This window comes from Equus caballus, chromosome 15 (genome assembly GCF_041296265.1).
Source record: "Equus caballus isolate H_3958 breed thoroughbred chromosome 15, TB-T2T, whole genome shotgun sequence".
Classification (NCBI taxonomy): domain Eukaryota; kingdom Metazoa; phylum Chordata; class Mammalia; order Perissodactyla; family Equidae; genus Equus; species Equus caballus.
This window is the reverse complement of record NC_091698.1, coordinates 18,769,554-18,841,337: the sequence shown is the minus strand read 5'-3', so window position 1 is coordinate 18,841,337 and position 71,784 is coordinate 18,769,554. Positions and strand designations below refer to the sequence as shown.

At 46.4% G+C, this 71,784-nt stretch overlaps 2 protein-coding genes across 2 annotated transcripts; both read right to left on the bottom strand.

Moving 5' to 3' along the window:
- Positions 1 to 22,901: 22,901 nt before the first annotated feature.
- LOC111772160 (ral guanine nucleotide dissociation stimulator-like) lies at positions 22,902 to 33,778 on the bottom strand. The gene is made up of 14 exons (XM_070235981.1): positions 33,736 to 33,778; positions 31,940 to 31,997; positions 31,349 to 31,459; positions 30,136 to 30,317; positions 28,586 to 28,779; positions 28,077 to 28,444; positions 27,103 to 27,318; positions 26,646 to 26,749; positions 26,074 to 26,143; positions 24,946 to 25,014; positions 24,438 to 24,512; positions 23,854 to 23,886; positions 23,364 to 23,485; positions 22,902 to 23,191 (listed from the first exon to the last, which is right to left on the bottom strand). Exons 4-14 carry the CDS (start codon positions 30,282 to 30,284, stop codon positions 23,155 to 23,157), a joined length of 1,437 nt encoding a protein of 478 aa, XP_070092082.1. The 5' UTR covers positions 30,285 to 30,317; positions 31,349 to 31,459; positions 31,940 to 31,997; positions 33,736 to 33,778; the 3' UTR covers positions 22,902 to 23,154.
- Positions 33,779 to 36,810: 3,032 nt separating this feature from the next.
- Positions 36,811 to 67,216, bottom strand: LOC138917786 (collagen, type I, alpha 1a-like). Its single transcript, XM_070235944.1, has 4 exons — positions 67,000 to 67,216; positions 61,912 to 63,800; positions 38,397 to 38,518; positions 36,811 to 37,989 (listed from the first exon to the last, which is right to left on the bottom strand). The coding sequence occupies exons 1-4, from the start codon at positions 67,214 to 67,216 to the stop codon at positions 37,890 to 37,892; spliced, it is 2,328 nt and encodes a 775-aa protein (XP_070092045.1). The 3' UTR covers positions 36,811 to 37,889.
- Between the last annotated feature and the right edge of the window lie 4,568 nt (positions 67,217 to 71,784).

The window sequence follows — 71,784 nt, the reverse complement described above, 5'->3', positions numbered from 1 at the left end:
ATACAATTTTGTATGTACTTTTTTTACTCAGCGTTTCCCATGAGCATTTTCGCAGGTCATTACGCAGCAGCGGAACTGCATCAATAAGAGCGAAGACTTGAGTTGTGGTTACGAACGTGGGATGTGAAGTCAAGTGTTCTGTGTCTGAGTCCCAGCTCACGACTCACCAGCTGTGTGACCTTGGGTAAGTGACCTGTCCTCTCTCTGCTCCCATTTTCTCATCAGTAAGTTAGTGTGAGTTGCTATTTACTAAGCTATCTGCCAGGCACTGTGCTAAAAACTTGAATAATCCCATTTGATTTTCACAAAACCCCTATGGATTACATGTGTTATTGGCCTTATTTTACAGACGAGAGACTGGGCCTTAGAAAGAATGTGAAGTGATTTGCCCCAAATCACACGGCCGCTGATGGTGCTTCGACTTGAATTCAGATGTGTCTGCAAAACCTGCGCCCTTGATGCCACACTCTTCTTCCATACGTTTGAACGGGCTCAGAGTCTGCACAGACCGTGAAGCTCATCACGAGAGGCCCCGAGTGCTGCCCATCTCCACTTATTTCCTATCACACACAGCCCAGGAAGAATGTCTTTGACCATCAAACTCCGTGTGTGCCTCAGGTCGTGCCTGCAGGGTGGTTACTCTGACGTGGACTCACTAAGTCAAAAAGTATGAACATTTTAAGGCTCTTAATCCATGTTGGCCAACTGCTTTCCAGAAGCGACGAAACCATTTACAAACCCAGTGGCAGTTTAGGAGAGTAAAACTGATTTATTCTGTTATTCACCTATTTAAATGCTTTGCCCAAGTTGCTTTAGATGTTCATTTGTCTAATTTGTATGTTATATAGTTATATATTATGTTATGTTATACATTATGGTATATGTATTATATGTTATGTGTGCGTGTATGCATATATGTTATGTATATTAAGTTACCTATTATGTTTTATATAGTTATATAGTATAGATATTAGCCAGTTTTATCAGGAATATGTTTAATAAACTTTGATTTTAGAACAGCTCTGGAGTTGCAGAAAAGTTGGGAGATAGTAGAGAGAGCTGTCACATGCCCCACACCCAGTTTCCCCGCTGTGATGGTCGGATGGTACGTTTGCCGATATTAATAACCCAGTACTGACGCCCTATTTCAAGCTAGAGTCCACATGTCACTCTATTTCCTTGTTCCCACCTATGGCCCTCACTGTCCCAGGGTCCCATCCCAGATGCCACCCCACGGTTAGCCGCCAGGACTCTCTGGGCTCCTCTAGCTAAGGTGGGTTTTGCCTAGCATTCATTTTTGCAAATCTCCCTTCCAATTTATAATTTCCCTTTCTCATTTATGTGTGCTGTTTCCTGATGTATATGAAAAATAAACTCTATATTCGAATGGATCAGTGTTTTGTTCTGTGGTATCTTCTGCTGTATTTATTCTTAGAACGTTCTTCCCTACATCAGAATGGCAGAAATGTTTACCTATAGAAATTCTCACTGTTTCACTTTTTATGTATATCTAATTCACCAAACCATATGGGATTTCCTGGAGGATGGGGTTGGATGGTATGAGGGGGTCTGATTTGCTCTTTTCCAAATAGTTACCATTCCTCTGAGCACCACCTCTTACAGAGTCCTTCCTTTGCCCCTGGATGTGCTATCCTCGGTTCCCTGTGAAGGTTGGCTTCTGGGCTGCCCGCTCTTTCCCACGGCTACGCCGACCAGGCACCCCAGTGTGCTCAGGACTGTGTCAGTTTTAGCGATGGCAGCCCCGGCGCTGGGCACCCTCAGTCCCGGGCAAACTGGGACAGTTGGTCACCCACCCACGACCCAGCCTTGCACCACTGCCATGCTGTCCTGCTTACTGTTGTGCGCCTGTTGTGCTGTGCTCCCCCAAAATGGGCTGTTTCCCTTCCATGAAATACAGAATATTTCACCAAATTGCAGCATAAGAATACTATGGGAGCTGCAATCCAGGGAAAAATAATTTGAGAGCAGACAGTGTTGCAGTATCGAGTCTCCTCCTGGGAACAAGTTACGCCTCTGTCCAGCCTTCTTTATGTTTCTCAGTAAGACGCAAAGTTCTCTACACACAGGCCTCTACATCCACCTCATTCCCGGGCAACCTAAAAGTTTACACTGCTATATTAAATGGCAACTTTTCCCCCATTATATTTGATAAATAATTTTTAAAATATTCCATGGATATTCACACAGTTTTTCCTAGATGCACCAGTGTGAATATGCGCGTGCTTTATTGATCAACCACAGCCTTTTTTTCTTTTTCTTTTTGCTGGGTTACCCTAAGGCTTCTCCACTTCTACCCCAGCCCCGCATCTCAACAAACTAGTACGTATCTTTTTATTTTCCCCATACGTAGATACGCCTAGATAGACAGATGGATAGATAGGTAGATACACAAAGTAGGTATGTTTTTTGGATCATTGGCTGTTTGGAAAAATGAGATGATATTATATGCATCGTTCAAATCATTAATACATCTCGCCAGATTGCTTACCATGGCTGTAATGCTAAAGATTTCTCCCATCAATGTGATAGTGCCTGTACGGGAAAAACACTCTTCCTCCCGGGTGCCTCCTGACTCTCACACCGCTGCCACACAGCACTCCTGATGCCAGATGTGAGGGTGCTCCACACACCAAGCCATCCTCCGACCCCAGCTGGGTGTCCCACAATTCAACTCTGTTGTAACGCTGACTACTCAGAGTGGGCACCACAGCTCACAAGTTAAGGGCTCAGTCCCGTGAGACCGTCCCCACTGCAGACGCTAGTTGAAAAGGCCCAGGTTGTCACCTGCACTTCTGACTGACCAGCTATCAACTGGGGTACCCATGACCCCCTCCCTGAGTGTGACAATTAGCTAGAATGGCTCACAGAACTCAGGGAACACTTACATTTATGGGTTTATTAAAGGACATTATAAAGGATGTGAATACAGAGCCAAATGAAGACATGTATAGGGCTAGGTCAGGAAGGGCCCTGAGCATAGGAGCTTCTGTCCCTCTGGGTTTGGGATGTGCCACCCTCCTGGAATGTGAATGTGTTCGCCAATTCAGAAGCTCTCCAAACCCTGTACTAGTGGGATTTTTATGGAGGGTTCATCACATAGGCCTGATGGACACCAATTCCATTTCCTGACCCTCTGCCCTTCCTGGAGGATGGGGTTGGAGTGAAAGTGGCTAACTTCTAATCACCCCTTGGTCTTTCTGGTGATGAGCTCAGATCCTGTAGTTATTCAGGAGCCCACGAAGAGTCACCTTGTTACAACAAGTGATACTGTTACCACTCAGGACATTACAAAGGATTCAGGATCTCCGTGTCGGGAACCAGCCTCAAAGAGCAAACACTAGAACAGACAATGCTACTGGTGCTTCTACCGCTTAGGAGAGCACAAGGGTTTGAGGAGCTCTGTGCCAGGAACTGGGAGCAGAGGCCAAAATAGATATTTCCTATTATTTCGGAGTACTTTTTCCCCACACACCCAGCAGCAATAAATTTCGCCAGCAAGAGTCCATCATAAAAGATTTCCTGGATAAAATATGGTGCATTGGAGCAATGGAACCCCATGCAGCTGTCAAAGGAAATGAGGAAGGTTTCCATGTATTGCTACAGACTGATCTCCAGGACATACCAGGACAGGAACGAGCAAGGTTCAGGACAGTGTTACAGGAGGTACTTTTCACGAAAGAAAAGGGGAAAATAAGACCAGATAGAACTGCTTGTTTATGTTTTCAAACTAAACAATGGCAGTAGGAACTAAGAGCTAATAAAAATGGTTACCTCTAAGAAGAAGGAACAGGACGTTGGGGGTCAGGAGGGGAAGCTAGACTTCTCCGAATGTGTTTCATCATTTTCACTTTGGAATTATGTCATTTTTTCACAATTATAAAAATTACACCAAAAAATTCCTAAGACATGAAAAAAAATAAATACAACAAATGACTCCTAAACATACATCAGCTGTTGACAGGAGCAACACAGAGAATTATTCCATGCTTCTTTAAGGCACAGTAATTGCACAAAACTGGTAGGAGACACCCCAAAGACAAAAGGAATCCAAAAGAAATTGTAAGTGACATTCAATAATCATATTTGTTAATAATAATAATGGAATTGTTATTTTTAAACTGTAAGATATATATTGTAGAATAAAGTAAAATAATGATTATATCGATCTTATTAGCAACTGAGATTTCAGCATAAAAGAAATACAAATATAAAATTAAGGAAGTTCAAGGGCCGGCTCCGTGGCCGAGTGGTTAAGTTCGCGCACTCTGCCGCAGCGGCCCAGGGTTCGGATCCTGGGCACGGACATGGCACTGCTTATCAGGCCACGTTGAGGTGGTGCCTCAAGTCCCACAACTAGAAGGACCTGCAACTAAGATATCCAGCTATGTACAGGGGGAGTTTGGGGAGATAAAGCAGAAAAAAGAAAAAAAAAAAGATTGGAAACAGTTGCTAGCCCAGGTGCCAATCCTTAAAAAAAAAAAAAAATTAAGGCAGTTGAGTACAAACCCTATAATCTTAATGTTGAACTGGAAATATCAGAATAAACTGATTTATGTTTCTCTTTCTAAAAATACAGTTCTAATGTTTATAGTTGAATAAGTCTCTCCTCTTTTCTGGAGCTTCTGGGTACTCGGTCTTCCCTAGAAAGACTTCCTCTAGCCCTGCGCTGTACCCACTCAACCAGACTTGCCATGTTGACCATTTCACTTTGATATTCAGGATTAAGCAGGCTGGACTGAATTTTCAAAATTGTGTGAGATAAGAATCCACTTTTTTTTTCTTCCAAATGGACAGTCCATTGTGCCAGTACCAACGATGACACATCTACGCTTTTCCCGCTGAACCGATCCATTGCCTTGCTCCCACGCGAACTTTCACACATCCTAGGAACTCACTCTGGATGCTGTTCTGTTACACTGATCGAGTTGTCTAACCTTATATTCATATTCTGCCACCTTGATCACACTGGCTTCAGAGCATCCCCTGACACCTAGCGAGGCAAGGTATTCCTCAGAGTTCTTATTTTTCAGACTTTTCCTGACTACTCATTTGACCCGCTTCCCACTCAAAAAATTTCACCAGGATTCTAACCAGAATTACATTACATTTATTTGTTAATTCTGGGAGAATTGGTATTTTTATGATTTTAAGACTGCTCATTAAAGAACACTGCATGATCTTTTTCATGAGTTCACGAGGTTGTCTTATATTTATAAAATTTTTATAATGATGGTTTATAGTTTTCTTCATATAGGTCCTGTGTCTTTCTGGTTAAATTGATTCAAAGTATTTTATGTTATTTTTAAATATTTTTCCAGCTTTCCTAGGGTACACTTGACTAAACAAATTGTATATATATCAATATGGCGTACGATGGAATGTTTGATATAGGTATACTTTGTGAAATTATTACCACAATCAAGGTAATTAACATATCCACACCTCCCACAGTTATGATTTTTTTGTGCTGAGAACACTGAAGATGAACTCTCAGCAAATTTCAAGAACACAATTCAGTATCGGGAGCTGTAGTCACCATGCTGGGCATTAGATCTCCAGCACGTGTTCATCCTACAGCCCTGGAGCTTTGTACCCTTTGACCCACGTCTCCCCATTTCCCGCCAACCCCCCAGACCCAGGGAACCACTACTCCACTCTGCTTCTATGAGTATGACTATTTTAGATTCCACACATAAGTGAAATCAGGCAGTATATCTATTTCTGTGTCTGGCTTATGAGTTGTTTTTTCAGCTATTGTAAATGTAATGTTTGTCTCATTTCCCTTTCTAGGTGTATACAGCTATAACACAGATAATTAGTCATTGTTGTGTGTTTATCTTGGATCCAAATTTTCTCATTCGTTAGAGATTTTTGTTACTAAAATCTCCTGGGTTGTTACGTATATAAACACATGTTAACTAAAAGAGATGGATCATTCAATCTAATCTTTCATACTATATATACAGATATTCTTCTCTGACTTCATTCTCTAGAACAGCATGGCCCATGGAGTTTTCTCTGATGATGGAAACGTTCTACAGCTGTGCTAACACAGTAGCCACTAGGCACACGTAGCTGTAGAGCACTTTCAATGTGCCTAGTGAGACTGAGAAACATTTTCAATTTTATTGAAGTTCAATTCCTTTACATGTAAACAGCCACATGTGACTACTAGCTCCCCTAATGCACAGCACAGATCTAGAATATCTGAAACAATGTCAAATAATAATGAAATCATAGGAATGTCTGTATAGTCCCGACTTTTAATCAAAATAGTTTGAGTCTTTTGCTACTTAGCGTACTCTTTGCTGTCAGTTTTTGGTAAACAGACTATCATATGTAGGTTTTTTTTTCTATTTCTGTGTTACTTAGACTTTCTATTAAAAATGCTGGCTGAAGTTTAGCAAATTACTTTTCACTATTTATTTATGCGATTGTCGGACTTTCTCCTTCATTTTGGTGATGTAATGGACTATGATGACAGATTTTCGAATATCTGACTAGCGTCAGTGCTGAAATAAGCCATATTTGGTCATAGTCTAACTTGTTTGTATGTGATTTTTAAAGTAAAAACTAAAAGGTGACTTTTCACTGGAAATTATGTTCCAGCTTCTTCAGCAGCACCTGGCTCTTTCCGTTTCTTCCCCATCGGTGACAAGGGAGGACTCTGCCCTCCCTGTTGGGCAGAGACCACCCTCACTGCAGAGTCAAGAACATCACGATGCGGCCGCCTTCCCGGCATAGCCAGTTCCTCATTCCGAAAGGAGGAAGGTATTTTCTCCCACTTAGCGGGATGTCTTTTCATTTTGTGCGTGGTTTCCTTTGCCTCCTGGAAGTTTTTTAGTCTAACGTAGTCCCATTTGTTTCTCCTTTCTTTTGTCTCCCTTCCCTGAGTAGACATGGTATTCAAAAAGATACTGTTAAGACCGATGTCGAAGAGTGTACTGCTTATGTTTTCTTCTAGCGTTTTTATGGTTTCATGCCTTACATTCAAGTCTTTAATCCATTTTGAGTTGAGTTTTGTGTTTGGTGTAAGATAATGGTCTACTTTCACTCTTTGGTACGTGGCTGTCCAGTTTTCCCAACACCATTTTCAGAAGAGACTTTCCTTTCTCCGTTGAATGTTCTCGGCTCCACTGTTGAACACTGTCTATCCAAAGATGTGTGGTTTTATTTCCGGGCTTTCAGTTCTGCTCCATTGACCTGTGTGTCTGACCCTGTACCACTGCCATGTTGTTTTGATTATGGTAGCTTTGTAGTATATTTCCAAGTCAGGGACTGTGATGCCTCCAGCTTTGCTCTTTTTCTTCAGGATTACTTTGACTATTTGGGGTCTTTTGTTGTTCCATATAAATTCTAGGATTCTTTGTTCTACATCTGGAAGAATGTCATTGGGATTCTGATTGGGATTGCACTCAATGTGAAGATTGCTTTTAGGTCATATGGACATTTTAACTGTCTTTAGTCTTCCAATTGAGGAGCATAGAATGTCTTTCTATTTCTTTAAGTCTTCTTTGATTTCTTTTAATAATTCCTTACTTTTTCAGTGTATAGGTCTTTCACCTCCTTGGTTAAATTAATTCCTAGGTATGTTATTCCTTTTGTTGAGACTGTAAATGGGATTCTATTCTTCATTTCTCTTTCTGCTAGTTCATTACTAATGCACAGAAATGCAACTGATTTCTGTATCTTGCTTTTGTATTTTGACTGTTCAACTTTGCTGTACTTTTCGATTATTTCTAATAGTTCTTCTTGGATTCTTTACGGTTTTCTATATACACAATCATGTGAACAGACATTTTTTTCAGAGAAGATATACAGGTGCCCGAGAGCCACATGAAAACAGTTCAACATCACTAATTATTAGGGAAGTGCAAATCAACACTGCAATGAGATATCAATTCACACACATCAGAATGGCTATAATTAACAAGACAAGAAATAACAAATCTTGTTATTTGTTGAGAGGATGTGGAGGAAAGGGAACCCTCATACACTGCTAGTGGGAATGCAAACTCATGAAGCTACTATGGAAAAAAGTATGAAGATTTCTCAAAAGATTAGAAGTAGAAATACCATATGATCCAGCTATCCTGCTACTGGGTAGCAAACCAAAGAACAAGAAACCAACAACCGAAAGAAATGTATGCACCCCTGTATTCATCGCAGCATTATTCCCAACAGCCAAGATATGGAAGTAACCCAAATACCCATCAGCGGATGAATGAATAAAGAAGATGTGGTACGTATATACAATAGAACACTACCGTCCCATAAAAACAGACAAGTTGTGCCGTTTATAACAGCATGGATGGACATTGAGGGTATTATGCTAAGCAAAATAAGCCAGACAGAGAAAGACAAACATTATGTGATTCACTCATATGTGGAAGATGAACAGAACACATGGAGAAGGAGAAGAGATTAGTGGTTACCAGAGGGGAAGGGGGTGTGGGAAGGGCCAAAGAGATAAAGTGACACAAATGTACAGTGATGGATATAAAGTAGACTATTGCTGGTGAAGAAGACTCAGTCTGTACAGAAACTAATTCCTGATGATAAACACCTGAAATTTACACAATGTTATAAGCCAATATGGCTCATTAAAATAATTAAACTTTTTTTAAAAAGTAAGAAGATTAATGGGTGGAACGAACAAAAGGTAAATAAACCTACAGCCCCTTCTCTAGACTTAGGCCAGGCAGTTCTTGTAAAAATGCTTAGGAGGATCAAGTTAACTACAATTTCCATGAGCCACAAACATTTTTTTCTAGTGTTCCAATACAAATAAAAATGGCTAATTAGTTCAATTCTACTGGGTAACTCCTAGGAATAAAGTAAGGAGCAGCAAAGCGCACGTAGAACATATACATTAAAGTAAAGAAAAATTGATTTTCTCTTTACTGCAGAGATGCCAATTTAAGCAATGTTAGATGGCAGGCATTATATATAGGCAAATATTCACTGAAATATATAGCATTTTCCAAACACTCTAAAAAGTAAAATATCTCCTAAATAAAGAAAGAGGTCAGGGATATAAAAGATCATCCTCAGCAGAAGTAAAACACTATCACCTAGAACTAGTTTGGGAGTATCCACATTTGAAACAGGAATGAGGAAGATAAAAGAAAACTTATGACGATACTAACAGGGGTCCCAGATAAAGCATCTTTAATCTGTGTACCTGACTCACACTCAGTCTACCCAGGGCTTGTGAGGACAAAGCCACAGGCTAAAAAATCGGCAGCATCTCCACTTCCTATGGCAAAGAAGACATGAAGTCCATGGATAAGTGAGGGAGGCGACTATAGACAAAACCTGGTGTGTCTGTAATATTCTTTACATAGACTTCACTTCTGAAAGTTCAGCCCAGCCCATGTAAAGAACCAGAGCTCTTAAATAGAAACACGTGCTGCATAAACCCTGAACTCTTACCAAACCCCAGTTTAGTGCTACCTGTTTTCCTGATGGAATAAATCCCACAGCAGCTATAAAACAAAGTTCATACTGATGCCCTGGTGGTTTTTATTGTCATCCAGTGAGCCCAGAGTGAGGTTTTTTACAGATTGATAGTTTCTAATATGTTATGACCCACTAATAAAAGCAGAAAAGCCACAAGGTACAGACCATACGAAAAAGTTCATAAGGAGGCTCAAAGGCAAGAGAGGAGACAAAAAATAAGGACATTAGAGGAATCTGATGTCCTGTCATGTACAGTGGCCACTACAGTAGAGATTAGACACAGCCAGAATGCTAGCCAGGTTAACATGATATCTCAAGCTAAAGACCTAGTTCCATCAGTTTCTATTATCTGATACAGCATGTCCACCTTTCAAACAAAAAATACGAGACATGCTAAAGGCGAGACAGAACATAGTCAGAAGAGACAGAGCAAGTATCAGAACTGTGCTCCGATATGGCAGAGATTTTGGAATTATCAGACTTTGACTGTAAAATTACTGTGATTAATATGCTAAGGACAATAATGGAAGCAATGGACAACATGCAACAACCGATGAGTAATGCAACAAGAGAGAGGAAGTGGTAAGAAAGAAGCAAAAGAAAATGCTGTACACCAGAAACACTGTGAGAGAATGAAGAATGCCTTTGATGGACAAGGCTGAGGAAAAAATCAGGGAATCTGAACATACGCCAATAGAAACTTCCCCAACTGAAATCCAAAAAGAAAAAGAACGGGGGAGGGAGGAAACAGGATATTGAAAATTTTTGAACAATTACAAAAGTGATACCTATCCACAATGGAAATAACAGGAGGAAAAGAAAGAGAGAGGACAAGATAAATAGGTGAAGTATTAATAGCTGAGAACTTTCCCAAATGGGTGACAGATGCCAAAACACAGATCCAGGAAGCTCAGAGATCACCACAAACAACCAATTCCAAAAAATCTACATGTAGACATATATTCAAACTGCACAAACCCAAAGACAAAGAGACTCTTGAAAGAACCCAGAGGAACTAAAGCCTTACTTTAGCTCAAAAAGGATAAGAATTACAGTGCCCTTCTCATTAGAAGACACGCAAGAGAAGAGGAGAATTCTACATCCAGTGAAACCATCCTTCAAAAGGAAAAGAGGAAATGAAGAGTTTCTCCAACTCAAACTGAGGGAATTGCTTGCCAGCAGACATGCCATACACAAAATATTAAAAGAAGTGCTTCAGGAAGAAGGAAAATGATATAGGTCAGAAACTTGAATCTATATAAAGTAAAGAAGAGCATTGGTGAAGGAATCAATGAAGGTAAATAAATCTTTCCTTTTTCTTAATTGACCTAAGAGATAAAAGTTTGTTCAAATTAATAGTAATGATGTGCTTACAGCATAGGCATGAGTGAAATGAATGACAATTCTATAAGGAATGTGGGAGAGGAACTGGGAATATCCTGTTACATGGGAATTGCATGACCCAAGAAGTAGTATTGTGTTATTTGAAAGTGGACCTAGATTACTTGTAAATGTATAGTGCAAACTCTAAGACAAACACTTAAAGGATTTTAGAAAGAACTATAATTGATATTCTAAGAGAGAAGACAAAATGAAATAAAATTAAGTGCTCAGTTTAAAGCAGAGAAGGAGAAAAGAAGAAAAGAAGGAAGTAGAAAGCCATTACAAACGTGACAGATATTAACTCAAATGCAGCAATAATTAGACTAAATGTGAATAGTCTGAGTACACTATTACAAGATGGAGACTGTCAGAGAACAGAAAAAAACACTATATGTTGCCTATGAGAAACCCACTTTAAATATAAACACAGATTAAAAGTAAAGGGATAGAGAAAGATATGTCCTGCTAACACAAATTACAATAAACCTGGAATAGCTATATTATTTCAGACAAAGCAGACATTAGGACAAAAAAAGTGATCAGGGATAAGGAACTACGTAATAACAAAGGTGTCAATACTTCAACATGTAATAATCCTTACTATCTATGTACCTAAGAACAGAGCATCCAAGTGTGTGAGACAAAAACTGATAGAACTGCAAGGGTAAACAGATAAATCCACCATCATATTTGGAGACTTCAGCATCAGCCTATTAGCAATGGACAGATCTGGCAGGCAGAAAATCAGCAACATAGTTGACCTCAATAGCACCATCAATCAACCAGATTTGAGTGATATCCATAGACGACTCTCATGGTGCGTATTCTGTGTCAACTTGACTGGGGTAAGAGGATGAGCAGACAGCTGGTAAAAGATTATTTGTGGGTGTGTCTGTGACGGGGTTTCCAGTAGAGACCAGCACGTGATTGCTGAACTGAGTAAAGCCGATGACCTCCCCTACATGGGTGGGTACTGAAGGACTGAATAGAACAGAGTGCTGAAGGAGGGCACATGTGCTCTCCCTGTTTCAGCTGGGACCTCTGTCTTCTGCCCTGGGAAATCAATGCTCCTCGTCCTTTGGCCTTCAGATACAGACTAAAGCTTACACGATCGCCCCCACTCCCTGACCCTCATACCCTCTGCCAATTGTCAGGCCTTTGGACAGGGACCGAAGTACTCGACCGGCTTTCCTGGTTTTCCAGCTTGCAATGCATAAATTTGGGGGCCAATACCTATAATAGTGTCCTTTACATATGTATATGTGTACATCTGATTGGTTCTGTTTCTCTGAAGAACCTTCACTAACAACCGCTTCATCCAAGAACAGCAGAACACACATTCTTCTCAAGCTCACGTGGAACATTCCCCAAGATAGACCACATTCAGAGCCATAAAACATATCTTTACAAATTTAACAAAATAGCGATTATTCAACACATGTTCACAATGCAATAGAATTATACTAGAAATCAGTAACAACAAGATAATTCAAAGTTCTCAAGTATTTGCAGACTAAACAAGACACATTCTAAATATCAAGTGAGAAAATGAGGAAGCCTCAAGAGGAATAAAAGTATATTTAAACTAAGAGGTAATGAAAAATGCAACTCATCAAAATTTATGGGATGCAGGAAAAGCAACATTCAGAGGGAAATTTATAGCATTGAATGCATATGTCAGGGAAGAAGAAATACCTAAAATTAAAAATCTAAGTTTTCATGTTAGGAAAGTAGAAAAAGAAGAGTGAGTATGTTGAAGGTAAGCAGAAGAAATTAAAAAGTAAAAATTAGGGCAGAAACCAATGAAATTGAAAACAGGAAATGAAAAAAATCAACAAAGTCAAAGGGTTCTTTGTTTTTAATTTGGGAAAGATCAATAACACTGACTATCCTAGCCCAATTAAGTGAGAAATAAAAAAAGAGAAGACACAAAATACCAATATCATCTATAAAAGAGAGATATAACTACTAATCCTATGAAGAGTAAAATGTTAATAAAGGGATAATATGAATGACTCTATTCCCACAAAGTGGATAATGGGGGTAAAATGGACAAATTCATTAAAAGTCAAGTGTACTATGAAAGTTCACACAAGGAGAAACAGATAATCTGAATAGGCTTACATCTATTAAACAAATTGCATCAATAATTAATAACCTTCCAAAACAGAAAGTACCAGGCCTAGGTGTGTTTATCAGTGAATTCTACCAAAAATTTAAGGAGGAAAGTATACCTATTCTCTACAATCTCTTCTACAAGGTCGATGCCGGGGAATATCTCCTAATTCATTCTATGAGGGCAGCCAGACATAATACCAAAGCCAGACAGGGTACAAGAAAGGAAAACTAAAAACAAATATCTCTCATGAAGATAGATGCAAAAATCCTTAAGAAGCATTAGCAAATTGAATCCAACAATGTAAAAAAGGAGTTATATACCATGACGTAGTGGGCTTATTCCAGGAACGCAGGGCTGGTTCAGTGGTCCAAAATCAATTCATGTAATCCATCAATCAACACACTAAAGAAGAAAAATCACATGATCATATCGATAGATACAGAAAACGTATTTGACAAAATTCAACACCCATTCATGATAAAAGCTTTCAAACACTAAGAAGAAAGGGTAACATTCTCAAAGTGATAAAGAGCCTCTGTTGCAAAAACCCTACAGCTCACATCATACTTAACGGGGAGAAACTCACAGCTTTCCCCCGAGATCAGGAAGCAGGCGAGGATGCCCCTCTCACCGCTCATACTCAACACAGTACTGGAAGTCCTTGTTGATGCAATAAGACAACAAAAGGAAAAAAAGATATAAGATGGGGACCGAAAAAACAAGACCGTCTTTATTTGCAGATGACATGACTTTCTATACAGAAAATCCCAGAGAATCCACAAAAAAAAAGGAATGAAATTAATTAGCATTTATAAGAAAATTGCAGGATACAAGGTTAACCTATAAAAATCTATTGTTTTCCAATAAACCGGCAATAAACAATTGGAATTTGACATTAAAAACACAGTAACATTCATACTTGCACCTAAAAAAGAGAAATATTTAAGTATAAGTCTAACAAAATACGTGTAAGATTTAGATGATGAAAACTATGAAACTCTGATAAAAGAAATAAAAGTTCTAAATAAATGGACAGACATGTCCCATGTTCATGGGTTGGAAGATTTCACATTGTTAAGACATCAATTCTTTCCAACTTGATCTATAGCTTCAACACAATCCCAACCAAAATCACAGTAAGCCATTTTGTGGATATCCACAAACTGATTCTAAAGTTTGTGTGGAGAGAAAAAGACCCAGAACAGCCAACACAATATTGATGGAACAGAATAAAGTTGGAGAACTCGCAGTACCCTAGTTCAAGACTTACTAGAAAGCTATAATAATCAATACAGCATGGTACTGACAGAAGAGTAAATACATAGAGGAATGGAAAACAACAGAGAGTCCAGAAATAGACTCACGCAAATACAGGCAACTGATTTTTGACAAAGGAGCAAAGGCAATACAGTAGGGAAAGAACAGCCTTTTCAACAAATGGTGCTGGAACAACTGGATGACCATACCAAAAAAAACAAAAGAAAGAAAAAGGAATCTTGACACAGACCTTACAGCTTTCACAAAAATTGACTCAAAATGGGTCATAGACCTAATGTGAAATGCGAAAGTACAAACACCTTGTAAAAACACAGGAAAAACATCTATATGACCTTGGCTTTGGCAGTGAGATTTTAGGTATAACACCAAAGGATAATCTATGTAAAAAAAAAATTGGTAAATTGGACTTCATTGAAATTTAAAATTTGTTCTGCTAAAGACACTCTTAGGAGAATAAAATAAAAAGAGAAGAAAAAGACAAGCCAGAGAGAAAGACTGGGAGAAAATATTTGCAAAAAAAAAAGAAAACATGCCATACCTGTCACCCTCCCCATCGCCTCCTTGGGCTTGCAGGCAAAACATCTTCCTTTGGCCCCTAGTTTTGGAAAAACTCATGTTCTTGACCCAGGTTTAGTTTTTCACTACCATTTCTATTCCATACATTATCATACATTTAACTTGTAAAATAGACTGTGATATTATGTAGTGAATTAAGGCAAAAAAGGACTTGTATCCAAAAAACGTAAAGAAATCATGACACTCAAGAAGAAAATCCACACCCAATTAAAAGATAGGCCAGGGGTCAGCCAGGTGCTGTAGTGGATAAGTTTGCATGCTCTGCTTTGGCAGCCCAGGGTTCCTGGGTTCAGATCCCAAGCAGGGACCTGGGAGCACTCAACAAGCCAGGCTGTGGCAGCATGCCACACAAAATAGAGAAAGATTGGCACCGCTGTTAGCTCAGGCCCAATCTTCCTCGCACAGAATAAATAAATAAGTGGGCCAAATATCTGGATACAGCCACACCCTACTCTCCACCTTCATCCCCTCTGATCCCACACACGCCAGCCCGGCCACACCGTCGGCTGGGATCATTATCAGTCCTGGTTAACTCCATTCTGTGTCGACTGGTGCTGCGGCAGGCAGAATGGTTCCCATGCCCTAATCCTCAGAACCTGTGAATATATTATGCCAGAAAAGTGATTTTGCAGGTGAAATTCTGGTTATATATGCTAAGCGAGATAGGTCAGATGCGGAAAGACAAATATTGTATGATTTCAGTCATATGCGGAAGATAAAAAAACCATTACAAAAACATGGATATGGAGAATACATCGGTGGTTACCAGAGGGCAGGGGGGGTGGGGAGGGCAAAAGAGGTGAAGGAGGACATTTGTACAGTGACATTTGTAAGGTGAAATTTTTGCGGAAACTAGACTTTTGGTGGTGAACATGATGTAGTCAATACAGAAGTTGAAATATGGTGATGTACACATGGAATTCATATAATGCTATAAACTAATGTTACCTCAATTAAAAAAAGGTGAAAACATTTTCAAAAAAGAAATGCAGGTTACAGCTTTTAAAGTGGGGAGATTATCCTCGATTGTCTCTGTGGCCCAATCTAATCACATAAACCCTTAAAAGTCGAGAACTTTCTCCAACTGGAGCGGAGAGATGCTGCCGAAGGGCAAGTCAGAGAGACACGAAGCGTGAGCAGCACTCCAGGCTTCTGCTGGTTAGAAGATGGGGGAGCCGGGCCACGAGGAAGCCAGGTGGCCTGGTGCTGAGAGCCTCACGGCCTGAGGCCAGCGAGGAAAGGGACCTCAGCTCCACAACTGCAAGGAACCGCACTCTGCCAAGCCTCAGAGTGAGCTTGGAAAAGGATTCTCCCCCGAACCTCTAAATAGGATCGCAGCCGGCTCACTCCTGACTCTGGCCCTCTGAGCCGTGCAGCAGAGGAGGCAGCCAAGCCCGCCTGGGCCCGTGATCCCCAGAACTGTGAGGCAGTGAATGTGTGTTGTTTGAAGCCTCCAGGTCCGTGATAATCTCTTACAGCAGCAACAGGAAGCTGTTACAAGCACCCACCATTTCTGACCCATCATGTACTTCCCAATACGGTGGGCACCTGAAATGAGTTGACAACCATGACTCCATTTTGTACCCTGGACTCCATCTTGCTAAAAACAGGAAACTGTGCTGACATTGCTGACTTACCAAAAGGGAGTTATTTGCTGAGAGACGACTGTCTGAAGAACTGTGCCAAAATATACTCTTTCTGGTCACAAGCAGATGCCCTTGAGCAAGCCCATGAGCTATGAGTGAATGGACCCTCCCTGACAAGCCGTGAGGTGGCTGCTCTGGGCTCTCCTTTGTGATGATAAAAACTCCTGACTTTTATGACTTGGGGGACCCTTTTCTGGCTGCTGCCAGAACCTGTGTTCCCCAAACTTCAATTCGAAGACCCCAAATAAAGCCTCTCCTTTTCTTTTAGGTGCCTCTTTTTCTAAGCACCGTCATCCCCGTCACTCAGGTGAGGAACCTGAGACTGTCGCACAGCAGGTGTCCAGGCCAAAGTTTCACAGGCGGAGCTCAAGACATCACAGGCTCTGTTCCCCAGCACCCCAATAAAGCCACTGTCGCAATAAAGCGAGTCACACGAATCTTTTGGTTTTCAGTGCATATAAAAGTTACGTTTACACTACGCTGTTGTCCATTAAGTTTACAGTAGCACTATATTTTTGAAACATGCACATACCTTGCTAAAAAAATAATTTATTGCTAAAAACACTAACCCTCGTCTGAGCCTTCAGTGAGTTGTAATCTTTTTGCTGGTGGAGGGCGTTGGCTCAGCATTGATGGCTGCTCACTGATCAGGGTGGTGGTTGCTGAAGGGTGGGGTGGCTGTGCCAATTTCTTAGAATAAGACAACAATGAAGCTTAGCACATTGATCGACTCTTCCTCTCATGAATGTTTTCTCCGTAGCATGTGACGCTGTTTGATAGTGTTCTACCCACAGTAGAATTTCTTTCAAAATTGGATCAATTCTCTCAAACCCTGCCTCTGCTTTATCAACCAAGTTTATGTAACATTCTAAATCCTTTGTGGTCATCTCAACAGTCCTCATGCATTTTCACCAGGAGTAGTTGCTCTCTCAAGAAACCACTTTCTGTGCTCGTCCATAAGAAGCAACTGCGCATCCGTGAACAGTTTATCAGGAGATTGCAGCACTTTAGTCGCATCTTCAGGGTCCACTTCTAGTTTAGTTCTCCTGTTTCCACCGCATCTGCACTTACTTCCTCCACTAGATTCTGGAACCCCTGGAAGTCATCCGTGAGGGTTGGAGTCAACTTCTTCCAAACTCCTGTTAATGTTGCTATTTTGACCTCTTCCCATGAATCACGAATGGTCTTAATGGCATGGAGAATGGTGAATCCTCTCCAGAAAGTGTTCCATGCCCTTTGCCCAGATCCATCAGAGGAGTCACTGTGTATGACAGCTATAGCCTTACAAAATGCAGTTCTTACACAATAAGACTTGGAAGCCAAAACTACTCCCTGATCCCTGGGCTGCAGAATGGATGTCATGTTAGTGGGCGTGAAGACAACATTAATCTCATTGCACCTTTCCATCCGAGCTCTTGATTGACCTGCTGCATCGTCAATGAGCAGTAATATTTTGAAAGGACTCTTTTTTCCTGAGAAGTTGATCTCAACAGCGGGCTTAAAATATTCATTAAACCATGTTGTAAACAGATGTGCTGCCATCCAGGCTTTGTTGCGCCATTTATAGAGCACAGGTAGAGCAAATACAGCATAATTTTTAAGGGCCCTGGATTTTCAGAATGGTCCATGAGCATTGGCTCCAACTTAAAGTCACCAGCTGCATTAGCCCTAACAAGAGAGTCGGTCTGTCCTTTGAAGCTTTGAAGCCAGGCATTGCCTTCTCTCTGGCTGTGAAAGTCCCAGATGGCGTCTTCTTCCAGTAGAAGGCTGTTTCATCTACGTTGAAAGTCCGTTGTTGAGTGTCGCCGCCTTCGCTGATGATCGAGCCACATCTTCTGGATGACGTGCTGCCCCTTCTACAGCAGCGCTTGCTGCTTCCCCCTGCGCTTCCACGTTATGGCGACGGCTTCTGTCCTTAAACCTCATGAGCCCACCTCTGCTGCCTTCACTCTTTCTTGGGCAGCTTCCTCCCCTCTCTCGGCCTTCACAGAACTGAAGAGAGTGAGGGCCTGGCTCTGGATCCGCTTCAGCCTGGTGGAGTGTTGTGGCTGGTTTGCTCTTCTGTCCAGGCCACTGAAACGTCCTCCATATCAGCAATGAGGCTGCTCTGCCTTCTTATCATTCGTGTGTTCACTGGAGCAGCACTTTTAATTTTCATTAAAGGAAAAGGAAAAGGAAAAGGAAAAGAAGTTTTCCTTTGCACTCACAACTTGGCTAATAGTTTGGTGCAAGAGGCCTGGTTTTTGCCTGTCTTGGCTTTTGAAACGCCTTCTGTATGAGCTTGAGCATTTCTAGCTTTTGATTTGAAGTGAGAGATGTACGACTCTTCCTTTCACTGGAACGCTTAGCGGACACTGTAGGGTTACTAATCGGCCTAATTTCAACATTGGTGTGTCTCCGGGAATAGGGAGGCCTGAGGGGAGGGAGAGACGGGGGAACAGCCGGTCGGTGGAGCAGTGGGGACACACACAACATTTATTGATTGTTTGCTGTCTTATATGGACGCATTTCGTGGAGCCCCAGAACAATTACAATAGTAACATCAGCGATCACTGAGCACAGATCACCAAGACAAACAGAATAGTAAGGAAAAAGTTTGAAATACTGTGAGAGTTACCAAGATGTGACCCAGAGACACAAACTGAACACACACTGTTGTAGAAACGGCACCAGTAGACTTGTCCAACACAAGGTTGCCACAAACCTTCAACTTGTAAAAGACGCAACATCTGGGAAGCACAATCAAATGAAATAGGCCTGTATCACCCTTTAAACCGTGGGGGCGTGTCAGTTACTCAGTTGAAACCCATAGAGGGAAAATTAGGTTTCCTGGTGAAGAAGAAATTAGGCCTCAGGTCGCAGCTTAAAATCTTGCTGAGTTTCTAGTCTGCTGACCTTCCCGTCGTTTCAAACTTGCCAGCTCCCACACCCACAAGAGTAACTCCGTGAGATAAACCTCTCGCTGTGTGTCCGTGTGTGCACGTATGCATACACATGCATGTACAGTCATGCGCTGCATGTGACCGTTTGGTCAGTGACGGGCTGCAAATACGATGGTGGTCCCATAAGACTAGTACCACACAGCCTTGGTGTGCGGTAGGTCACACCATCTAGGGTTGTCTAAGTGCACTCTGTGCTGTTTGCACAAGGACAAAATTGCCTAATGATGCATTTCTCAGATCCCGTCCCCGTCGTTAAGAGAGGCGTGGCTCTATGTATGTTCATACATGTGTATGTTCATGTTATACATATATGTTCCTGTTCTCTGGAGAGCTCTAATACAGATTTTGGTGCCAAGGATGGTTCTAGAGGAATAGAATATTAAAGATGTGTTTCTAAAATGGTTCTGGGTTTCTGTAATTGGCTCTCTGATTTGATGAAACTTTCTAGCAGCCCTATTTCCAGTGTTCAGAGGAAGCTAATGGTCCATGGCAATTTCTGGCAATAGAGATATACGAAGTATCACCATTGTGTAATCCTAATCAAATATTTATAAAAGGCAAGGTTCTGGGTGGCCGTGAATTTGATACTTTAGATCATTTCGGACTAACTAATGTAATGAAATTAACTAACTGCTCCTAACTGCCCTGATTATGTGAGGAAAGAAAGAGATGAGTCCAGGTGTCCAATTCGCAGCTCCAGCACCATGTAATGGACCTGAAGCATCTCCTTCTTCCCTGAAATAAACACTTATTTCCTGTAGCTTCAGAGCTGAGATTTCGGAAAACCTAACCCAGAGTCTGCCTGCAAGTGGCTGAATCACAGCCCAAATGGAATTCCCGTCCACACAGCAGTGAAAGTGATGGCGTAGATTTAGGAGTGGGGTCTTGAGGGTGGAACGGGGACAACAGGCCATTCCTGGGTGAGCTGGGCTTCAGGCTCCACAGATGTGCAGCGTCTCTTTGTCCATAGAAGCAGCGCCCTCCTCCTCCTGTCTGAGGAGATCACTCCGCTCCTCCTGAGGCTCCCTGAGGGCACTGCCTGGCAAGACACCGCTCCTCCTCAGGACTACGCCCAGCAGCCTCCTTGGCTTGCAGACCAAGACTCCATCCAGGTGAACCTGACTCCCAGCTGGTCGCAAAGGGTGAGGCGCAAACTGGGCTCCCCGAGGAACTGCGCTGCACTCCAGAAGAACTGGTCCAATTCCTGGGACACAGACGGGAACCTGGCAACACTGTGAAGAACCGGAATAGGCAGGGTTGGGAGAACGCTGGAAGGAACGTACAGTAGGTTTAAGTGGAACGCAGTGGTAGGGCCCCACTCGGCAGAGGTTCTCTGTTCAGTGTGTGTCTCACGGGGGGACAGAGAGCTTAACAGTCTGCTCAGTTGACCGGCTCCAACGTGGAGCCATGTGGAGGACACACAATGAAAAGCAGCGTCCTGGGAATACTGTAGAAGAAGGGATCAAAAGAATCATTCTGAAGCAGCACAGAGAGCTACATGAGAACACAGCCAACCGCTTAGTGAAATGAGGAAAGCAAGAGCAGGACAAAATGAAAAGTTCAGAAACAAGAAACACGAAAAAACACAAAAAAGAACCAAACAGATATTTTGAAGCTGAGAATGAAAAAGAAAACAATAGCATGTTAGGGGTCCCTCACTGCAAACATGGGTCTCTCCGGGGGACTGTCAGCACTTTTGGCCAATGGATGCCCAAGGATGCAATGCGCTGTCCCCCGCTGCCGCACGATGCGCATGGAACATGTTAAAGGTCGCTCCATGCAGGCTGGCCTCGCAGGAGCCCCACAGTCCTGCAGGAGAAACCCTTCGGACACCCGTGCCTTCATCCCGGCCCTGGACCAGCCCTGGCACCTGGCACTTCTGCTTCCCTTTGGAGCGGAAGGACAGCCATTCCTCCGTTGGCAACTCTCTTTCCTGGATGGCTGTGCCGTGTCAGGAAGGGCCTGGGCTGCTGGGAAGCAGCGTTTATCCTCAGCGGTTGGCTGTCCCGAGAAGGTGCCCTGGCAGAGTCCAGCCTGCAGGGAGCTGGGTGACACTTGCGGCCATCAGGCAGTGCCAAGCTCTTCCTCTGGCCCTTGTCTTACAAGATTTTTCAGGGCTAACGTTCAAAGCATCAGGTGGTAACCCTTTAGCTCCTGGTCAGTGGGTGGGTTCTTGGGCTGAACTCAGGGCGCTGTCTGTTTACGCCCACATGGGAAGCATTTCAGTATTTTAACTGGTAAGGCATTTTCACATGTCCACGCATGTCCAGAGGTCATCACGTTGGGGGCATCTCCGCTGCACCCCCACCCACGCTCCTCTCATGTCTCAGCTTTCAATGCTCCCAACAGGAAAGGCTCACAACCCCGGGACACAGTCACAGCTTAACTGTGGAAAAGAGCACAGGCGTCCAGGGGCTGCACGCCGTAGGGGCTGGGCCAGCTGCCCCTTAGGATGAGCTGGAAACAACACAGCTGAGTGTGTAAACAGGCACTTGTGTGAGACCATGGACCTCAGAACCATGTGGCCCAGAAGTCACTCTGGACAGCAAGGGAGAGTGTAAGTGCACTCACTAGCCAGGATTATGGCCTGTTAGCCTGCAAATCACAGCTCACCAGGATCCATCAGGCCCAGCAGGGAGGAGTGGCCTTGAGGCACCTGAGGGATGGGGGGCCTTGAGGGGACTTCTGACTTGACAAGAGTAAAGGAGGAAGCGGAGGGGCTGGGGGTCCTGGGTCCCAGGGAGCAGGAGAGTGTCGGCAACGGGCCCCAGCTGCAGCCTGGCGGGCTGCACCACAAATCTTCCCCTGGAGAGGAGACGAGCAGGGAGAGGACTCTGGAGCCAGGGACACGGTCCCAGCAGGAGTCCCGTCCAGGGAAAGGGTGAGCACGGACCCCAAGGGACACTGAGGAGGGCAAGTCCTGCCTGCCCGAAGTCCCTGCACAAATGACCTTCCCCTGGCCTTGTCCTCTCCAAACGCACAGTTTGATCTCTGCCTGTTTTCCCCACTTAGAGCTGATGCGTTTCCAGAGGCTGAACTAGGAAACTACAAGTTCCCAAACACGTTGTCCAGAGAGACCTCCACAAGAGATGCAGGAAATGTTTCCTCTCCCTCCAGAGTGTGGACGGGCAACCCGACTCCTGGGGCACAGAGTGGGCCTGGCAAGTGGTGGCTCTAGGGACCCCCTCATTTCCGTGGTGGATGCTCGGCCTGAGAAAACACCTCGACCTCCCATCTCAGGGATCTGAGGGGCTGTCTCTGCTCCTGGCCCAGCTTCACGATGCTGACACGGACCTGTCCTCTGAGAAGGGGCCCTTGGGGTCTCCTTCAGCAGCCAGGGAGGGGCTGTACCTTCCCCCCTCTCCCACACACAATAATGGGATGACTGAAATAGGTCTTAATCCAGTGAGGAATCTGAGAGTCTGGACAGCGTTTAAATTAGCACAGAATGTGAAAGAACCACCACTCCCAGGCTGTAAGAGAAACAGGACTTTAATACAACAGTGTGCAAATCTGGCATGAACTATTTACAAGAAGTGATTCTCACCCCTACAGAGATGGAAACTGTCCTCGGGGAAGGGGTGGCAGGCGGTGGGGCCCGTGCACCCCGAGTGCCGCAGCTGGGTCCCCGCTGCCAAGGAAGAGGTCATACGGCCATGGGACACTCACTCCCTCCTCAGCTTCATGATGGCCGTGCTCTCTGGGCCTGGAGAGATTTGCTGGCCAACTAGGATCGGGGCTCCAGCTGGCAGGACAGGCTGAAGCTACAGGACAGAGTGGCACCTGTGAGCCTCCCACACTCCACAGCTCAGGTGTCCCTCCCGGCATCTGCCCAGCACCCCAACAGGGCCGACAAGGGAGCCATGGACGCAGGCTCTCCGGACTGGCCAGCAGGGAGAGTCCACCTGGCCCTCCCCATCTCCTGGCCGGCCTCACCTCTCTTCCTCACTGAGCTGCTCCATGTCCCAGAACCAGGCCCTGAATCGCTCCTGGGGCTCTAGGTTGTAATTCTCTGCAGCCTCCTGGAGCTGCACAATCTCCATCATCACTTTGTGCTCCTGGGACCACAGGGAGGAGAGGATGCAGACACAGCCTGCTGGGGACGCTGCAGGGTCTTCAGGGGGTGAGGAGTGGGGCAGGGGCTGGTCCTGGGTCCTTGCTCACATGGGACCCTCCTTCCCTCCAATTCCATGCAGGTCCTACCTGTACTCAGAGATGGGTGTAAGTCCCTCCTGCAGGAAGTTTCGCTTGATGCCCACCACTGCCCCCACCCCGCCCCCACTGGATGGGTCTCCTAATTCTCTGTCATCCAACTCTCTCCATAAATGTAAGATGCAGGGGGTGGAGCCCAGGAGAGTTCTGCCTAGGGGTGTCTCTGGTTTCCACTCCCCTCTCCTCCCTGACATGGAAGGCCACAGCTGCTCACCTTTTTCTTTTTCTCGTGGTTGATCTCATTGCCCTGGAAGGTAGACAGCAAAAGTCCATCAGAACGAGCCCCCTACCTATGACCAGCCCCCGTGTGTACCTCTTCTCATGGTGCCCTGCTCCAGGTCCAGGAGGGGTCTGGGCATGACACAAAACAGGACTTGGACCCAGGCCAGACTCTGGGCTCCAGTGAAGGGAGGACATGGGGGCTGACACTCAGGGACCTTGTAGCCCAACCCTCTGATGACGGAAAGGGAAGCTGAGTCCTCAGGCAGGAAGGGACAGCTCCCTCAGTGTGCTGCCTGACTTGGAGGCCGAGTTCTCTCTCGCTTCCAACAAAACCCCTGCAGCTCTGCAGGCAGGCAGCTCTGCTGCTTCGCCAGCCTGGGGACCCGGGACGGGCTCCACGTGGAGCCTTCGTTCCCTCATTGCTAAGAGGGGCACACTATCTCAGAACACAGGGAGGCCAGGGAGGCTGTCAAGACAGGAAGTTACCACATTCTGACCACTCAGGTCTTGGTACTGGGACGGTGTCTTCCCAAGTCCCAACCTGGTCACCCCCTTCCGGCCCCCGGCCTCACTCACATTTCCGTAATCCTCCATGGCAGTGTCCAGCATGATCAGGGCAGTTAGCATGCTGCCCAGGAAGGGGACGATGCCCTGTGCCATTGGGATTAGATGGCATGAGCCCTGGTCTCAGGTGTCCCCATGACCCTCCCCTGAAAACTCCTCCTCCTCAGCCTCCTGGCCCAGCCCAGGGTCCCCACATGGAGTAGCCTCAAACCCTTCATAGCCGGCCCTCAATCCCCACCCCTCACCCTCCAAGCACACCAGACTCCTCCTGGTCACCTCCCAGGGCCTGCTTTTGGCTGGTCACAGGGCCTTTGATCCTGGGCCCCTCCACTCTCCCGACCCATCCTGCTGCAGCTCCCCAGGCCCTCCTCCTGGTCACTTCTAAGGGCGGGTGTCAGGCTCTGTGGCAACAGGAGGAGGGCTGCAGGAGGAACGACCCCTCTCTGAATTGGAGCCCCCAGCTGGGAGGGCAGAGACCCCTCCTCTGACCTTGGAGCCCCTCCCCTACAGGCGCACTCACCTTCTGCTGCTGCCTCTTCTGGCCTCTCTGCAGGGTCCTCAGCAGGGTGGCAAACTTGGACGGCTGCTTCTGCCAGGATCAGGGACAGGGTCAAGGAGGCCATCCTCCCCTCACCCCACTTCTCTTCAGCCCCTCTGACCTCAGCCCTGGACGTCTGAATCAAGTCAGCTGGTACCAATGCTACTCCATCCTCCAGCATGCTCTGATTCTAGAACAATCCCAGCTCCAACACTCTTGCTGTATGACCTTGGACCTAAGGCCTGTCCTCCTTGAGTCAGCCTCCTCATCTGGAATGTGTGACAACTCCACCTACCTTGCAGGGTCTCCTGAGGACTCAGCGTCAGTGACGGTCTGCATGGTTCTGGCTCTCACCCCACCCGGCGTGAAAGGGTGGGGTGGGGCTGACAGGACCCTTTGTTTTTCTTTCATGTGAAGACTACGAGGTCCACTCAGGAAAGATCCACTGAGCACCACCAGTTTCCTGGACACTTCTCAAAAGCCACCTGAGCACCAGTTACTGCTGACTAGGACCCAGGTGAGGTTCCTGACAGGGACAGACTAGCAGCGACTGCGGTAGGGCCAGTGGGGAGTCAAACATGCACACACATCTGTCATGCTCCAGTCATTCAGACTCAAGGCTGGGCAGCCAATTTGACCACCTGGCCTGGGGGAATGCCTGGCAGTGCCCATCCAGAGGGCAGGCAAGGTGCCCTCCTCATGGAGAAATGGTGAAGACAGAAGGAGCAGTGGGGGCCTGGCTTCCTAAAGACACAGTGAGCTGGTTCAGGGAAGAAACATACCCCCACCCACCCCATCCACGCAACAGCCTGGAAGAATCTAAGTGCTGAGAGCGTGGACCAAAATGGAAGCCAGCCCCTGCTCAACCAGCCAGCTCAGCATCCCCACCTGGATCAGCCCAGACACCCCCAATTCCTGCCATGACCAGGGCTTCCCAGCCCACAGACACCTCCCCCACCTGCCCATGGACCAAACAGACCCCATCTTCCTGTTCATCCAGGGAAGACTGGAATTGTATACAGAAACTTCAAGGGAGAAATTACCGTCCACATCCTGCCCATCCCCCTTCCCCCCCCCGCCTCTCCCTCCACACTCCAGCCTCCACTCTACCTTGATGAGCAGCTCCCAGCTCAGGGAGTTGTCCTCATCACAGAGCTTTTTAAATTTTCGGCAGCTCTTCCTGAGAGGGGAAAGGAGGAAGGAGGAGCTCAGGAATAATGGGGCAGGGGGCATAAGAGCAAGTCCCTTCTCCATGAGAATCTAGAAAATCCAAACTGCCTGAATGAGGATTTTTGCGGGGGTCCTTTGAGCACTGAGGTCACCATGGGACTGCAGAGGGGGCTCTCATGTTGGTCACCTGGGGCCACAACTCCCATTTCTATGGAGCAGCTGTATTTTGACCAGTTTGGGTGTCCACTGGGCACAGAGTTCTGTGGCTGTATGGCAAACACTTGAAAATCTCCACTTTGGTTCAACCCACTATGTGACATCTAAGCAACTTGAGTCCTGAAGCAGAACTGGTGGCCTAAGTTGCCAGTGAGGATCAGGGACACTGCACACCCACCCAGGCCCTGTGCCCAGGGCTTACTGCCACCCAGGAAGCCCCAGCCGACGAGAGGGCAATGGCAGACACGTGGGAGCTCCCTCCTCCCCCTGGTCCTCCTGTGGAGAGGCCTCCCCACCTGGACACTTTCCCCCAGGTCTTGTTCAGTCGGTATATGGGCATGCTCTGCAGAGCCGAGACGATGGCGTACAAGGAGGAAAAGTTCCTCAAGGCTCGGCACTCCTGAGGAGGGAGAGGAGGAGCTGGGAGGGGAGCAGGAGCCCTGTCTGCTCTGGCTTCAGTCCTCCTCCCTTCCACTCACCCCTCCTGAGTGGGACAGATGCCCAGGGTGCCAGGGAGGGTACAGGTGGACCAAAGAGTAACACTTCCAGGAGGAGGAATTTTGCTCCAAACAGGAAGGAGCCAGAGAGGAAGTGACCATCCCACCACTGGGACATGCCAGTCAAGGTCAGCGGGCCCTTGGCAGGAAGGACCTAGGGACTGTGCCGGGGCTTAGAGTGCAGCCTTCAGTCCTGAGAGCTGATCAAGGAGAAGGGGCAGTTCCATGGCTCTGGAGAGGGTCTCCCCCTGCATACCCTGGCCACCTCGATCCACCGCTCCAGGACCTTGGCCCTGCCCTGGGCCGTCATGTTTGGGTCCCCAAGGCAGGACGTCATGACACGATTTGCTACTCTGTTGAACTGCACCACTGTGGCCCGGACGGTGGGTGCCACGTTCTCATGTCCAGGCTGGGTTCTTTTGCCCCAGGTGGAGCTCAGATACTCAGAGGGCACGACGTTCTTGAACAATTCCTGGTGAAGAGGGGGAGAGTCACTCAGCCCTGTCACAGCCCAGCTCAGTGTCCAGGCAGGAGTCACTGGTCTAAGCTGGGGCTCAGGAGGCTAAGCATGTGTTCTCAGCCTGGTGGGAGCCCCTGGCTTTCATTGTTCTTCCACTGAGAGCACCCAGCACAGGACGACCAGGGACTCGAGACTGTTGGGGAAAAGGCAGGAGCATTTGCACCCAGCCCAGCCCCACGAACTGCAAGCTCCAGAGGGCTGCTCCACTTGGCACCTCCCAAGGGGGCATCTTCCTGCATCCTGAGCATCCGCTGGTCCAGTCCCCATTCCGCTGCACATTCCCCTGTGCCAGCTACACCCACCGGCTCTGTCAGGTTGTCTCCCTTTTAGTTAAGTACACGTCAGGTGCATCACAAGTGCTGAGGCTGCTGAGGCTCCAGGGCAGATGGCTGGACCACCCGAGTTCCTGGCTGCACACAGTGCGTTCCCCTCCCCCACCTCTCGGGCCAGGCCCCACCGGGCTTGCTCTGTGTTTTACTTCCCTAAATGTGCTCAGCCACTCTGTGCAGCGGGTCCTCTTGGTCCCCATCTCTACAGTGTGAGGGTGGAACATGAAGACTGGGGAGTTGCTCAGATCCCAAGGTTGGGAAGTGGTTGAGCTGGGATTTGGACCCAGGTCACAGGAGTCCCCAAAGGCAAAAGCAAGTCTCGGGCAGCTGATGGCAGAGGGATGGCCTGCCCTACCCCGACCTGAGAGCCAAGGTGCTCACCGCGTCAATGACCGTCAGTTGTTCTGCCACCTCCCTTGGGGAGAAGGCCATGAGGCTAGGCTTCCCATCGGGCTGCTCCTTCCTGGTCACTCGCCAGGGGTGGGAAGCCTCTGGAACTGGAGCTGATTCTGCTTCTGTTACTGGAGTCTGAGGTGGAAATCCCAGCAGACCCCTAGGTCCCGTTGAGTGCAGTTCAGCACCTGCCACTTGGGCTGGGGCTGCTGATGGCACTCGCTCCGGGTCTGGAGCAGCTGATGGCTCCAGCGCTAGGAGTGATGGCAGAAATAGAACTGGACTTCCGTCCAGCTCCAGAGGTGGCCCCTTTTCTGCCTCTGCCGCTGGCAGAAGTGCTGGAGCTGGGGCAGGAGCTGGAGAAAGACAAAGGGTCAGCTACATAAGTTGCTTTCCATGTGCCTTTCCCCAAACAGCAAGATCCCACTGTCTTTAAATGAATCCCCAGTCATGACCCACCCACTGGGGTAGTTTTCCAAGCCTACGGTCTCCCTTACCCTCTGTCTCCAACTCAGTGGCCTGGAAAAGATCCACCTGGATGAGAAAAGGGGTGGCCTGGTGCTTCAGGACTGAGCCAGGCAAGAGGTCCTGTAGATACGCCAACGTCAGCTTGATCCCGGAGTGGTGCAGCATCTGCCACATATCCTGGGAGTTCTCCTGATGCCAGGGGCCCCAGGTAGGAGAGAGAGCACTGGGGAGAGCCATGTGTGAAGAGAGTCACAGGCCTGGCCTGCTGTTCCACACTGTGTTCCCACAGCACCTTCTCTGTGCCTGAGCCCCAGAGGATGGACCAGGCACTCCAATCCCTGGGTGGCTGTCCTTGCACTGGAAGGCCTGATCATCAGCCAATCTAACAGAGAGCCTGTGTGAGTCTGGCCTTCCATCTGACACTCTTTTCCCAAAGGGCCTGGACACAGCCTACCCCATCCTCCACACTCGAGCATCAGGACTGAGGTTTGAGGCAGATTTGTGACCAGGCTGCTCACCACCTACTGTTCTGGGCCCCAGTGGTGGTGGTTGGGAGAGGTGCATGTGCAGAGGGCAGGGAGAGGGAGAGGGAACTGTGGAAGTGATGGGTCTGTCAGTGCCCGACTCAGCCCAGCCTCTCCTCTGCTTCCCATGGCGGGACTGGCACCCCATCAACAGGTCTCTTTGATTCATTTCCGCCTGTAGGGAAGACCGCAGACCTCAGGCCTCCCACAGAAACCCCAAGAGGTGTGAGATCCAGGGTCTGCCAGTCCATCCATAGCCACAGTCCCCATGGTCTCCTAGCCCCTTCTGTGGACACAGGAGGCCCTCCCTCTGGACTCAACACCACTCATGGTCTTAGTTGGCCCTTGAAGTCTGTCATCGTGGTCTGACTATGAGAGGATGCGTCCATATCTAGAGGAGGCCAAGAGGGTGTCACATCTAATATCCTGTGGGCATGAATACTCATGACGCCCAGAAGTGAGCATCTAGCTCTCAGGCTAGAATTGACCCCCCGGGATAGTGTCTGCTTCCTTCCTTGGACATCCTTAGTGTGTAGGAAAGGGTATGAATGTACTAGGAGCTTAACATATAGTATTCAATGAATGAACCCCATCCAGAGCCTTCCCAGAATTCTGAGTGGGCCTGCGTCTCCTCTGCTGCCCCCAGAGAGCACTACGCTGGCCGCACCAAAGACAAGGACCAGGATCAGCTAGATGGAATCGCTAAATTGTCTTGCCAATAGGAAAACAGTTTGCTTTCCATGGGCTTTTCCACACTCGGGACGGCCACAGGCCAGCGAGGGGAGAGGCAGAGAGTCTCCTCACTGGGGACGGAAGCAACAAGCCTGAGGATGCGCAGCATGAGCAGCAGCCCCTTCTGTGGAGTCCGGCACCAGGCAAGTGCCTGCCATGGTTTCGCCCGTGATTTCCTTCAGTGACCCTGTGAGGTTCATTCTTTTACCACCCCACTATTCAGATGAGCAAGGTGATGCTCACAGAGGTGTGGGGACATTCCCAAAGCACAAGTCTATTAGGTGGGAGACTGCCTGCTGTGCTGTGGAGGGGTGGGCACTCACCTCTGGAGCAGCTGGTCCAGGACCTGTGGGGTGGAGTAGAAGGCCTGGTACACACACGGGAAGGTGGTGACAGAGATGGATCTTCCGTGGAAGGATGCTTGCAGGGAGCCTACCACCTTCTGCACTGCACCTGCCTTGAGGGTCAGCATCGTGCGGGCCTCAGCCACGGACAGGGTGGGTTCCTTGGCATACCACGTGGACAAGGTGGGACACAGTGTTAGCGGCATCACCAGGAACCACCAGGAGCATCAGGGTCTGGAGCTCAGACCAGAACCTCCCAGCACCTCAGGAAGTTGTATAAGAGGGACGAGAGCCCACCTGGGAAATGGTTTTGGACTTCCAAGTACAATTTGATTTTTAGGGGAATGACAAACACTTAGTACCTTCAAGGCATTCTGTGACCTGAGGAACAATCGCACCTCTGTGCATTAAGAGCCTGTGTTAAGAGCATTATCCCAGGGAGTCATCAATAAACATCCCCACCACAGACATGAGCAAAGAGACGATTAGTGACCTTCCGCCAATCTGCGGTTCTATGTCATGGCAGACCTAGAAAACTCTGAGTCTATTGGGACACATTTAAGATGTGCCCTGCAGCGTGTTGCTCAAATGGCAACAGAATTGGGTCATGTCCAGGTCCAACAGCATTGAAAGACTGAATCACTGAGGAAAATGACCTCCTATGTGGAATTATGATGAAGTCAAAAAGGCCTCAGCTCCTGACCTGAGTGGCCTATGATGAGTTGATGTGTTTCGTGAGATGCGAAGTTGCAGAGGAATGTATAGGATCCTGTAATCCACCCCCATCCTCTTTGTGTGTAATCAGCCTAGCACGTGTGATGATTTGTGAGGCTTGGAAAATGTCTGCAAGGACAGTGGCCTGAGTGCTACACAGCTTCCCAGCCGGGCAGCTACATCAATCCGAACGGGAGCAAAATGCTAAGGTCCTCATGGCCTCGTGAAAAGTGATAACAACGTTAAACATTTCCTCTATGATTCCAAGAAACATGCGAAGAGTGTCTTTCCACCTTACCCCACAGCTGGCTGGGGAGGAGAGGAGGCCCAGACTCCTTCAGGAGCAAGGCCGTAGGACACTCCATTGGGAAAGCCCTGTGAGGGCCCCAGGGGTGTGCTCAGATTCAGACCTGCGTTCCAGGCCCACCCTGAACATCTTGGGGTGGTGGGCAGGGAGACCCTCTGCTCCTGCTCTCACCTCAGACCGGCACAGGATGCTGCTGGTGGACTGCTGCTCCTGCCTCTTGACTAGGGAGGGAGAGAAGTCGAACCCGTCACATAACTCTTCAAAGATCTCCTGCGTGGAGTTCTGGAAAGACAGTGCCCGGCAGACGGGCCAGGAGGCATCAGGGGCCTGCTGGACATCGCCACAGGGGGATACCCCCACGAGAAATTCTATTCCTTAGTTCAGGCACACAGGGACATCTGCACAGACATCTGACCAGGGAGGGAACTAGATGAAACTTCTAAGGCTCGGGATTAACGCAAGGGCAGAGGAGCTTGATCCCCAGCAGCCACCTGCTCAGGCTGCCAGCCAGGCCCTGGGGTATGAATATCACAGACTTACCAGGCTGACAGCACATAACACTCTCCTCCTGCCCAGGAGGGACCCACTCCTCACCTGCTGCCTTCCCTGACAGTGCCCATGCGCGCACACACACACACACACACATACACTGACACTCACACACAAACACTCACACAGGGGGCAAGGGCTATGGGGCTGCTCAGGTGGGATCAGAGTTGTGTCCTGCCCTACACTGGGCTGCTCTGGGCTGCCCCACATTACCTTTGGGTACCTCCTGCCAAATGGCCTGTGGCTCCGAGGATGAGGGTTAAGCCAACTCCTACAACAACACAACAGTCTCACACTCTGGGCTTTCCTGAGCCTAGAGCCTCTGAAAACTGGGCCACAACAAGCAAACATCGTGTTGTCTGAAGTGTGTCCAGTCAAATGATCTGGCTAGGGGCCTGTGTCTAGAATGTAACTGCCTGGTTACCAGAGTTCTAAGTCTGTTGGGGTCTATCGCCAAGGAAGTGAGGTCACGTTTTCAAGATTCCATTACCTGGGCTGCTTCCTGTAATCAGACCTACCCAAACCACCCTCATGTCATCTTCTTAACTATACATGAGGAGCTTCCACAGCCCCAGCCACAGCTCCCTGGCAATGTCATGAGGGTCCCAGCTTTGAGGAGGCAGAGCAGAATTCAGACCTCCTTTATCTTACCAGTTCTCTGTCCTGGAAACCTCATTGTGCCTCTCAGGGCCTCCCCAGTCTCCAAACCTGCACAAGGGGAATCCGCCTAGAATATACTTGCCAGGGACATCATCAGGTGTATATGAGATAATATCCATACCACCTGTGAGCTCGTGTCAAGTGCAAGTAATGCACAAACAAAGAGATGGAAGAATTACGAGAAGGGATGTAGCATGAACACCACCCAAAACAGGCCTGGGTTCAGCAATGCGATATTGCAACAGGCAACTCCTCTCTTGGCCTCATTTCAATGTCAGCACAAGGAGAGGGTTGATGAATGAAATCCAGACACTGTCATCCTCTGGATTCAAACCACTCCATTGTTTCCTCTTCTATTTAGAAAGAGACCCAAGTGCCACATGTTGAACTATGAGGTGGGCAGCCTTCACAATGGCTCCCAGAGATCCCCACCCGTGGTACACACATCCCTCACAGATTCCTGTGTGACCACTGAGTGCTTAGTGACTGGCCCTCACCAATAGAACACAGCCAGTCGGGACGGATGTCATGCCTAAATTTTAAACACAAAATGTCTCTCACTTCCTTCTTATTCCCTCTCTTAAGTTCCACCTCTCTCTCCTCTCTCTCTTTCCCTTCTCTCTCTCTCTTCCCTATCCCTGAGCTGGAGAATCAAGCAGAGATGTTTTGAGCTGCCATACACAGAGGCCCACGTGGGAGGGAACCGAGGCAGCACCCAGGCCAACAGACAGAAAGCAACGCATCCTCTGAGTCCAAACTGTACCCTGAATCCTTTGAGGAAACCTGGGAGGAAATCCTCTGCCAGTCGAGCATCAGCTGAGGTTGCGGCCCCGGCCTTGAGGCATCTTGAGCAGAGGAACCAAGCTAATGTATGTCTGATTCCTCAACCGCAAAAATTGTGAGATACTAGGCATTTGTCATTTTCAGATTCAAGGCACTGGAACTGTGATTTCAGGCCCCAGGATCTGGCCCTGCCCCCTCCTTGTCTGCCCCCCAGGCTCCCTCCAGCCACACTGGCCACCTTTCTCACATCCTCTGGCCAAACCCCCTTCTGCCCATGAGTGTCTGCAGCAGAGGTGCCTTCTCCCTGGCACGCTGCTCCCAGACTTGTGCAGGGCTGGCTCCCTCTTGTCATTCTGGTCCCAGCAATTGTCACCCCAGTGAGGCCTTTCAGACCCCTACACGGTGACCCCCAGCCCTCCCTCACAGGTGCCTGAATGTCCCCAAAACACTGGCTCTTTCCTCTCTCATGTCTTTCCTTTCATGCTTTTGTCCTTGTCCCCTCCAGAGTGTGAGCTCCTGACTGGCAGGGACCACTCAGTCATCGTCAGCCCTGCACTCAGACCCACCTGAGCACCTGGCACAGGGTGCGTGCTCGGTGCACAGTCGCTGAGTGAAGAATTGTGAAACTCGTGTCCCCTCCTCCTGCTCTTCACCAAGTCAGACTGTGGAGAGGAGCGCTAGTACCAGGAGGAGTGAGTTCTCTCTGAGGCGGGGGACAGCCGGAAAGGCCTCTGCACGGCTATTCGCTGCTCCAGCAGCTGAAGCAGAGCTGAGTGGGCGCCGTGTAAGTTTAAGAAGTCAGCACAGGGACTCGATGCACACAGACTGCACAATAACACGACCAGTTCACTTAACATCCATCACTGAAAACAGAAAAATCAGTGTTTCCTTGTGATGAGAAGTTTAGCTTCTTTGTTCTTAGCAACTTTGAAATGTACCACACAGCAGTGTTAACTTAGGCAGTGCTGTGTGTCAATTACATCCCAATAGAAGTGACAACAATGAAAACCCAACCCCAGCGGGCACCACTTACACTGGAGGCTGCCTGCCTCCTGGTGGCCAGCGCCAGCACTGCAGCCCTGGCAGAAGCCAACAAACAGGAAGGAAGTTTCTTTGGGTGTCCTCAAGGCAAAGGCTCCCCACTGTCCCAGGGGTAAAGGAGCAGGACCTGCAGGCTTCCAGGCCATGGGAGGAACCTCAGGAGCCTCTCTCTCCCCATCTTTCTGTCCCTCCACTTGGGTGTCCTCTTCTCTCAGGAGGCATCCTAACCTCAGCCAAGGCAATGATTCCCCTCTCCTGCCAAGTGAGGACCTCAGGACTCCAACAAGGACTGGTCTTGTCCCTGGACTCTGGACTCAGTGTACACTGCTCTGGCATGTTCTTCCTTATCCCAAGTTCTCATCCACCCAAGCCCCCAAGCCTGTCTCAGTTCTAAAGGATCTCCAGCAGGTGGGAAAGCATTTTCTCAGGTGCTTAGAGCACAGGGCGTCATCGATGGAGAACCAAGGGCCACAGACACTTCGTGAGCATCATACGGAACCCAGGGAGTCACCCACTGGATGCACTCCACTTTACACAGGAGGACACCAAGGTCTTCTCTCCTCTACCCAATGTCTACACAAGAGGAGAACGGCTCATCAGAGTAGCAGGTGCCCACAGGAGTGGACTCCAGCTCCCCAGTCCTGTGCCCTCCAGGCTGGGCCAGGGATGCCCTTGGAACAGGTACACACCTAGAAACCTGAGGGATTCTTCAGTCCATCTCGGGCCTGCTGGGCATGTAGCCAGGAGGATGGATGCTACTGTTCATGGCAGAGCTGCCTCCGACTGCCTTCTCCTCGGCCGCTTGTCACTTCCCTGGTGTCTGCTCTTTCCTGGGGTCCCTGCATGGTCCACACAGGAGAAATCGGTGTGAGTGTGCCTGTGCATGATTGGATGCGAACAGGAAGACGACCCCACATGGACAGGGGTGGGCAGGGCTCCCCTAGGACCATGAGGTCCCTGTTTCCAAAGAAAACCCGAAGGGAAGAGGTGGAGCCTTGGCCAAGGAAGCCAGAGCCCTGACTGATCCTCTGGATTCTGTACCCCTCCTGAGGTCTGGGTCAGTCCCTCCAACTTTCTGGGCCTCAGATTCCCAAATGGACAAAGAACACGTTTCGTTAAGAGCAAAGTCAAAATGGACCCTCTGCAAATGAAACAAGTACCATGCTTTGACCTCCCCCCACTGTTTATCCTCCCAGGAGACTTGGAATCTACACGGTGTCTTCTACTGGGTAAGATCACCCTCAGCACACAAAACTGATAATGGTTGAAATGGCACACGGTCAACTTTATCAGTGACTAAATATTGATGGAAGAAGAAATACATCTGAATATATTTTGATATGACTGATGACATTCAGGAAAGTTAACTTGCTGGAAATAATAACACCTAAACAAAATTAAAATGTTAGAACCTGTAGTCAGTACATTATGATGTAGATTAAAACAAATTCAGTCATTTGCATAACAATTAATGGATTCTGAGAAAAATTAGATTCAGTGAATTAATAATAAAATGGATGCACTGGAATTGTTTGATGGTGCTTATTTTATAGGAGTCAAGGAATTAATCATACTAGATTGCATTTTGAAAGTTGCTAATAGCGTAAATCTTAGAAGTTCTCATCACAAGAAACACATTTGTAACTCTTGATGATAGATGTCAACCAGACTTCTTATAGTGATCATTTCACAATATACACACATATCGAATCATTCTGATGTAGACCTGAAACTGATATAAAACAAACTTAAATTTAATATGAAAAATGTCTTACTATGTTTTCTCTGAAAAATACATTGTAACAAAAATTTTGAAGAGTTTTGTCTAATTCTGATTTCAAGGTTCTCTTAGGCCCAGAATGAAAACGTTTGTCTGATCAAAGTTGCCTCAGGTACAAGGGCTGAGAGAAACACCAGGGTCAGAATGGAAGAGCACGAATGGAAACACTAAATCATCCTCTGCTCATTTCATTGTATTTGCACTTTTAACAGAAAATACATTTTTATTGGCTTAAAACGCACATAATGTAAAACTTACCGTCTTGACCATTTTCTGTGTGCACGTCATCAAGCACATTAAGCTCCTTACGCGCATCTTCAGTGTGTTGGCCACCGTCGTACGGTGGTGCAGCCATCACCACAGTCCATCTTCAGAACTCTTGTCACCCCACAGAACTGAAGCTCTGTCCCCACTCATCGGTCACTCCCCTTCCCCTGCTCCCACCCCTGGCCAACAGCATCCGCTGTCCGTCTCTCTGAATCTGACCATTTCAGGAATGCCATATAAGTGGGGTCACACAAGGCCTGTGTTTTTGCGACTGGTTGATTTCATTTAGCATAATTTCCTAAAGGTTCATCCATGTTGTCTCATATCTCAGAATATCCTTAGTTTTTAAGGATGAATAACATGCAATTGTATATATATATGCCCATGTTGCTTCTCCATTCATCCCTGGATGGATCCTTGGGTTGCTCCACGTTTCAGCGATCATGAACAATGATGCCATGAACATGGGTGTTCAAATATGTCTTTGAGACCAAGTTTTCAGCTCTGCTGTGTATATATCCTGAAGTAGAATTGTTGGGTCATTTAGTGATTCTATTTTTAATTGTTTTAATGAAATGCCATGCTGATTTCCACAGCAACTATACCATTTTACATTCCAGCCACAGTGGACATGGGTCCAATATCTCCACATCTTTGCCAGCATGCCTTTCTTCACTGTCTATTCTTTTGGAGTGCCGTCACATGGATGTGAGGTGGTATCTCATTGACATTTTGACTTACATTTCCCCAGTGATTAGTCACATTAAGCATCTTTTTATATGCTTGTTGACCATTTGCGTATCTTCTTGGAGGAAAAGTCTATTCAAGTACTTTGCTCATTTTTGATTTGGGTCGTTTGTTTTGTTGTTGCTGAGTTTAGAAGTTCTATGTCTATTCTGGATATTCAGCCCTTGTCTGATAGATCATTTGCAAATATGGTCTCCCAGGCTGCATGGGTTGTGTTTTCACTCTGTTGATATTGTCTTCAGAGGCAGAAAGGTTTTTAATATTCATGAATTTTGGTGTGTGTACTCTGTTTTTTATTGCCCATGCCTTGAGTGTCATATCTATGAAATCATTGCCAAGTCCTATTGTGAAACGTTTTGTCCCATGTTTTCCTAAAAGAGTTTCAGTTCTTACATTTGGGTCTTGATCCATTGAGAATTAAGTTTTATATGTGGTGTGAGGTCAGAATCCAAGTTTATTTTTTTGCATGAAGATATCCACTTTTTCAGGAACCACTGGTTGAAAAGACTGTCTTTTCCCCGTTGAACAACCTTGGCCACCTTATTTCTGGGCTCTCTATTCAGTTCCGATGCTCTATGTGTCTGTCTTTATGCCATTACAAAGCTGTTTTGATATTGTAGGTTTGTAGCAAGTTTTACATCAGTAAAAAGAGAGTCCTCCAACTTAGTACTTCCTTTCAAGACTATTTTAGACATCTGGGCATACTTGAGATTCCATATGAATTTTAGGATGGGTGTCTTTCAGCACAAAATGTCATTGGGATTTTGATAAGGACTGCATTTAATTGGCTCATGTCTTTGGAGGAAGCTGACATCTTAACAACAAGGAGGCTTCCAATCCACGATCACAGGACGCCTCTCATTTCTGGTACTGCCGGGTGGTTGTTCAGGTGGAGGGGACAGCACTCTTCCAAGTAGTCACGCAGGGTCCCAGAATTCCTCCACACTGTGCCTTCAGCATTTCCTCAGAACTCATCGACATCGGCCTCAAGTCAAGGGAGAGAAAAATGCGTGTCAAATGCATGTGGGAAGTTTTCAAGGACTGGGTGTGGATGTAGCACACATCTGTGCCACCCTCTCCCCTGGCCAGAACTACGCATGGAACCAAGCAGACCCTAACAGTCGGGACTGCAGGCAGAATCAGCGGACCCCACCAAATTTGGGACTGTGGACTAACCAAGGGCTAGAGACTCAGTGTCTCAGGGAACCATATGCCAGCTCCAGCTGCCTGCTAACACTTTGACTGGCACTGTGGACGAACCCAGGGCTGAGACAGATGCTCTGCTAGAGCATCCTGCCAAACTACACTGGCCCGTTAACCTGCGCCTGGAAAGTCACTTAGATCAGGAGCTCAATGCAAGGAGAGTGGAGCTGAGATGCACGAGACACTTACCCACAGCCCTCAGAGACAGCAAAAAAGACGGAGAATCCAAAGGCTTCATGGGTACCAATGCTTGTGTTTCTCATCCCCGAAGCCATGAGGAGTCTCCTTCCAATCCCGCTGCTGCCACCAAGCTGTTAAGAAAGAAAATACAACTGCGTAAGTCTAAAGAACTTCATTGCTTTATTCACCAATTCCTGCACCCAGAGGCATCCAATCTAGCAGATAGAAAGGAGCTCCAAGGAGCTGTACAGAATGAAAGACTTTGAAAGGCAAAAGGGAGAAGAAAAAGAAGTCACAGCAGGCGGGAAGATCGCTCGGTTATTGCAAGGTTACTTTCCTCAGGGGACAGCAGCAGTCTATGACGTCGAATACCTACCTAGGGCTGATGGGACAATTCCTGATCCACTGGTTTAAGATTATGTTTCCGGGAGAGTCGAAAATCTAATGAAGTCAAGACTCAGTTTGGTGACGTGGGGCTTAGCATAAGAGGCGCCTCTTGGGGCCTGCTGTCTGGTTTTGACACATGACTCTGCTGGCCCCCTGCTGGCCCCAGGTACACCCGGGTTTCCCTTCCTGACCATTGTTGGTCACACATCCACTGCACCTGCCTCCACTTCTCCCCCTTCCACACTGCAATCCCCGCCATGACTCCCTGTGACACTATCACGACTTCTCCCACCACACTGCCCCTGCTTTCCACAAGGCCAGCAAGAGGCTTCGTAAGCACCACTTCCTCAGTCCAGTGGGCTGAGTGGGCTGCCCAGCATCGGGACTCAGAAACTGATGGGCCTGTCACACGGCCTCCAATCACTGGTACCCCAGCGGAAGTGCCTGCCCTGATGAGAAACTCAAATTTAGCCAGCTCCATCGAACAGCATCTTTGCCCCAAGCTTCCCTTCAAAATGCTCCACACATTTTCTGCCCCAGCTATTTTTTGAGGAGTCATTTTGGGGGCGCCTTTGAGGCCACCTTGGTGATTCTGTGCACGGGCACAAGCAGCTCTTGGCCCACACACCCTTTGATTGTATCACCTGGAATAGTAGAGCACAGGGAGCCAGTGGATGGGCACCAATCACTGGTTTGACCACCAAGAGCCCTGTGAATATTTTACAGTGGGAACGTCCACTTTCGGGTCATCACACAGCGATCCCCGGTACCCCGCTCTCCTCCACATCCTCTGACCAGCTTTCCCCAGGAGATGCTCTGCAGTACATCATTGTCTCCACGGACCTGCCCCTAGAGGTGTACCCCACAGGCCACAAGTCCCTGAGTTTCCTGCCCTGAAAGGCTACCACCGACCCAAAGAGATATGTCTGTTCTACTAGGATGACTGGACTAGCATAGAGGAGTGGCCCTAGCCACAGAAAATCAGGTAATTGAGGCCACCCAGAAGTATGGACAAACATAACCCAACACGGACAGCAGCTCCATGAGACTCTATTCTACTCCTTGTGGGACAGTCGCCTAAGTCTCTGCCAAATGGTTTTAGGAAACCACCTGGCCTCAGACTATCTATACTGGCCAAGGAAGGAGGGGTCGGGGCCCTCCCATGGTCTATCACCTGCATGTACATCAACAACTGACAAGTTCAAACCTACCTACACCAGAGGGTCCAAGAGGTGAGAATATTGTCGAGTATCACCGAGATCTCTGAACAGATTCCCAGGGCCCCCAAGACCACTGAGCTATTTTCTTGGCTGGTCTTTTCAAGGTGGAGACCGTGACTATGGACTGGACCTCAGACTGTTGCTTGTGTGATTAGCGTACTTGCTACTAGACCCTAATCAGATGTTTACTCTCAGGGCTACAACGTGCCTCACCCCTAATAGCTGCATGAATTACCCTAATTTCAAATTTTCACTGAAGAAAATCTGCTCAACATAAAATAAACCATTTTAAGTATTTGAAAGTACACAAGTCAGTGACTTTTAGGACAATGATAATGTTGTGTGGCTATCACTACTATCTAATTCCAGAACATGTTTAATACCTTGAAAAGAAACCACACTCACTCCCTCTGTGCTTTGCCCTAACCCAAGGCCATGGAAGCACCTCATCTGTTTCCTCTCCCTGCGGATTTGGTATTCTGGACATTTCATTCAAATGGAATCAAAGAACCTGTGGCTTTGTGTACCACTTCAATTAAACACTTCTTTTAAGGATCATCCAGGGCCGAGCACGTCGCAGTGCTTTCTTCCTTTTTAGGGCTGTGTTATACCCCATAGGATCAATGTGCCACATTTGCTTTATGTGTTCATAATTTGGTAGAAAGTTGGGTTTCTTTCACTTTTGGACTACTGCGAATACTGCTGCTTTGAATGTCCATGGACAGGTTTTCCTGTGAGTGACCATATGTTTTCCATGTTCTTTTGGAGATGCCTCACAATGGACTATCCAGCTCAATGGTTTGATTGCTCGAAGATCTTAAGAAATGCAAGGCTATTCTCTACAGTGGCTGCTTCATTTTACATTCTCACCAGTGATGTAGGAGGGCTCCCCTTGCTCCTCATCTTTACCCACACTTGTGATTTTCCTTTATGTTGAATACAGCCTACATATTGAGTTCGAAACAGTAGCACATTGTGGTTTGAATTTCTGTTTCCCTAATCATGAATGACATCGAGCATCTCTCTTGTGCTTATTGGCCATCTGGATATCTTCTGGAGAAATGTCTATTTCAACCGTTTGCCCAGTTTAATTGTTTCATTTCTCTTTTATTGCTGACTTCTAAGAGATATTTATGTATTCTGAACACTAGATTATACAAGTTGAAAGTCAGAGAATTCAAGACCCCACTTTCAACAATGGATAGAACATCCAGACAGAAACTAAGGACACGGCAGAAATAAATGACATTAAATACTAAGAACATTTTATTGAAGAGCAGCAGAATACACATTCTTCTCAAGAGCACACAGAATATTTTCCAGAAGAGATCATGTTTGAGGTCACAAAACAAATCTCTGACCAAGAGAGATTTGTTCCTGGAATGCAAGAATGGTTCAGCATACAAAAATCCATCAATGCAACAGGCCAATCACAAAAAGGAAGGGAAGAAAAAACATTATCATCTCCATCGATGCAGAAAAGCATTGGACAAAATACAATACCCTTTCATGATAAAAACATTCTACAAATAGAAATAGAAGAAAATGACCTCCACATATTAAAAGCCATATAGGAAAAAGCCGCAGTGAACATAATACTCAATGCTGAAAGACTGAAAGCTTTTCCTGTCAGATCAGGAATAAGGCAAAGATGTGTGATCTTATCACTTTCATTCAACATAGTACTGGAAGTGCTGACCAGAGCATTTAGGCAAGAAAAAGAAATAAAAGCCATCCAAATTGGAAAGGAAGAAGTAAGACTATCACTGTTTGCAGATGATATACTCTTAGACAGAGAAAATTCTATAGAGACCACTGAAAATCTATTCAACCTAATAAATGAATTCAGCAAACTAGCAGGATACAAAGATGGCACACAAAACTCAATGGCGTTTCTACACATAAATCATGAAAACTCTCAAAAAGGAAGTCATCAAAAAGACAGTCCCTCAGGCCCCCGCCCATGAATCCATGAGAGAACACGAGGGATGAGAGACACAAGGCAATCAAGCAAGATCCTCATATTTATTTATGGTAAAAAGCAGATCTCTATAAGGAGCTTCAATTAAAAAACATAACAAGGCCATGAACCCCATGTAAAATAGCCTTTACATGGAAAGCAGTTGATGCTCCTTATTTCTTTAAGCCCATTTTCCCTCATGTCAATACCTTCATAAAAAATCTTGGCCTAGGGAGATGTTATTCCAAAGACCACCCGAATACTGCTTTCCTTAAGACTCTTCATACTCTCCTCAAGCCTCATTTCTATGGGCATCTTCCGGACTCAAAAAAGGTGATGGAGAAAAATCTGCCAACCTTCCTCTTCATTCCATGGAGGAGGAAGAGAATTGTTTAGATGTACTGATCTCAAGTCAAAGGGCAACAGGTATGGACTACAAGGGGCATCTCAAAAGGTACCGAGAAAAAACGTCCAAGAATGACGGAAAGGAAAACACAGGTGGTACCACTAAAGTTGTGGAGGGCCATAAGCTGCCATTCCTTGAAAACAACGGCAGAGCAGGTCATGACAGCAGTAGGGAGAAGGAAAGATGACATGGGAATGACTTCAGAGGGACAGATAACACCCAAGGCCTTGCTCAGATTGTGCATTTGAATCAAGCTCACACAAGTCACAGGCAAACCCAGGGTTCCAGCCCAGGGCTGCGTTCATGATTGGCTTCCCTAAAAAAGCTGCTTCAAGTCAACGCCCAAACTGGATGCCGGACACAGAAGGTGAGCAACAGAGGAGTGGGTGTGGACAGACACCGGGAGGTCACTGTGGCACCTCCAGGTCCCAGGATGAACACAAGCGACTGGGACTGATCACTACACACGGGGCCAGAAAGATGAATCCTGTGATAAAAGCATGGAATTACTATTGTTAGTACTTTTACAAAAAATGCTAAAGCAATGAGACCATTGAATCTTTACAATCTGTAACAGCTGAACGAGCGAGCAGCACCTGAGCGGTTCATCATGTAATGTACGAACAAGTAAAATTCGTGTTGTGTATCTAAAGCTCCATTTTGCAAAAATCACTCAGAACAGCAAAGCCTACACAATATAATTACGGTACTTTCTGCTACACAGGAATGCATACAAGGGACAATTAGCATACAGCAAACCGGGATTCCGATGTACTGATCAGGAACTCTAGAAGAAGAAAAGGGCCAACAGAATTTGGAGATGAGTCTGCAATATAGTGATGATAAGAGCTGTGCTTATTGAGGGGATGTATGTTATCTGCCACACCTTGTTCTATGTGTTTCCAATGGATCACCTTTCTAAAAACTACAATTCTACGCAGGAGGAACTATTGCTACCACACCGTTTCACAGCTGGAGGAGCTGAGGCTCAGAGAAATTCACTTCTTCTAGGTTACGCACCTATTAGGTGTCAGGGACAGGATTGGAACCCAGGCAGGTTGACTCCAGAGCTCATGGTCTGAACTCCTATGGTAAACTGCCTCCTAAGGTGAGTCAAGATAGGAAGGAGCCCTTCTCTAAGAGGCAGGCCCACAACGACTGGAACATCTCATTCGGGAGAGTGCGGGAGAGCGGGAAGAGCAGAAGTCTTAGAGTTAGGCCGAACTGGGTTCACATCCCGACTCTGCCAACACCTGTGTGACCACAGAGACGTCACTTCACCTCTGTGATCCTCAGTTTCTTTATCTGAAAACTGAGATGGTCACGCCTACCTTACAGGGTTGAAAAATGAGATCCCATGGAAGGCACTGGGCTCACTGGTGAGGCCTCACGGTAGCTGCTATTTGTTGTTAACCGGAACAGAGCATCTCTGAGAACCCTGGCAGAGTGTCTGTCTGGGAGAACAAGAGAAAACCAAGAAGGCACTTCAAGAAGCTGACAGACTGAGGAAGTGGCAGAGCTAACGGAGCATATAACACTGAGAATTTAGTTTCCTCCTGCAATCAATGGAAAGCTATTGGATGATTTAAATAATAGGGTAATATAGTAATATTTGTACTTTTTAGTGATAAAAGTGCTACACGCCTGTTTTGAAACTTGCAAACAAGATAGAGCTGCTTAAAAGGAAGAGCTCCCCTGACCCTCCCATGAGCACTTAGAAACGTCACTGCAGCAGCCACATGGGAGTTGGACTGAGGCAGAGGACAGTGGTTAGGGTACTTTTCCAGTCCAGGCAGGAGACCGAGGACGACTGAATTCAGAGGGTGGCAGTGGGGCCGGGCAGGAGGGGACAGAGGAGCTCGTGGGGGAGCTGTGAGAAAGAAGTCTGCAGTCAAGTGGAGAGGGAATCAATGCGATGCTACGAAAGGAGGTCAGATGGAGAGTCACGTGCCAATGAGAGGAAGCCTTGGGCTTCAAAGGGCGCACAAGTGACCAGGAAGAGAGGAAGGTGACAGACCTGCTGGTGTTGAACGGGCTGCAGAGTGGAAGCGATGCAAATGGGTATCCCAGGTCCAGAGCTCCAGTGTCTGGGGGACCCCGGGAACGGTTTATTGCCACCTGCTGATTCAAGGACCATGAGCACACACCTACAGTCAGAAACACTTAAAAGATTACCCACAAATGCAATGTTCTATGAGTTTTAACAGAAAAATTTAGAAACGAGCCATGAGAAACAAGGCTAAGATATCATTTGGCTTTGAACACTGGACTTTGATGAAGAAAGGAGGAAGGAGTAGAAAGACAAAAAGGAACAAGAAGGAGGGAGTGGGGTCAGGGACTCAGCGGCACTTGTTAACTGGGCTTCAGACCTTTAGTCAATTGCTTCAGACTCAGGCCATCTGCTTCCTAACGTGACTGACCTGTGTCCTCAAGCAGTGTCATTCAAATTAAAAGTACCATGTGGTCAAGCTATTGTAGAGGCGCCTTCTCACTACACAGGGACCTTATCAGCACTGCCTGGCGCTGGTTCTGAGCAGCTGTCCTGCATCATCGCTGTGTGGCAGGATGTCCCACCAGGTGGAAAGTGCCCATCCCCATTTCTCTAGCACTTTCTTCCTTGTCCTTCCCTCAGGCAGGTCCAGGATGCTCTCTTTTCTGAAAACTGCTCCCACGCTGAGATTCTTCGTCCCATCAGATTGACTATTGTTCCCCCTGTGCTCCATTCTCCTGTTCAAGACAAGCACAAGGGCCCTCCGCACGGAGAGGGTTTTGCTTTGACCCACTCTGGGGAGACAGACAGAAGACAACACAAAGAATAAATCTGGGGAATTGCGAAGGTCATGGAGCTGTATAAATTCCTAAGAGGCACCTCTGATTCACATTACCATCCTCAGTGATATGGCGATTACTACGATCCCCCTGGGCCTTATTCCTGAGTGGGCTCTCATCCAGCTTCCCCACTTCACACAAAGTTCCGAAGCCATAAAATAAAAGCGTGTTCATTCTGTCTACATAAAAAATCTCAAACAGCAAACACTTCCATGAGCAAGGTTTAAAAGAAAGACAACACTTGGGGAACAAGTAACTGAAACTTCCCTACAAAGGACCCATTTCCTTAGTATATAAAGGGCTCCTGCAAAGCAATAACAAAAGACCACTCATTCAGTAGACAAACGGGCAACAGATATAACGAGCCAGTGCAGAGAAACGGGAATACGGATGGCTCTCGAACATGTGAGAAGGTGTTTCTACTGAAGAGAAATTTAAAACCCTACCACGAGATGTCCCTCACCCCTTAGACTGGCAAAGCAGGAGTCCGGCCACATTCTGTGTGTGTGCGTGTGAGGAAACACGTGCTCTCTGACACTCCTGGTGGGAGTGTAGACTGGCACCACCTCCACGGACAGCTGTCCAGCAATATCCACCACACTACAAATGCACAAACCTTCCATTCCAGAAATCTGACTTCCAGGAATTCACCCTCCAGATATCCTCACGTGTGCAAAATGACATAGAAACAAGGTGACTGACAGCATTGCTTCTCACACAAAGGGACTGGAAACAACCCACGTGTCTCTCAATAAGATAGTGCTTAAATACTGTTTCTGCACGACAATGTTCCTACCAGCTATAAGAAAGACCGTGAGGTCAGCCCAGTGGTGCAGTGGTTACATTCGTGTGCTCCGCTTTGGCAGCCTGGGGTTCGTAGGTTCGGATCCCTGCTCTGGACCTGCTCACTGCTCATCTGGCCATGCTGTGGCACTGTCCCACAGATAAAACAGAGGAAGACTGGCACAGGTGTTAGCTCAGCGACAACCTTCCTCAAGCAAAAAGAGGAAGATTGTCAACAGATGTTAGCTCGGGGCCAATCTTCTCAGTAGAAACAATAAACAAAACAGAACAAAGAACAGGGGCTGGCCACGTGGCCGAGTGGTTAAGTTCGCGCGCTCCGCTGCAGGCGGCCCAGTGTTTCCTTGGTTCGAATCCTGGGCGCGGACATGGCACTGCTCATCAAACCACGCTGAGGCAGCGTCCCACGTGCCACAACTAGAAGGACCCACAACGAAGAATATACAACTATGTACCGGGGGGCTTTGGGGAGAAAAAGGAAAAAAATAAAATCTTTAAAAAAAAAAAAACAGAACAAAGAACAGAAGCTGGGGCCGCGCCGATGCTGTAGTGGTTAAGTTCATGTGTTTGCTTTGGCGGCCTGGGATTTGCAGGTTCGGATCCCAGGCATGGACCTCCACACCAGTCATCACAGCATCCCACATCAAAATAGAAGAACATTGGCACAGACGTCAGCTCAGGGACAATCTTCTTAAAGATAAAGAGGAAGATTGGCAAGAGATGTTAGCTCAGGGCCAATCTTCCTCATCAAAACAAAAAACAACCAACCAGAAGCTTATCCTAAGAAAGTGTAGACTTTGGCGGAAGTCCTAGGAATCTGGTGCAACTTCAATGCAAGGCAGACGTTGGAGAATCTCTGGAGATAAGAATCGCAAGGTTGACACGGACTATTCAGTGACGCTGTGCTAAGGAGTTTGGATGTGGTTTTGAAGTCATGGGGAAGCTCTAGAGAATCATAAGGAGGTGCTTTAGAAAGATGCGACCACACCAGTGCCCAGGACTGAAAGGACAAGATGCAAGGACAAGATCGATGTTCACTGTACAACGTCATTCCAAGGGAGACAGGCTAGCTGTGGACGACTAAAGCAGAGAAGCAAGAGGAAAACACGGGGATGACTAACCACTTACAACCTGCTCTGTGTCCGCGTCACATTACACGATTGTTTCTGAAAGGCATGAAAGGAAATAAATTACACTCTCCTTTCTAAGAAGCATGCCAAACAGCTTTTACGTTTGTAGCAGGACTCATCAAAAAAGTTTGGAATCATTACTCTGGTCATTTTCCTCATTTTATAAACGACTCACAGGGCCAGACCCGTGGCCGAGTGGTTGAAGTTCCACGTGCTCTGCTTCAGCAGCCCAGGTTCAGGGGTTTGGATCCTGGGTGTAGACGCACACCACTCGTCAGCCATGCTGTGGGGGTGACCCACACACGAAATAGAGGAAGACTGGCACAGAAGTTAGCTCAGGGCTAACATTCCTCAAGCAAAAAGAGGAAGATTGGCAACAGATGTTGGATTAGGGTGACTCTTCCTTGGCAAAAAAGAAAGAAAAAAAGACCCATTCAGAGTGTATCTATAAGCACAGATGTGAGATGCATCCCTGTCCTCACCCTCACTAGAGTCCTTTGCAAGAAGCTGGCAAGAAACCTGGCTTCCTGCCAAATGTGCCGTGATTAGGATGAAAAAATGAAACAGGACACAGCAGAGCACAGGTAACTGGAAGGCTGACAGTTTTGTTTTTGTTTTTAGGCAAGCAAAACTATTTAAAGAAGAAACAGAGCAGAAAAAAATCCACTGACATTCTCCTATGAAAGAAAGAGGATGGCCTTCTAAAAGAAAACAATTTCTAGGCCAATGTTGCCTGACACCTAACACTATTTTCCCTTAAAAATAATCTTTGGGGTCCATTTCCAGTAACATGGGGGCCAAAATCACCTGAAAGTCCTCCCACAGAGCGACACACTTAGAAATAAGGATTAAAAAAGTCAGCCTGTTTAAGTAGAGCTGAGTTTGCAGGTAATTGAAGAAACTCCTAGGGGTCCACGCCCAGAGCATTTAGCGGACGTGGAGTTCAGCTCTGAGGCTGGGCCACAGCAGCTTGGTCATCTCCCTAGTGAGGTGCTCAGGTTCTGGTGGCCATGTGGAGGCAGGAGACAGAGCCTTGGACCTCAGTACGGCCGGGGTTGGAATCGAGACCCCTGTGGAAAGTCGGAGCCTTCACAGGCCCACAGCTTCAGTGAGGGCGAGCTAGACGAGAACCGGCTCAGGAGCGTGGAGACAGCCTGGGCCTGGGGAGGTGGAGGGAAAGGTCCCCCATGAGGATGGGGAGCCCCAAGCCTGCTTGCATGCGGGCCTGGGCCTCAGGATGTGTCTCTCCTGCAAGGCCCAGTGATCCTCCAGGTCAAAGTCAGCATGAAGGACCCCTCGCTGTTGGTCTCCCTCAAATCCAGGCAGAAGCAACAAAGACGGCTCTAGAGGGTCATCTTTCCCGCAGGATCCCCACAGGCAAAGCCGCCCTGAGCACGATGCACAACAAAAACTCACAGAGCACGCGAGAGCGGCACCATGAGCCCCTGTGAGAACCAGGAGCTGCATTCGACACCAGCCCTTCAGACAGTGGAATCACCTGACCCACAGGCTAAAACGGCCGTGTTAACACGATTAAAGGTGTAAGTGAAAACAGGGAGTAAGAACAGACTTTTGTTTTTAGAAAAAGACCAAGTGGTTGTGAAAGAGAATTCCAGAAATTAAAAAAAAAAAAAACGTTTTAAAGTTAAAAACTCAATGGAGCGGTTAAACCACAGATTGAGCACAGCTAAGGAGAAAAGTGGTAAAATGGAATACGGACACAGAAGACAGCACGGAGAGATAAACAGAATTAGGAAAGAGAGGGAAAGAGACACAGAGAGCTAAGGGAAAAAAGTCACCTTCACAGAAGCAATGGGCAGAGTGTTCCCGGACAGGTGGAGTGCCATGCGAATGCTCAGCTCAGGAAGTGAGTCCTGAGCAGGAAGAACACAGCTGCCTTCACACCCAAGGCACTTAGGTGAGTCACCAGAACACCAGCACAAGTGATCACAGCCAGAACACAGCATCTCCTATGTGCTCAACGCTTTACTCAAAGCTCATCCTTTTAATATGTTGGCCTATTTCCTTCCAGTCTTTCATCTATGCATGTTTAGTACACATACAAAAATTTCAGGGGAAAATCAGATTGATACAATACACATAATTTTGTATGTACTTTTTTTACTCAGCGTTTTCCCATGAGCATTTTCCCAGGTCACTACGCAGCAGCAGCAGACTGCATCAATAAGAGCGAAGACGAGTTATGGTTACCAACGTGGGATGTGAAGTCAAGCGTTCTGTGTCTGAGTCCCAGCTCACGACTCACCAGCTGTGTGACCTTGGGTAAGTGACCTGTCCTCTCTCTGCTCCCATTTTCTCATCTGTAAGTTAGTGTGAGTTGCTATTTACTAAGCTATCTGCCAGGCACTGTGCTAAAAACTTGAATAATCCCATTTGATTTTCACAAAACCCCTATGGATTACATGTGTTATTGGCATTATTTTACAGACAAGAGACCGGGCCTTAGAAAGAATGTGAAGTGATTTGCCCCAAATCACATGGCCGCTGATGGTGCTTCGACTTGAATTGAGATGTGTCTGCAAAATCTGCGCCCTTGATGCCACACTCTTCTTCCATACGTTTGAACGGCCTCAGAGTCTGCACAGACCGTGAAGCTCATCACGAGACGCCCCCAGTGCTGCTCATCTCCGCTTATTTCCCTATTTCTGTGCTTTGTCCATGTTTCTTTAGACATGTTCATTTTTCTAATTTCTATGTTGTATAGTTACATATTACGTTATGTTATACATTATGGTATATGTATTATATGTTATGTGTGTATATATGCATATGTGTTATATATAATATATTGTCTATTATGTTTTATATAGTTACAATGTATAGATATTAGCCAGGTAGTTGAAATTAGGGCAAGGATTTTCTGCACAGGAAATCCACAGGGACAACCTTCACCAAAACCGGCAGAAGAGCCCAGCAAGATGGCTCCAGAGCTCCCACTGCTCTGGAGCCAGAGGGACAGATTCCTGTGTGTGTCTCACTAGTTCCTCCCCAGACTGCAGAATCAGTATCCTGTCGAGTCAGATGTTTTGCCTGTTGTTCAGACTAATGCTTCCCGGACATTTCCATGAGATGGCTCTAGTGATGATATTTTTTTCCCAAAGAGGACAAGACAGACTTGGTTCTTCCTTTCACGTAATCAATGCACGCTCATCTCCATTACGGACTAGTCCATCCTCGGGATCGTTAATTCTCTATATTACTATATCTTGAATAGCCTTTCTTCTTTGGCTCTTACTTTAGCACTGGTTTTCATTTTTCATTATATCAAGGAAACTTTAGCCCTATTATCCATAAACTGAAGCCACCTCATAGTCCCCTCATGTCAAGCTTTTTAACTAACCTCAAATACAGGAACATGATAACACTCATTATCAATGAGAATTCAGAACACTGTTCTGTTCTAGTTAATGAAGTGAGGCAGAAAACAAAAAGTCTAACTATTTAGAAGGGAGGAGACAAAATTACATTATTTGTAGACAACATGAAAGCATATCTTTGAAAAAAAAAAAGAGAAAGACTGAATCGCCAGAAAAGCTACTAAAACTAAATGGGAATTCAGTCAGTGAGCACTGCTATCGTCTGCCAATAATGAGTGAGGAAAACATAATGAAAAGATGCCCTCATTTTCATCCACTTACAGCACCAGCAGCAGGACGAGTACTTCATCCTCACAAGCAGAATCTACTCCAAGTGCGTTCACTTGGCCCACAGAAAAGTCCGAAGACTTTAACATCCTCCCCCTCCCACTGTAGCCTAGACCACTGCCAGGCTGTCCCCCTCCAAAACGGGTACAAAAATTCTGAACCTTCCAGGAATCTCTTCTCTTTGGCCTGGAGGAGATTTGAATCTTTTAAAACAAAATAATAAAACTTAAGATACGTAGGGGCTGGCCCTGTGGCCAAGTGCTTAGAGCGCCGTGCACTCCACTGCAGTGGCTCAGGGTTCGTGGATTCGGATCCCAGGTGTGGACCTGCTCCACTCATCAGCCAAGCAGTGGAGACATCCCACATACAAAGTAGAGGAAGACTGGCACAGATGTCAGCTCAGAGCTAATCTTCCTCGGGCAAAAAATAAAGGAGGAGGATTGGCAACAGATGTGAGGTCAGGATGAATCTTCCTCAAAAGAAAACAAACTTATGATATGTAAAAATTAAGGGATAAAACTCCTTCTAAATTTGACCAGCAAATTCATTGTCTAAAACAAGAAGATACTAAAATCAAAATGAATAGCCAACAAAAGAACTGCTATGACACTCCCACGTTCATCAGTAGCATTAGCTGTGCTGAAAACTGAGTTAGAGAGAGAGAAAAACCACACGCTGTTGTTCGCAAACACTCAGGCCCCTGCTTGTGCTAGTTTACACAGAACTGAGAAAACCTGAGTGAGAAAACTACCTACTAATAGCTTCTTAAAACTTGTTGGGACCCTAAAAAACCAAATTTACATCTCAGCTCCTAGGCAAAGTCATCTCTAAGCCAATCCAAAAATAAGATGGTTTACTCTTTTCTACAGCCTTGTTAAGCTAATTTTTCCCCATGTCAGTGGTATATACTTTACAGCAACATTCTTCAATGCGCTTGCTAACGTGCAGACAAGAAATGTTCCAGGCCATCTTCTCTGAACTCCCTTCCCACCCGTGTGGCCCACGCAAAAACCATTCTTCTTCCTAGCTAGCACAACTCTAGTCTTCTTCACCCTCCTGGGCTGTCATGACCTCCAGAGAAGGCCAGACTCCTCCCCCAGCCCAGGGTGAATTACGTTGGGTCAGAGTTCATCACAGTGATGGTATTTCCATGGCCAAGCCACTGGTTTAGGCATGGACACAATTCTGGCCTGGGAGATAGGAGGGGTAGTTTCTGGAAAGTTTTCCTCAGGCTTTAAGAGCACAGAACGGGTACAGTCTCTTTTTCATGTCTCTGGATGTGTAGTTACATAAAGACTTGAAGTCACTGAGCTGCTGGACCAACCAGCCTTGGAAACTCCCACTTAGAGACCTTTTGTTATGTGAGATAAGAAATGCCCCCCGTGTTCAAGCTGCTTCTGTTGAGTTTTCTGTCACTTACACCCAAAAGCTTCCAAATAAAGCACCATCTAGTCTTCTAGCTAGTATTACTCCACCTGTAGAAGAAGCCTCCGACAGCGGACAGAAAAGACAAAATCAACCAATCTGTAAAACTGCAAGAGGACCTGTCCTTTACGGCCAAACTAGCCCTTCACAAAGAGGAGCTGTTATTGATCATCTGGAAATTATTCTGTCTTTGGTAGCAATTACCCTCTCTCTCCCTTCTTTGAGATGAGTGCTTCTCCCATAAATCGAATGACCTTATTTCATATGGGGGGAGGCAGGGAAGAGATTTTGATTACTATAATCTTACTAATTTACAAACAGTAACAACCTAATCCTAATTTATCTCTATTGACACCAGACTAAGAAATAGGCCTAAATCAAAGGGACCTAGTTCACACATAAAGATGAATTCCCTGAGAGAAAGGACTATGGAGAAAAAATTCTCCAGGGACAACGAGGAATCTCCTTGATGAAAGCCTGTAGAAATAGAAGATTCATGCAGCTGTGAAGCCTTAGGCACTATACTTGGATCATACGGCAACTCAAGATCCCTGCCACGCTGATCTAAAGCGAACATTTGACTTCTTTCTAAACAGATAGGTGGAAAAACATCTAAGTGTTAAAATAAAAGCAAAAACTTCTTAATCTCAAACTCTACGACAATTATATATACTCATGCAAACCATCTGCTATGGCAAATCCACCTCATTACTCTAGGGAGCAAAAAAGGCAAACAGTATGACCAAAACTCCTACTATGTCTCAATTCCCATCAAATCCTGATGGTGTCAGGAAGTGCCTTATTCAGCCAGAAAATGTCCAGTGACTAATTTAACCGAAAGGTAATTTATTTAATTAAAAAGAGACATGGAAGCACTTACTGGATTAAAAAAGAAATGGTATATATACTTATCAGAATCAAACAGTTTCCGCCCTATGGCAATTCGATAACTAAGTGAATACACCTTTTTAAATGTTTTTAGATTAAAAACTTTACTGTCCAAGAGTAGTGCTGACTATAGACTGTCCTGTTAAAAATAGTTTGAAATATTTAAGATTTATGGCTCCAGGGCACTAAATCCCCACTCACATTTATAATGACCAAAACGTAGAATATGAACATTGAAAAGCAACTGCAAATAAGTGTTCGCTTCTCCAGGGAAGTCGTAAGGTTTGCCGACATGATGGGCAATGGATAACTGGTCTTCGGTTCAGCAACTAAGACATAAATTATGTGTGAGCTGCTCACACAGGCGCAGGACAAGGAGGGCAGTGATGGTATGGGAAAGAACGTGAGTCTCAGAAATACAGCCTACTGCTATCGTCCCTTTCCCGCTTGTACACATTACATCAAGGCACCCTTTCCAAGTGATTACAGACCCAGAGATGCCTAGCCTGGGGAGCAGACAGTTCTTCTGCACACGTTAGGAAATGGAGACTCTATCTGGTATCGCTGTACAATGCACATCTTGCACCATCATACGTAGTGGCCCCAAACTCACCTTCCGGAGCCCCGTGCCCGGCAGCAGACGGGAACTCCCAGGTCTTTTAGGAATGGAGGAAAGGAAGTCTCATTCTTAACAAATTCAACCACCAAAACCTTCCCTCATTCTAGAAAAGTTGGAGGCAGCGAAAGTTCCATTAAATTGGGCCCTATTTCTCACTAAACAGAGAAAGAAAGAATTCTCCAGTGAGATCAACGAGTCAAGATTTATAGGTTTGTTGTTCAGATGGAAAGTAAATCTTCACGTTTTCAGCAAGGCTTTTTACAGCACAGACTTCAACTTTATTGAGAGGATATTAATATATCTGTATCACGATTTTTCTGTATATGATTATTCACTTAAAATGCTCTGTATTTTTCAAAGGCGGGCCTATAACTATAAAAGAAGCTATAAAAGTTACAATGTGCCATTAACGATTTTTTAAATGATGGCTTTATTTGTTTTTTATTTGTTTATTTAAACTTTGCCTTTGAAGATTTATATGAAAAGCAGATTATAACTGGGGCCAGCCCAGTGGTGTAGTGGTTAAGTTCTTGTGCTCCACTTCGGTGGCCCGTGGTTTGTGGGTTTGGATCCCAGCCACAGCCCTACACACCGCTCAGCAAACCATGCCGTGGTGGCATCCCACATACAAAATAGAGGAAGACTGGCACAGATGTTAGCTCAGGGCCAATCTTCCTCACACACACACAAAAAGATTATAACTAACCATCACCAAAGCTTGAACTTGACTTAGGTTAATTGAGGGAATAACGTAGTAAGTAGTCTTCTGGAATAGAAATACAAGACTAGCATCTACTAAATAGACCAACTCAGTATTACAAACAAATGAGAAAATACTGTGCTGTTTAAAACTGGCAATCATTTATATATTAGGAAATTATTTTGGTCCTCAAAAAAAAAACTGCTTCAGCATAAAAGAAATTATACAAATACATACATACCCCTACATACTTATCCTAAAGTCAAGCCTTTGGTACTTAGAAGTAAAATAAAACATAAATCACTATTGCTTATTGAGAATGGCTATGTTAATACCACTCTAAGTTCTATGCAAGCCTTTCATGAGCCAACAGGCAAAAATGTTAGATTCTCTGTAGCGGGACGGAGATTCTGCCAGCGAACAAGGGGAGTGGGTGAGAACAGCTGTTTGAATGTGACTCACCGTCTGCTCTGACTTCTGACCCCACTATGTTTTAAACTGCAGGACTTTCTTAAGTAATTGCGAGATCCACCGACTAAGGTTTCCAGCACAGAGTTTTCAAGACCACCACCACATGTCGCAGGGACACAACCATCAGAATCAAACAAGAAACTCCCAGCCCTACTGGGACTGCAACAGGAGAAGACCAGGCAGCGTGCACCTAACAAGGCCGTGCACGCTCCATGACTCAGATGATGAGATCTGTGAGCTTCAACCAGAAACTGATAGCACACGCTCTGGAGACAGGCGGCTCCAAGTCTGAATCCCAGTTTCAAAGCCTCCTTTCACCACCTGTGAGCTGTGAGAGATCCTGGGTAAATCACTTCACCTCTCAGTGCCTTTATTTCTACAGAGATACAATGGGGACAACATAGCACCTACCTCGAAAGCTGTTACGATAATTAAAATTAGGTGATATATATAAGTACTTGGAAACACTGCCTGGCATTTTATACATAGTCGATAAATGTCAGCCATTATTATTATTACCAGTAATAGTGGTTTCTTTACTTCTCCTCCAATCCAGAAATCCCACTTCTGGAAATCTACCCTGGAGAAATAATCCAAACTACAGTAGAGGCACAAAAATACTTAGTACCAAGTTATTTGCAATGGTGAAAAGTTAGACAAACCTAAATGTACACTAATAAGGAAGCAATTGAGTCATTTATCCAATATCCATCCAGCAAAATATTAGTCCGTAACTAAGAATACATTAGAAACACAGTAAAGAAGTATGGAGCAAAATGGCTATGTGTTTATACAATTACACAAAGCGAAAAGAGCCAAGATTTAAAACTATATGTACATCATTATAACAATGTAAAATTATACTTAAAATGCATATTAAAAAAACTTAAGCAAGTAATACACCAAAATCATCACAGTGGATGTGAAGATAATATTTGGGGTGAATTTTTTTCTTTTCTGTACTATCACATAGTCATATTACTTTTATAATTTTAAAATTATTTTTAAATGTTTAACTTGCTACAGACTTATTTTAATATTAATTAAATAGGGTTAGGAAAATGGTAACAAAAGTTAAACCACAAATATATTACTGAAGTGGTTAAGAATCAAAGTAGAAATTAAGAATAAAACAAGTGCTTGAAATATTAACACTCAAAATAAAAATATTATTTAAAAAACTGAGTCCCTAATGAGTTATCCAGTACTTAAACTGGACAGAGTCCAGGGACCACTTACATCTGAGACTGAATGATATACATATTTTTTATTGTAAAATGACTGTCAGGGAAACGAAATGATTTAAGAGAAATGAAGACATTGCGCTGTTTTTTAGTCTTGGAAAAGCTATCTCCTGTAACAAAACCTAAATTAGTCTCGGTAACAAAGTAACATAGTAATAAATGCCTTTCCATTGAATAAATCAGACCTTATATATAACATATCTTTTCATTGTTTTAAAATGAGTCCATTTAGATAAGATATGACAGAAATAACGTTTTACAAATTGGGGAGGAAATGGTCGATGAACATTTTATGAATTCCAGAAAATATCTAAATAGAAGGGAGGAAGGAAACAAATTCTAGCCAAACTCACTATTGTCCAAATCTGTTAGCTCAGGGCTAATCTTCCTCACCAAAAGAAAAAAAGGGGGGGGGGGAGGGCTCATCTCTCCAAGTAGATGGAATGCTCCCTGAGGGCAGAGAATGCACTGATTGATCTTCAGGCATCAGAGAGAGTTTAACACTGTTTTCCACACGTGGCAGACTATATAGAAAATGCTGGTTTAACTGAACTGAACATCTAAATAATCCATTCAGAAGAGGCAGCAAGGTCAGCAGTCAACTCAAAAAGGTTCCTAAACACAGGATGGGGGCAGGGGGAGGGGGCTTATTAAGGGGGAAGTGCTCCTTGCCTTTTGGCAGAAATCTTAATGTGCCACTTTAAACCAAAATAATGTGAATTTTCTCTTAAACCATAAGGCATTTGTCCATACTAAATCCACAGGCCTCTTGTACATCAGTAATGTGGGAACCCAACATTTACTAAGAGCAGCTGTAACGTCTGAGAGCAGATCACTCATTGTGCCACTCGTTATTTATTCAGAACTATATCTAATTTCAGAAAGGATCCACTGGAACGTACATAAGTACATATACCACAACAAGATAAAATGACATACCTAAGAGGAGAAAGAGAAAAATGGGACAAAAGAAAGCTGAAGGCAGGAAAGAGAGGCTGTCCTGGGAGTAGGTTCATGCACCAAATTAACGTATTCTATAAAATTCTGCACATTTGCTCGAGGAAGGTCAGAGGTTTGGCTCTAAGAATTCTAGCAGCCAACAAAAACAGGACAATCCCATCAGTTACACGAGTCAGCATCTTAAGATAAAAATAAAAGCTATCAGAGAACTCTCTCCCCCTTGGTCCTCATAAGAGGAAACTACATCGTGTAACAAATGAAATACTCAACGACATCCTTGCAGCTGACTTGTCACGGCTTCGGAAGACCATCCCTCATAATGACCCTCCCAGGCACATGACAGCACACAAGTCAAATCAATGCAAATGATGAAGAGGAAGGCAACCCACCCAAGGAAAGGGTCCACTACACAGCCCCTGCAGGTCTAGCTTTATCAGAAACAGATTTCATTCCACCTAGACTAACCTAAAATCCAGAGGCTTCATGCATCCACTTACCTCGAAATTATAAACAAAACTTGATGCACAAGTCCATTTCTCAGAGGGATACGTTTGTAGTTTCATAACATCCTCAGAGAAGCATGACTCAAGAAAGGATAAGAGCCCCTGATCTACAGCACTAGACGGTGTGCATCCTTCAGGCATCCTTCCACAAGCAGTTTCTCTTCGGAGATTTGGAGAAGTGCTGAGCCTCAAGACCGCAGCTCCTGACAAGCATCTGATGGGTGCTCCTCTCTGACGTGAACGTGGAACTCTGAGCTTAACCACTGGCGAGGCTGTGTGTCAACTGTACAAGACAATGATACGTGACCTTTCAGACCATAATGCCCACAAGCACATGGAGCACCTAACAATCTGCTCTTCTGGGCAGCTTTCCGCTATAAGCGTTCACAAAGTTGCCTCAAAGGACTGGTGATACTTCCTCTAGATAACATAAAAAGTAAAAACAAAAACCCATCTTTTGCTTGCGGATAAAAATTACAGATAAGCACAAAAAAATCATTTTCCTACATAAACATTACTTTTTAATTTTAAAGATAACCTTCCCACATCAGTTGATACAATTTGAGCTATGTTCTTTTTTGCCTTTTTGTTGTCTTCTTTTGCTATATCGCAACACAAGCACTGCCATAGCCTTAGACACACACACACACAGTCAACCATCCACCCATAGTATCGTGGTTAGAATGTCTCAAGGGCCCAAGGCCATCAAGTGAGGAAGCTGGCCTGTGGGGCCACCGAGACAAGGCCCTTTAAGATCTCACCCATCTAGAAGTCACAGGCATCCAGAGTCTGGTCCTCAGCATAACAAGGCCAAAAACACATCTTTATCAAAAATACACACTTGAGCAGACTCAAGAGAACTAACTCATCCTAACCCAACTACAAGGGACTGAAATGCAAATGAGAATACCAATTTACTAATTAATCAGAGAGAATATCCCTTCTCACTAATCAGAAAATTCACATCTGAAGCCACAACGCTGCTTGCCTAATGCTAGGATACGAGGTATCCTGGATTGATAGTCAATTCACCAGAAGTTAGACCAAAGAGAGACAGAGAGTTTGGGGAACACCCAATGAATTATCCAACCTACACCTTTTTAGGGACAAAGTTGTCCCTTTCACACGCAGGTCTCCTTCCCTTGGACATCATCGCCCTAACACTGCAGGCTTCTTGGTCTGTGAGCTTTCTTCCTCCACAGCCTTCTCTCCATCAGGAACTTCTCTAGAGAGGATACAATACAACTGATGAGGGGGTGCCGTACATGCATCATTAGCCTTGTTTCAGATCAAAATCTCCCAGATAAAGCTGCTCAAGCCACCCACCCGAGGCCACAGCTGGATAAGGCAGAGCAGAGATTCAAAGCCAGATCTCAAGCCCAAGCCCCCTTTCGAGCTTGCAGTAAATGACTGCTTCCAAGTGTCTTTCCACGGCTTCCATCTCCCAGCCTGATTGAAATGCCCCTCCTCAGGGTCCCCTAACACCCTAAGCACCCCATGGCACTAAGTGCTGGTACACAAATCTCTCTCTCACTACACTGAAACGTTCTGAGGATGGGGATCATAGCTCACTCATCTCTGTATCCCTCGTGTGCTATCCATCTATCCAGATAAATATGCAAACTAATTTGTCAGTGGTTTAATATGAAGGTCACCAAACTGAAGGCCTTGAACTAGCTGTGGAAGCTTAGGAAGGTCACAACTTCTCCAGCCAGCAACAAACATCTCATCTAACACATGGGATGAAATGGATATATGAGGCGGCTTAGGTCCCTTCTGGATCAAAAAAGCACTAGCAGTATAGATGGGCCCTGGCTTTTTATAGCCTACCTTAGTAGTTTGAATTATTAGAAATAAGTTAACCTCGTTGGTCTTCTGTACCACTCAACAGGAAGCATATATATAAATAATAGTTCAGAAAAAGCCTCCTCTTTTCTGAAAGGAGATAACTATCATTTACACCAAAATCAAACAGTGGCACCCTCCTCTAGTGAGTGTTCAAGGAGCTGAACACCACAAAAGGCAAGAATTTGATGGTGGGATTTTCCTTGAATAAAAGAAAAATCAGGAGAGAAATTAGCACCTAATATTCTTTGTTATTATCATATTCCCAATAGCAACTAACTCACTCCTTTTTACAGCACTTTCCTTATTTTGCTCTAAAACAAAGCCAAAATGAATGAACTGGCTCCATACTGCAGGAGGTCAGAAATAGAACAATTACTTTATTTTTAAGGGTACTGATAATATTAATTATTTTGAAAACAACAGGCTTTCTAATGTAAGGCACAACGGAAAGCATTTCATAGTTTGGCTAACAATGATCATCTTCTTGTTTAGCATTTAAGAACTTAATGAAAAGCCCTGTAAATGTAAAATACTCCTGGTTAAATAAGACCATTTATCATGTCCCTTTTCTGGATGGTATATTTACTGGCGGATAGTACTGGAAATTTTTCAACCTGAAATCTGTTTGGGTCTGTAACTTTCAGGTTTTAAAATATCAACTTAATAGAAAACTTAAAATACCCATTCACTTACATGTGCGGGCTCAAAATATGTCAATATAGCACAGCCAAACAACTACAACCCAAAGTTCCACAACATTAATAGTATATCCAGACCTTTCAATTAAAAACAAAACTGTGCTAAGGCCAGAAGCAGGCTATCATCTGCCAACAATTTTAATGTAAAAAGTATATAATAAATCTAAGTTTTGCTGAATGGTTTACAACAGGCCAGGCACATAAAATCAAAATATGCACATTCTAACTCAAACCAAGGAAACAAATCAGTCATTATACTGGCGACCTCATCATTAAGGTGTGTCTTCCTCAAGTACACAGCATGTCTGTCAATCAAGTTCACATCCTCCTCCTCCTGTGAGGGGAAAGGAGGCCCACACTACACCAGAGGCTGCGAATCACAACCAGCGAGAAACCCTGAGTAGGAAAGCCAGAATACAGAAAGGGCTGGGGCGGGCGGAAACAGGAGAAACTGACTTCAGCTCTACCAAATACACTTTCCAACTAAGTTTGTCACTCCTGGCAAAGTTGGTTCTACAAGGCAGGAAAACACACTGTCCTGGAAAGATGAGCAGAGCAATGGGTGAAGTGATTTTGCATCGAAGATGCAGATAAGCTAACCAATTGAAAGCTTTCTCAACGTCCACCCAAAGCAAAGACTGAAGAACAAGCAAGCCCTTGAAAAGGAGTGGCATGCCCTACCGCCCATCCAGACGCCAGAAGGGCAAAGAAGAGAGGTGGGGGAAAAGTTGGATGGGAGCATGGGGGTGTGGGGGAGGGGGAAATGGCGAAGGAGGGCGAGCATGAGTAAGAAATTACGCTGCAAAAAAACAAAAAAAAAGTATTGAGCAATAAACTGTCACAAACTGCCAAACTGAGAGAGACGGGGACCGGCCTGGGGCTCTGTGGAGCGCGGCGCTGCGGCCACCTGTGCCACTCACCCCGCCTGAGCCCATGCCCGAGGACCAGAGCCAAGCCCCGCCTCGACCTCCAGGAATCCGAGCCCCGCGCACAACCAGGGCGCCACAGAAATGCGGGAGAGAGACCTGACTCGGCCTCTACCTTCGCCTCTGGCTCCGACCGAGACAACCCCAAATAAAGGGGTTTAGCAGCAAGGACACCTCTTCGCGCTCACGCCGGCCAGGGCGTGGGGGTGAGATCCGAGCGCCGCCACCCCTGCAAAGGCCGGAGGCAGCTCCGTCCCGCTCCCCGATCCAGCCAACGCGGGCGGCCGGCTGTCACCTGGCCGCACTGCACCCGCCGAGTTAATGGAGCCGGGAAGCAGTGCAGAGACGCCCCTCGGGCCCCTCCTGGGGCGCAGGCAGGGCACGGAGTCCCAGCTCCTTCACCCACCCTGACTCGCCTCTGAAGATTCTGTCCCTTTCCCCAACGAAGCATCACAGACACTTTCTTCCGTCTTTGTGCCCAGCTCAGCCCAAACCTCAGAACTGAAGCTCTGAGGCCCCGGGCCAAAGGCCACCCCAGAAACCACTCACTCTTCCCGCGAAGCCCGCACGGACACCGCTGGGCTCCGGCCCTGGGGAACCTCACAAGTCACGAGGCACGAACCCGGCTGTGGACGGCCCTCCCTCCCCCAAACGGGATCCAGCCGAGTTTTTGGCAACTTGAGCCGCATTTGAACGAGCGGCCTTGTCCAGCCGGCACCAGGTCATCACCACGCCCCTCGCACCCAGGTCCTACCCCGCCGCGCACGCAACGTCCTGGTGTACACACACACACACACACTCACACAAGCACACCCTGTCAAACAAAGCCCCGGAGAACTCCTACCTCGCCCCCGTGCCCGTCGAAGATCCCGAAGATGGACGGGTGCGACTTGTTGGCCAGGTCCGTGAGAACTTCGAGGCGGTCCTCCATGTGGTCTCTCCGGCCCTGGATGGAATACCCCGCCACGTTGTGGCTCTTGAACTGCCAGGTCTTGGAGCACTCGGCCTCCAGCACGTCGAGGCCCCCGAGCCGCTCGTTCTGCACCATCTCGGCCACCTTGCCCTTGACCATCTTCACGCCGTCCCGGCTGGACTTGACGATGGTCTTCACCTCGTCCGTGTGGAAGAAGTAACTCCACAGCGCCAAGCTGATGCACAGCAAGAAGAGCGTCTCGGGTCTCAGCAAGAAGTAGCGCATGAGGCGACCCAGCAGAGACAGCAAAGTCACTGTATCCTCGCTAAAGCCCGACCACCAGCACGCGCGCGCCCCGAAGGCTCGCCGGTCCGGAGCGCGGGGGGACGGCCCGCGGGAGGGGCAGCAGGAGGCTGCAAAGCCGGGCGGGGGGCGGACGCCGGCGGCTCTGCGCGGCCCGGAGAGCAGAGGCAGCCTCCATTTTGTCTCCCGGCCTCGCGGCCCGAGGCCCGCGCCCTGCGCACCGGCGCCCGCGCCCGCCGCCCGCGCCGCCTCCCCTTCCTGCGCCCCTTTGTGAGGCGGCGACGGCCCCGGCGCCCGGGCTGGGCGGCGGCAGTCAAGCGAAAGTTGCGCCGGGCGGCTCGGCGGCGGCGGGCGGGAGAGTCCAGGGGCGCCGGCGCGCGCGCGGCCCCTCCACGGGCCCCTCGCCGCTCGCGGAGCGGTCAGCAGGTGAGCCGGCGCGGGGCGCGAGAGCCGGCGGGGAGCGAGGCGAGTCCCCTCGGCCGCCGCTGTAAGGGAGCGCGGAGCCGCGAGCCCGCCGATCCCTTCAGACGCCGGTCCCCCGAGAAAAAAGTTTTGCGGGAGCCTGGGCAGAGGCGGGGTCCGCGGAGCCCGGCGACGCAGCACGACGGGCGCGGAGCCGCAAGCGGCCGCCGGCTCTGCGTGCCTCTCCCGGCAGCTCGCGCTCCGCTCGGCTTGACTCGGCTCGGCGTCGCCCGCGCGCCCGCTCCTCGGCCCGGCTCGCGCGCGCCCCGCCCCCCGCGCGCGCCCCGCCCCCCGCGCGCGCCCCGCCCCCCGCGCGCGCCCCGCCCCCCCGCGCGCCCCGCCCCCCGCGCTCGCCACGCCCGCGCGCTCGCCACGCCCCCCGCGCTCGCCACGCCCCCGGAGCCGGGACTCCAGGCCCCGGGGCTCCGGGCGAGCTGTCAGAGGCCAGGGAGCCTCGGCGGCGGCCGGCGCGCACGCAGCCCCGGGCGGCCCAGCGAAGCGAGGGCGAGGCGAGGGGCGCGTCCACGGCCGAGCTCGAGCGGACGCTGGTTCCTCCTCCCGCGCGGGCTCCCGGGACAATACGACACTGACCCTGGTCGTCGTCACGCTCCTTGCCCGGGAGCCGCGGCCGCCGGCTGGAAAGCAGAGGCCCGGCCGTGAGCACCCCCCTCCGGCAGGCCGCGCGGTAGCGCCGTCCCCGCGTCGCCCGCATAAGGCAAGCGGGAAGGGACGCACGTCTGCCGCCTCGCAAAGCGGGGCGGAGCGGGCCGGCCGCTGGGGTTCGGTGGCGGGGGCCTGTCCGGATCCCCCGAGGCGAGGAGGATCTGGGCCTCGCAGCCTCCTCGCGACGGGCCAAGACCCTCTGGAGGACGACAGCAAGTGAGGACTGGGGCGCCTGGAGGTCGCTAAGATTCTCGCCCCCGGAGGGCGAGGAGGGGCTGCCTCTGCGAGCTGCCGCCCGCGAGCAGGGGACTCCGGCACGGAGGCTCCCCTGGGCGCTGCCGTTCCCCGGAGGGACAGGGAGCCTCCCAGCGTGGCCGGCGCGGCCAGTCTTCCTCAGCAAAAAGAGGAGGATTGGCGGCAGATGTTAGCTCAGGGCTAACCTTCCTCAAAAACAAACAAACAAATAAATAAACTACGTGAGATATTAACACTTTATTGTAAAATAGGCTTCGTGTAAGATATTTTGCCCAAGTGTAGGCTAACGTAGGTGTTCTGAGCACATTTAAGGTAGGCTAGGCTAAGCTACGATGTTCAGTAGGTTAGATGTATTAAATGCATTTTCGACTTACGATATTTTCAACTTTCAATGGGTTTATCGGGATGTAACCCCACTGTAAGTCAGGGAAGATCTGTAGTTCATTTGTGTGAAAATCAATAAAATGATTTTTCAAGCAGACCCTATAGGCATCTTCTTCTTTCTGCTGAGAAATTCATGTACTTTACATGGTAATTTTTAAAAGGCCTAAATATGCTTTTTTAAATATTTTACTCTGAATCTTATTATGTTTGATTAATAAAAAACACCTTCGGGGCTGGCCCCGTGGCCGAGTGGTTAAGTTTGCGCGCTCCGCTGCAGGTGGCCCAGTGTTTCGTTAGTTCGAATCCTGGGCGCAGACATGGCACTGCTCGTCGGACCACGCTGAGGCAGCGTCCCACATGCCACAACTAGAAGAACCCACAACGAAGAATACACAACTATGTGCCGGGGGGCTTTGGGGAGAAAAAGGAAAAAATAAAATTTAAAAAAAAAAAAAAACCTTCCTCTAGTGACAAACTAATATTTGCATATTCCTTGAGGGTGTAAAGTTTTTTCATGTGTATTGACTTCCAGCCTCATAACAATCCTATGAGGAGGATAAAGGAGCTTTTATCACTTTATTAATATGAAGAAAATGAGGCACAAAGATGTTAAATGAATATCACAATTCAGCAAATAAGAAGTTGGAAACTCAAGCTCAGTTCTGACCACCGATTCAGTACTCTAACATCCACTGATTGCCCGGGGATGCTGAGATGCTTAGTCTAATTTTTGTATTTCTCTAATAACATTTCAGTAGATCTCCGTTACAGAAATCTCAGAAAGAATACATGGGGTCCTATTCCACAATTCTGGCGTCAGCCTTTGGGACCAGCACTGCTCTATAAATATTGACCGCATCCACTAAAAACTCTTGTGGGGCAGAAGACAAGTGTAGGTAAGCTCCGTCTCTAGGTAAAGCCTAAAAGATCTGTTGCTAGAGTAAAATACTGTCTGAATTTCACAGGGAAGAAAGAAGTGCCATGGGATGTACATTATGCACACATTTTACCATTACAAGCGACGTGGTAATGAATAAAGAGCTAATTGCAATCCCAAGTTTTCATGAGATACAATAATAAGGACAAAAGAGTTACCAGGTAATTATCATTTTCAATTACGCAACTTATGTTAGCCTTCCAAGTATATAAAGAACATAAAATATAGCTTTTAGAAGTAATATATTCTCCGAAAAACTTTCAGAGTTGTAGCTCTTAGGTTTAAGAAATCTTTAAGACGGAGTTTAATAAAAAATAAATCTATTTTCCAGTATGATGTTGTCCCATGATGTCCTCCTTTCTTTTTGTTTTTGTCACTTATTACAAAGTTATAAAACTCAAATGTAAAGTGCCTTATCGTCTGAGCCTCTGAATGTAATAAAAATCCCCTGAAATAAATTTTAAATGAACCTTTCATACATACAGAAATTCTCTGCACATTTTTCAATCTCCCAATGATCAGTGTGGTTAGTGTGCTTATATTGTTCCTGCTATCTGCACGTAAATATGCGCTGAGTGTCGAGTAGGACTCGTACTAATATTCTCTCAGTATACGCTTATGTATGTAAACCTTTGAAACTCTACATACAGAAGAGCACATGGAAGTGTTGTTAGGAAGCGCAGCGACCGTGAGTGCTGCACCCACCAACCGCCACCTGACCTAGAAACTGCACTGTGACCAAGATCCTTGTCCCGGCCCAGGAGCTCTTGCCCTATCCCACCTCCCTGCCTGTCCGCCACAGGTACCACTATCCTGAATTTTGTGTTTTATCATCCCCTCCCCTTGTCTTTTTAAAAATAACTTCATCACATATCTCTGTATCCCTAACTAGTATGTTTTTCAGTTTTGCTTCATTTTGAGCTTTATAAAAATGGTGTCTTACTGTAGATAGTTCTCTGGTCCTTATGTTTTCACTCAATATTATGTTTCTAGATCCTTCCATGTGGTTACACACCGTTTTGTGCCTTTGGGGCCCTCAGTGGATTGGATGGTGCCCGCACACATTAGTGAGGGCCATCGCTTTACGTAGTCTACTCAAGCAAAAGCTAATTTCTTCAGAAACGCCCTTGCAGACACACCCAGAAACAATGTTTTACCTGCTGTCTGGGTATCCCTTGGGCCAGTCAAGTTGACACATAAAATGAACCATCACAGCAACCGAGGACATGCAAACTGTTCACAGTGCTGCATACGAAGCAATCATTAATACAAGAATGATCCTGTTAATTTTTTGGTGATCCGAAAGTCACAATTTGAGACATTTACATTTTAACATGAACATTGTTTATTACATTTGGGCTTTTCACTGTGTAGTGTTGCATTTTAGGAAAAGCTTAAGCATTGACCGGTAGCCATTACAGTTTTTCCCTTTGAAAACAATGGCAAATAGGACCGGTTGTGTTTGTGGCATTTAACACTGAATTTTCAGGACTGGCGTACTCATGTTCAGAGGGAGACGCCTATTTATAAGCAAATGCTATATTCTAGGTCAGATCTCATTCTGGAAAAAGACACCGTCCGTGTGCACCTTAGTAGGTGGGAAGTGCTTCACTGAAGAGCCTGCAAGGAGCTGTCAGTGAGGAGCAGAGCTGAGGGCGGAGGGGGCGTGGCCGGGGGCGGGGCGTGGGTGTGCTTCCCACGCTCCCCGCAGTGTAGTCACAGCACCCTCTTTATTGAGCTACCCTTCACTAGCGGACATCTAAACTTGTCTTTTCCTGAAAAGTCCCTGGAACCACGCTCACATGACCACGGGAACTGTTTACCAAACAACTTTGTCCCATGAACTTTTACAACAAATCAGAGATGAAGACACAGCAATTTATCAGCTACTGAGTAACGTTGTGACAAATCCTTAGTAAGCCATTTATGAAAGATCTTTCCCAACAATGCATTCATAAAATAAACATCAAAACAGGAGATATTTTTCTTTTTCCCATGGTCTCAAACCCTTGTACCAACTCGGAACACGTGAAGGGCGTGTCCCACCCTCACTAGCTGCCGGCTGCCCGGCAGCGCTTCCCCCCGAGGCCGCAGGGCCCACGGCGTGAGGACATCTCGAGTTGGCGGAGGGGCTCCGCGGGTGATCCAGTTACCTCCTCTGTGGCCACGAGACCGCGCCTCTCCGCCGTCACCCGCGGCGCAGCTGACGGAGGGCCCCGCGCTGAGCTCCATCGCCGGGCTTGCGGGGAGGCTGGTCCCAGCCAACGAGCGAGGGCTGCAGGGACGCCGGGCACCACGACGGGCCGGGCCTGGAGACAGGCCTGCTCCAGCGCGGGACGCGGCTCCGGGACTCTGGCGGCCGCGCTGAAGCTCCCTCAGGCTGTGGGCGCCCTGGGACGGCTGCCCAGCCTTCCTCCTGGCTCCTTCCCTCAGTCAGACCCGCAGCAGTTGGACGGGCTCCCAGCTCGTCTGCCTTTCTCCCCGTTTTCTCTCGCACAGATGTTTCCCCTAATAAAATCCTTTGCCTTCTAATCCCATCTTGGAGGCTGATTCTCAGCAGACCCAGAATAACACACTTTCTTAGTTTAGAACCACTGATTTAGATTCTCTTTACTCAGAATTTCTGGCTCTGCCTCCGAAATAGAAAGCTTATAATACTCAGTTGTGCGTGTTCCTCCAAATCTTGCTCTAGCCAGGTGGCTGCTTTTCTGTGAAGTCACCTGATACTGTTTACAAGTTGCCCTCAAAATAAGCTCTTCCAGACTTACCTCCTCAGCTGTAATTCCGCTGATTAGTAATTTTCTAAATGGTGCCCTATCCACAAAACCTTAAAAATGAGTAAAGAAAAGCAACTGTTTACCTTTATATTTCAATTTTCAAATTAAGATAATCAAAAACTTGTCTATTTTTCTGTTATATTTTTGTTCCTTTGTGATTTTTTAAAAAAAAAAATATTTCAGAGTTCTGAAACACTGTTCACTGACGTGGTTATTCTCAAGTTTTACTGGGTTCAGGGACCCAGCACTTGCCCCAGAAAAAGACTTAGACATGCAAAATTTTCACAAAAACCCTACGCCAAGGGTCTTTCTAGGCTAAGGAACATTTCAGAATGTCCTCGTTGCTGGTCTTAATTTAATATATTTTGCTTCCTACTCTGAGCTACTTTTGAAAAGGAAAAGTTAAATTTGTTGTTCATACTGATTCTTTGGAATTCATGTGTAAGTCAATGTAACACGTAAATGTAAGATTATATAACTTATATTTAACTCAGATGACCATTTTTTCATATAATCTTCCTGTCTGAAGCAGAGAGTTTATGGAGGAAAGTGCAGAAGATAATGTGGGACTATGCAGGTTTTGGAGACAGACTTCCTAGGTTTGAATTCCACATTGCCATTCTTTATATATAACAAGCACTCTCCCACCTCAGGGCCTTTGCACTTGCTGTACCTTCTTCCTGGGAACCCCTTCTCTCAAATATTTACATGGCTCATTCACTCACTTCTTCAGGTCATTTCTCAAGTGTGACCTTATCAGAGAGGCCTTCCTTATGGGTGCCACTCTCCATCACTCTCTACCCTGACTCTGCTTCATATTTCTTCATAGAACTTGTCACCACCTGACATATCATCTATTTGTTTCTTTACTGTCCATGTCCTCTTGAAAGGATACAAATCTCCATGTAAGCAAGGATTTTGCACAAACATACGCACACATACCCATCAACCCCATTCTAGAACAATGCCTTACACAGGGTAGGAGCCCAATAAATATTTGTTAAATAAATTGTAGAACCTTAAAATAATGTACATTTTGGAATGTTTGCACAGAACAAAGACTACTTCTAATATAATATGCTAAATTACTTTTAACTAATAGTGCTATTCATCTTTTAATGAGATAGTTAAATGACCTTTTAAAGCAGATACTTTGGTCTGCAAAAACATAGTATGGAAGTACATATGGATTTAGTCATCTTGAGATTCCAATAAAACTTCCTTCAGTAAATGTATGTGAAAGCTCACAAATAATTATAACTAATGAATAAATGGTCCTTACTGCTTTAAATGGTCTACCTATGTTAATTGGCTAAGTCTTTTAACTGCCCTGTGATACAGACAGTGATCCCCAGGTTACAGATAAAGAAGCCCAGGCATGGAAAGCTTGTAATCTACCCAAGATCACCTAGTTAACCAGTGGCAGAGCTGGGATTCAGGCAGTCAAGTCTGGATGCAAGTTGTTAACCACTACCTTATATAGTCTTTCTAGAACATGAAAGAGAAAACTGGAATTAATGGTCAGGGAAATGTCTATGTTTCCATTGTTTGTACTTCCTACTTACAGTGTGAACATAGCACTGCCATGGTTATTTAAAGTGCCCAAATTGTCTTTTCTAAAACTTGAAGAAAAAAACCCAAAAGGTTAATTGCTTGAACAACCATCCCACACCACTAGTAAAGCACAATCCTCGGCCGCCTCTTTCCTGCCCCTCCTGAGCAGCTTGTTTCTACACACATCGCACCGCACTGAGTTTTCAACATCACCCTTGCAGTTGGGCCCGGGAATACGTTTCCATACCAAAGGCAGTTAGCTTGTAGAATGGCTTTCTGAGAGACAGTAGCAAAGTTGTTATAGTTTTGGGCTTGGAGAGCATTACTTGTCTAGGAATGTTCCTGAGGGGAGACGGCCCCGGGCCGGCCAATCCTGGGAGCACAGCTTCTCCTTCCTAGTCTGTGCTGCCCTGGTCCTCTGAGGGCATCAGGGTCCTTTCTGACGGAGATATCACATTTTTTACTGATTCCAGATGTCCAATGAATTTGAGAACTGGATTTAGTCTGATCTATAATTTCGTACAATATGCTGGAATTTTTGCCAAATCCATCTGGGAAAATAAGTTGGCAGTATTTCCAGTTTCAAAAGCAGATGTGAAATGAATTTAAGCTTTGCAGGAAGGTGAGGACCTATGCCAGGCTCTTGATGACCACGGCTTACCACCAAGGACCGTGTGCCGGGAAGCTGTGCAGACACAGGCTGTGGATTGCAGGTGCCTCTGCAAAGACCTAGTTGTGCATCCGGCCAGTTCTGCTTCATTTTCTGGTGCAAATGGCTGCTGTGCCAGTAAGCGTCTACGGATTTGACTGAGTTGCAGTGTGCTCTTTTTTTATACTCGTAATTTTGGATTTCAGAAAAGTGAAGGTGTTGAAAAGAGTTCACAGATTTTAAAACTTTACATTAACATTTTTAAAGAGCATAGAGTTTGACATTTCTCCTGAAGCAGCTGCTTCATCACTATTGATTGCCTTGACTTCTAGTTCTAGAAATAAACAGAAGTTCTATCTCACAAATGTTCAAACTAGGACTTAGCAGAGGCTCACAGACAACTAAGTCTATTCTTAGTTCCCCAAGAGCTCACCAAATCTCATGCTTTATTCGTAATCCATGGGCCTAGCATTATTGGCTCTCTCTATCTCACATTCTTTTGAGAATAAGTAGAATATAAATAAATTCCAAACACATTTTTAAAAAGTCCCTTTGTATTATAACCCTCATCCATGCAGTGGACGCTTCATGATTGGGTCCCAGTATTTCATTTCTCCTTTCTAACCTCCACTTTCCTTTTAGGGACCCATGAGGTTCTCGGAATACTGTTTCTATCCTCAGCCCCTAAGATAGAGCAGGTGACACAGGCTAAGTCAATGACTCAGTCAGAGTCTGAGGGGTGGGATGTGGAAATGGGAGGCTTGAAACAAGAGCAAATGTTTTGCTACCATGAAGAAAGCCAACCTGAAGAAGAAGCCAGTGCACGGGGCAGACAGAGTTGAGAACATGAGGTGGGAAAAAAGCCAGAGTACTGATGACATGAAGAAATTCTAGCTCAAACCCCCTGAAGCCTGCCTCCCTCTGGACTTCTCATTTACATGAGCCAATGAATTGGTTTTATTGTTTAGATCTGAACTGTGGCTTCTGTTACTTGCAATTTAAAGCTTTCTAATAATAGTCTTTTGCAAGGTATAAACTGATACACAGAGGCAGTTTCTTAATACTGGAACTCTATCTGCCCCACTTTATGGACTAGGAGGCTTTTGGCTGCAACCGTAGTGGCTTAACCAATGAGATCCAGGACCACCATGCTGTACGACGTGTAGAGTTCTCCCCGGAGTTATGCAACACAGTGGCTCTGATGAGGCTGTTTATAACACCACTCAACGAGAAGTTCAGAAGCAGGCCTGCTGCAGGCTTGGTTAATTTGCAGCTCGAGAAGTCTTTAAAGACCTGGATCCTTCAGCTTTCCACTCTGCATCCTCAGTGGGTTGGCTTGGTTCCTCGTAGCCCCAAGACAGCTGACAAGGAGGAGATATTTTCCTCAGAAGTGCCCCAAAGACTTTGACTCATATCTCATTGACAAGGACTGGGTCACCGACCTACACAAAAGCAAAAATAGATGGGGTTGGGCAAATCATAATCTATATTTTGGGGCTCAGGATGGATCCCACTTCCCTGTGTACACTGCCATTTGATAATCTGAAAAAAATTAGGGATCTTCACATGGCTGCATTGGCGACTAACAGTGTTTGCCATATCCACCAACGATATCATCAAAAATACCTGTTACAAACCATTTTATGTTCTACCTTGAGAGAAATATTTTTATCAAAATGTTCAAAGCACAATCATACAGTGGAAATAAAAAAGTGATTTTCAAATCCAGTTTTTTATGTCTGTTTTATTGTATGTCAATTTTACCTCAATAAAGCTATTAAACTATTTGATATTAGTAGTGGTATCACAACTGTCATGCT

Coding starts and splice junctions, on each gene's coding strand:
- LOC111772160 (XM_070235981.1), bottom strand. CDS start 30,284: ATGCTGACCCTCAAGGCAGGTGCAGTGCAGAAGGTGGTAGGCTCCCTG. Junction 25,015..26,073: donor GCTGGGAGCTGCTCATCAAG/GTAGAGTGGAGG, acceptor TGATCCTGGCAG/AAGCAGCCGTCCAAGTTTGC. Junction 24,513..24,945: donor AGAAGAGGCAGCAGCAGAAG/GTGAGTGCGCCT, acceptor CCAATGGCACAG/GGCATCGTCCCCTTCCTGGG.
- LOC138917786 (XM_070235944.1), bottom strand. CDS start 67,216: ATGGAGCTCAGCGCGGGGCCCTCCGTCAGCTGCGCCGCGGGTGACGGC. Junction 63,801..66,999: donor CCTTCACGTGTTCCGAGTTG/GTACAAGGGTTT, acceptor CTTTTTGCTGAG/GAAGACTGGCCGCGCCGGCC. Junction 38,519..61,911: donor TCGACGGGCACGGGGGCGAG/GTAGGAGTTCTC, acceptor CTTTCTTAACAG/CTTGGTGGCAGCAGCGGGAT.